This window comes from Phaseolus vulgaris, chromosome 11, assembly GCF_051622355.1.
Source record: "Phaseolus vulgaris cultivar YP4 chromosome 11, ASM5162235v1, whole genome shotgun sequence".
Classification (NCBI taxonomy): domain Eukaryota; kingdom Viridiplantae; phylum Streptophyta; class Magnoliopsida; order Fabales; family Fabaceae; genus Phaseolus; species Phaseolus vulgaris.
This window is the reverse complement of record NC_143508.1, coordinates 32,989,069-33,061,157: the sequence shown is the minus strand read 5'-3', so window position 1 is coordinate 33,061,157 and position 72,089 is coordinate 32,989,069. Positions and strand designations below refer to the sequence as shown.

General features: G+C 35.2%; 5 protein-coding genes and 1 non-coding gene across 7 annotated transcripts in view; 3 read left to right on the top strand and 3 right to left on the bottom strand.

The window, feature by feature from the left end:
* LOC137811328 (uncharacterized) overlaps positions 1-4,099 on the top strand; it is a 5,184-nt gene extending 1,085 nt beyond the window's left edge. Inside the window, exons 1-5 of the mRNA XM_068613022.1 lie at positions 1-1,931; positions 2,022-2,067; positions 2,151-2,264; positions 2,377-2,449; positions 3,653-4,099. The exon at positions 1-1,931 is cut by the window's left edge and continues 1,085 nt beyond it. Of these exons, the coding sequence (XP_068469123.1) occupies positions 1-1,931; positions 2,022-2,067; positions 2,151-2,264; positions 2,377-2,435 (2,150 nt within the window). The 3' untranslated portion in view covers positions 2,436-2,449; positions 3,653-4,099. The remainder of the gene's footprint in view (positions 1,932-2,021; positions 2,068-2,150; positions 2,265-2,376; positions 2,450-3,652) is intronic.
* A 333-nt stretch (positions 4,100-4,432) lies between these two features.
* On the top strand, positions 4,433-5,097 carry LOC137811337 (signaling peptide TAXIMIN 1). The gene is made up of 2 exons (XM_068613030.2): positions 4,433-4,656; positions 4,785-5,097. Exons 1-2 carry the CDS (start codon positions 4,547-4,549, stop codon positions 4,906-4,908), a joined length of 234 nt encoding a protein of 77 aa, XP_068469131.1. The 5' UTR covers positions 4,433-4,546; the 3' UTR covers positions 4,909-5,097.
* A 9,937-nt stretch (positions 5,098-15,034) lies between these two features.
* Positions 15,035-17,723, bottom strand: LOC137829558 (uncharacterized). Its single transcript, XM_068636388.2, has 3 exons — positions 17,154-17,723; positions 16,535-16,777; positions 15,035-16,324 (listed from the first exon to the last, which is right to left on the bottom strand). Exons 1-3 carry the CDS (start codon positions 17,568-17,570, stop codon positions 15,269-15,271), a joined length of 1,716 nt encoding a protein of 571 aa, XP_068492489.1. The 5' UTR covers positions 17,571-17,723; the 3' UTR covers positions 15,035-15,268.
* Positions 17,724-23,892: 6,169 nt separating this feature from the next.
* LOC137822335 (protein BUD31 homolog 2) lies at positions 23,893-27,774 on the top strand. Its single transcript, XM_068627220.1, has 4 exons — positions 23,893-24,201; positions 25,057-25,158; positions 25,241-25,428; positions 27,436-27,774. The coding sequence occupies exons 2-4, from the start codon at positions 25,065-25,067 to the stop codon at positions 27,589-27,591; spliced, it is 438 nt and encodes a 145-aa protein (XP_068483321.1). The 5' UTR covers positions 23,893-24,201; positions 25,057-25,064; the 3' UTR covers positions 27,592-27,774.
* Positions 27,775-27,894: 120 nt separating this feature from the next.
* LOC137822339 (uncharacterized) lies at positions 27,895-30,722 on the bottom strand. Of its 2 annotated transcripts, none has more exons than XR_011082919.2 (3): positions 29,224-30,722; positions 28,715-28,776; positions 27,895-28,393 (listed from the first exon to the last, which is right to left on the bottom strand). It is a non-coding gene; the product is annotated as an uncharacterized LOC137822339 (transcript). The 2 variants fall into 2 exon arrangements; XR_016517182.1 differs by having other exon boundaries at positions 29,370-30,722.
* Positions 30,723-42,837: 12,115 nt separating this feature from the next.
* On the bottom strand, positions 42,838-43,326 carry LOC150023205 (uncharacterized). Its single transcript, XM_090297541.1, has one exon. It carries the CDS (start codon positions 43,262-43,264, stop codon positions 43,010-43,012), a length of 255 nt encoding a protein of 84 aa, XP_090153667.1. The 5' UTR covers positions 43,265-43,326; the 3' UTR covers positions 42,838-43,009.
* Between the last annotated feature and the right edge of the window lie 28,763 nt (positions 43,327-72,089).

Below are 72,089 nucleotides of genomic sequence, written 5' to 3'. Positions count from 1 at the left end.
ATATGGCCCAACTTCAAGTGAGTTCAAGATTGGAGGATGTGAATATGACAGAGCCTCAAGCGAGTACAAGGTCAGGAGATGGAAATATGACTGAGCCTCAAGTGAGTTCAAAATCAGAGGATGGGAGTGCAGTTCTGCCACATGGGAGTTCAAGGTCAGAAGATGGGAACACCACTCAGCCACAAGTGTCATTGGATGATGGGAACATGGCTCAACCACAATTGAGTTCAAGGTCAGAGGATGGGAATATAGCTCAACTACAAGTGAGTCCTAGATCAGAGGATATGAATATGGTTCAAGCGCAAGAGAGTTCAAAATTGGAGGGTAGAAAGTCCCCTCAGCCAGAAGTGAATTCAAGAATGGAGGATGGGAATTCACCCCAGCTGCAAGTGAACTCAAGATTGGAGGATGGGGTTTTGCCTAGGTCACATGTGAATTCAAGATGGGATGAGGATACAGTTCAACCACCAGTAGTGCTGGTTTCTGATGACTCATACAACCGACAGCGTGATGAACCTTCTAGCCTCAATGTCGAGCAGGAGGATGATGGACCTTCAAGCCCCAGTCGTCATCAGGAGGCAGTTCCTAGCACCCGCGGCCTTACATTGGGGAATGGTGTTGTGGAGCCACGACAGAGGGATCAAATCAAGATAAGTTTGTCCTCAAAGTCAAAACAGCAAATACGAGAGATTCGGTGGAAGCTTGAAAGTGAGCTTGATGTTGTAAGAAGTTTAGTTAATAGGATTGAAGTGAAGCAGAGGCAAGTTGGTGGATATCGCAACTCAAATGTGCTGGTTGGTAGTGGGATGGATAATGTGGGTGGAGCAAAGCGTGCTCACTCAGAGGTGGCATCTGTTGGTGTTCCAAGGGAACCTGCCAGTTCCAGGCCCTTGCACCAGTTAAGTTTGTCAATGTTGGAAAATAGTCAGGGGATTATTGAAACTGTTGAGAAGGAGAAGAGAACACCTAAAGCAAACCAATTTTATCATAACTCAGAGTTCTTGCTTGCAAAAGATAAATTTCCTCCAGCAGAGAGTAACAAGAAGTCAAAGTTGAATTGGAAGAAGCAAGGCGGGGGAGAAATGAGACATGGTTTTGGGATGGGATCTAAGTTTTTCAAAAGCTGTAGTTCACTGCTTGAAAAATTGATGAAACACAAGCATGGTTGGGTGTTTAATGCTCCTGTTGATGTTGAGGGTCTTGGTTTGCATGATTATTTCACTATCATCACTCATCCAATGGACTTGGGAACTGTAAAATCAAGGCTGAACAAGAATTGGTACAAATCACCAAAGGAATTTGCAGAGGATGTGAGACTCACTTTTCATAATGCCATGACGTATAATCCAAAGGGACAAGATGTTCATATAATGGCAGAGCAGTTAGCAAAGATATTTGAAGACAGATGGGCTATAATCGAGTCAGATTATAATCGGGAGATGAGATGTGGGTTTGATTATGGGGCAGCTCCCCCTGCACCTTCACCTTTGTCAAGAAGGGTTTCTGCTTTTACACCACCACCACATCTTGATATGAGAAGGATTTTGGATAGATCAGAATCAATGACACAGACTCCAAAACCTATGAGCTTTACACCATCAAGTAGAACCCCAGCTCCAAAAAAGCCAAAGGCAAAAGATCCTTACAAAAGAGACATGACGTTTGAGGAAAAACAAAAACTTAGCACTAACCTTCAGAGTTTACCTTCAGAGAAGCTTGATGCTATAGTACAAATCATTAAGAAGAGAAATTTAGCACTTGATCAACATGATGATGAAATTGAAGTAGACATTGATAATGTGGATGCTGAAACTCTCTGGGAGCTTGATAGATTTGTGACCAACTATAAGAAAAGTTTGAGCAAAAATAAAAGGAAGGCTGAACTTGCACGAGCTAGAGCAGAAGCCTTGCACCAGAGTGCTATCCAGAAGGTAAAGAATACAATTTTGACTTCTATGGCCTCTCTTACTTTGGGAAGCAGTTATTCTAAATGTTTTTTTGTATTTTTTTGCTTTCCGCAGAGCCAGGCACCAGCTATGGAAGAGATTCCAAACGAAACACAAACAGGTGAACTTCTTAGAATCAGGTTGTGTTTTTGCATTGTTGATATTCACATTTTTATATTGAAATCGTTGACTTCTTGTGTACAGATGAAAGGATTATTCCCCAATCATTGCCTGTGCAAGGGGGAAATCAAGCGGATAACGGGAGTAGGTCAAGCAGTTCAAGCAGCTCCAGCAGTGATTCAGGATCTTCTTCAAGTGGTACATTGATCATGATTTAGCGTCTATCTTACGTGTTATTTGTTCATGTACATCTTTTATGGACTGTTGAAGTCAAATGTTCTGTCTTTCTCATTTGTATGTGGTGTTGCAGATTCTGATAGTGACAGTTCCTCAGCGTCTGGATCTGATGCAGGGTCACAAGGGACCTGAATATGCTCTGTCTGGTAGAGTTACAGCCTCTGATGTTTTATCTTACATTGTGCTCTATGACTTCGTATTGTTTAGCAGTCCTTTGCTTCTGTGATATTTATCTGCACTTCTCCCTTTCCATTCTGAAGAGAGATGTATATATAGTCAAGGCTGTATTTTTTAAGAAAATGAATGAGTTTGTGGATATCTGTCTTTGTTGTATGAAAGTTGGTGGCCTTTCTGTTGGTGTTCATAATCAGTTGATTTTTGGAAGAATAAGATTTGAAGCTATTATTTCTGACATTTTTTTGTAATAGCTTGGCTGTATTATAGCTATTTCTTGTTGTGTGGAAACTCCAGACCGATTTAATGATTTTACCAGCTTTGTAAGTAATTTTGTTTGATTATATGAATCAATTTTTTCCACTTTATTAGTTTTTATCCCGATCTGGTGGTAGCCTTCACTATTTTGTTTCTGCTTGTGCACAATCCCCCGCCCCCTGCCTATACATTGTAGCTTTTACTATTAGTTTGTGTGCATACTCCATTGATGCTCTTCTATATTGCCTGTCTCGTTTGTGAACATTTTAAGACTAGTGATGTGAAATTTTTACTGGTTAATAGCCCTTTTCACCCGGGGTCTTCTGATTTAATCATCATAGATTCATAGTTGTTGAATTAGAATTAAAAAAAGTAGCTTGATTTTTCTCAAATTTGAATCTCAATTTGACAACCTTGCTGTACCAGTTTTTATAATATATAGTTGATTTTGAAAAATGCTGTTTCTTGTTTTCTATTCATTACCATCTTACTGTACTTTCTATACGAGGAGCTTTATTTAACCTTGACCGGTCCCGCTTTAAAATAGACATTTTAAGGTTTTTTCATAATATCAAACTTGATTTTTAAAATTGGAGTTATAATGCATCACCATGAAGAATGTGCTAACGGGACATCATAATATCTCATGTCTTCTGAGCCCCAAAAGAAATATCAGAGCTTCAGGAACATTTGCAGTTTTTCGTGTGCACTTCTCAGCATGACTTTTTATGATGCATTCTAAAGGTTAAATTGTATGCATGCTTGAATTTAATGCACCCGTGCTCCTGCACATGCGATTACCTGTCTGAAGTTTATTTTAATTAATATATGCTTGCTGAAGTCATTAATAATAGAAGTTTTGGAATTGATGTATGCTAACTAGTTTTCCCATGATCTGTTTTTCTTTCATGTTGCAGTTCTCAGATTTTTAGAGTAGATAGTGTCTTGATGCCCCGCCTAGTTTGGTTTTTGAAGCTTCCCAGATTATTAGTTTAACTGTTGGATTGTAGAGGAAGCATTCTGAAGGCCATCGGTGATCCTAATGATGCAGCATGGGATATTTTCTTCCCTTTTATTTGAACTTCTACTTGTGCCTGGCCTTCTAGTTGGCATTCCGACACGAATTCTTGTATAATATTTGGTAGAATGTGATGATAGTTAGGTAGTTAGTTTTACGTAGCATGTGTACATTGCTAACTACTGCTGCGCAAGCATTGACTTCCATTGATAACATGTTTTTTAATTATGTGCTAGCAGATTCAAGATCTTGGTGCCATACGAAGATATATGTAATTTCTTGTTCTTGAAAAATCTTATTCCGTGTAGTTTATAAACGTTAAAATGCAAGGTAGGATTTTATCTGAGTTAAGATTTTATTTTTTAACTGTTTTTTTCTACCTTTCACTCCTTGCATTCCGCCTGCCTAAACTTCTCGACTATCAAAATAGTTCTTTATCAGCTTAGAAATATCGTAATTACTTTCCAATATATTAATCGATGATGAAAAGAAAAATGTTGAAATGAAATATTTCTCCACTAATCATACGAGATAACTTTTTAAAAAGAATGATGCCTAAGCGTAAGGCTCCAGCAAATGTCATATATTTTATTGGGGATAGAGTGGAATAATGACTTTCTTTTGGTGCTGAACTGTTGTTTTGTGGGGATGTTCCAGTTGTCTAGTTCGGTTTTGTCTATGCCAGTGAAAGCGTCCTTTGGCCTTTAAAATGACAAGGGAAGTTGAAATATAGTTAGCAGTGTATTGTCTTTATTCTTTCTTTCTTTCTTTATCAGAGCAAGTGAAAGAAACAATGTGCAACTCAGATGGAGATTGCAGGCCCCTGGGTTTCTTGTTGGGTCTTCCCTTTGCCTTTCTCTGCCTCCTTCTATCAATCGTTGGTCTAGTTGTCTGGATTGTTGGGTAAAACAATCTCTTATCTTTCTCTCCCTCTCTCTTCCTAGTTGTCTTATTGTCATCGTTTGTTTTGGGTTACTTCACACCTCCAATCTCTGATTGGTACAAAAACAAAATTTTGGTTATATGTGCAGATTGTTGCTGACATGCATATGCCCCTGCTGCTTGTGCCTGACCATAATAGTGGAGCTTGCGTTAGGATTGGTGAAGGCTCCACTGCACGTCATGGAGTGGTTCACCTCTCAGATCCCTTGCTGACCTGTTCTTTGTTTATTTCTTTCTTCTCGCAAGAAAAATATTTGACTTGATTCTGTGGATGTTCATTGATGGCGCCCTTTGTCTTCTTGTCAGTTTCTGTTGTTTCATGAGTGGGGATTTCATGTTTGTCTTTTGGTTTCTTTGTCAAATTCGTAGCAGTGTCTTATGAAACTTGGTTTCACAGAAACACAATACTTTTTGCTTCTTAGGGCGTTGATATTAGAGAGAGAACCAATTATTACTAAGGGTGATTATATTTTGACACCCCGCTCCAGTTTACACCTACACTAAAATATTAATATTTATAATAAAAAAATTTAAAAATAAGAAAATGTCTTTAATAAAATATTAGACAAAATATAAAATGTTAAAATAATTTTTAAAATTAAAAATGATTAAAATATTAATATTTAGTGGGGTGTAAAGTGGAGCGGTGTCAAACCATCATTTTCCTATTACTAATTACAATTGCTGAAAAAACTACCATTTCCCATTGTTTAAGTTTTTTTTTGTAGTTTTTTGCGTATTTTATTATTCCCCTCTGACATGTTTTTTTTTATTATTATTGTAATGTATATTCGTCTAGGAATGCCAACATTGTCCCTAACCAGAGAAGGACAATGATAATATCAGAAAAGCCAAAGTCAATTATTTTTATTCTGCCATGGTATTTCCTCCACTGACTTAGAAACTAGCATTATTACTATTTACAATAGAAATAAGAATTATATGTGGATTCACAGCTAGATTAATCATATTTAGAACATGCATGTGGAGAGTGCGTCCAACTCAATCAATAATGCACATGACACATTTTCTCAACTAGATTACTGTTCCTTGTTATTTTTTTAACAAGAAAATCACGGTCGTATAAATGATTAATGTAAGATTTTAAATTTTATAATTGAACAACATCAAGTATATTTGTTATTTTTTATTGAAAATAGAATGTTTTGACCGAGAATGAGATATTCAATGAAGGTGTTAACTGTGGAAACTAATGAAGAAACACAAATATATGATATTTCAATGCAAGTTAGTAAAGGATATTTAAATTATAAGAGATTCATATTTGAATTCAAGTTAGTAGAGGGATATCTCAATTATGTTAAAACTTTTATTAAAATTAGAGTACTTAAAAATAGTCAAACCATGTATAGACTTCAACCTTGAAGAAAAACAATTTAGATTTAAAACCATATATATTTTAAATTCAGACTAGGCTGAAGCTTAATAAAGTATACCCTCTTCATTTGTTTATTCACCTCCATACCTTATTCTACGACCTATAGATTGTGTGAAAAATGTTGTCTTAACAAATTATAAATCTCACACACTTCACCTTCTTTCCATCTTTCACCTCCGCGGCATCCCAATATTCCCATCTTCAAGCTTTACATTGGTTTTTTACATTGTTTTGGAATGTTTTGCAGGCCGTTTGTAGTATATGTTGGGAAAAACGGGTAATTTTCCCACTAAAACAAAACCCTAACAGAGCTACCCGACAAATAATATTGAATAAATAAAGCGGAATAATAAAAGAGATAAAGAGGAAAAAACACACCCGAAAATTGTTAACGGAGTTCGGCCTGTTTAGCCTAATCTCCGAGCACAGCAAAAACAACTCCCTTTTATTATTATGAGAGAAGATATTACAAATTGGGATATATAACAGTGAAGGAGGGGATGTTAATATATAACCCTCAAACCTCCTTCCCAAACAATGAACCCACCGATGTGGGACTTGGGATTAAGCCAAAATCTACAAATCTCCATCTTGGCTTAATTTCAAGTCCCACCTAAAACAAATCTTCTCAAAACATAACAAAAACAAAACTTTACAGTGCTTCAAATTTGCGCCTCTAGGCGCCAACTTCAAATGTGCAAAATATTAACCAAGTCTAAACAATGTTCAAACTTGGCCCTTGTACCACCTTGGTAAGCATATCTGCAGGATTCTCCGTAGTGTGAATCTTCTGGAGAACAATCTCCTCTTCTTCGAGAATCTCACGCACAAAGTGATAACGAACATCAATGTGCTTCGTCCGTGCATGAAAGACTTGATTCTTTGCTAAATGAATAGCACTCTGACTGTCAGAATATAACTCAAGTTGTTTCTGACCAACTCCCAAGTCTTTAAGCAACCCATGAAGCCAAATTGCTTCTTTCACAGCCTCTGTAATCGCCATATACTCTGCCTCTGTCGTAGACAAAGCCACCGTAGACTGCAAGGTAGACTTCCAACTAATTGGCGCTTTTGCTAAAGTGAACAAATAGCCAGTTGTAGACCGTCGCTTATCCAAATCACCTGCATAATCAGAATCACAATATCCAACTATGCATTGACCAAGTGATTCATATTGCTCAAATGCCAATCCAACATCTAAGGTATTTTGGAGGTACCGTAGAATCCATCTCACAGCTTGCCAATGACCCTTGCCCGGATCATGCATGTACCTGCTAACAACACTCACAGCCTGTGAAATATCTGGTCTTGTACACACCATTGCATACATCAAGCTTCCAACTGCATTTGCATATGGGACTTTCGCCATGTATTCTCGTTCTTCATCAGTCGTCGGAGATAAACGACTACTCAATTTCAAATGAGGAGCAAGTGGGGTACTTACAGGTTTTGTATCTTCGTGTATACCAAAACGTTGTAGTACCTTCTGCAAATACTGCTTCTGTGACAGCCAAAGTTTTCCCCTCTCTCTGTCCCTGTTTATCTCCATGCCGAGAATCTTCTTGGCTTCCCCCAAATCCTTCATCTCGAACTCTTTACTCAACTGAGCCTTTAACCTATCAATCTCAACTTGGCTCTTTGTTGCAATCAGCATATCATCAACATATAAGAGTAAGTAAATGTAGGAACCATCTTCAAGTCTGCGCAAATACACACATTGATCATATTTGCTTCTCTTGTACTTCTGATCCTTCATGAACTTATCAAATCGTTTGTACCACTGTCTCGGAGATTGTTTCAGTCCGTACAACGATTTGCTAAGTTTACAAACCCAATCTTCTTTACCATCAACCTTGTATCCTTCTGGTTGAGTCATATAGATTTCCTCATTCAAATCACCGTGTAGGAACGCGGTCTTTACATCAAGTTGAGCAAGCTCCAAATTCAACTGTGCTACCAAGGCCAACAAAATTCGAATGGAGGAATGTTTAACAACTGGAGAAAATACCTCATTATAATCAATTCCCTCCCTCTGAGCAAAGCCTTTAGCAATCAACCTTGCCTTGTAGCGAACATCTTCTTTATTAGGAAATCCTTCTTTCTTTGCAAATACCCATTTGCACCCAATTGCCTTCTTACCTTTTGGAAATTGTGCCAGCTTCCACGTCTTGTTCTTCTTCAAAGACTGCATCTCCTCTTCCATCGCACCTGCCCAATTACCACTCTCTGAACTCAGAATGGCTTCTGGGTAAGTGGATGGAATGTCATCAACAATTGGAAGTGCATAGGCAACCATATCCATGAAACGAGTAGGCTTCTGAATGTCTCGTCTCTGTCTTCTAACTGCAATTGGCGCTGATTGTTGTTGAGATTCTTGGGTAGGAACCTCTTCCTCATCTGACTCTTCTTCTGCCATAGGAGAGTGACTTGTGGTATTTCGTGTTGGGATCACCACTATCGGCTCAAACTCCACCTACTTCCGGGCACACTCCACCTGTTGTGGAGTACTATCAGCTCCTTCTGGATTTACCTTCTTTAACATGGCAGATTCATCAAAGGTAACATCCCTGCTGATAATCGTCTTCTTTGCCTCTAGACACCACAAACGGTATCCCTTCACTCCAGGACTAAAGCCCATGAAAAGAGCTTTCTTTGCCCGTGGATCCAACTTTGATTCAATCACATGATAATATGCAATAGAACCAAAAATATGCAAAGAATCATAATCAGTTGCAGGTTTTCCAGACCATACCTCTAACGGGGTTTTGCCATCTATAGCAGATGATGGCAAACGATTGACGAGATGTTGAACGTATGTCACAGCCTCAGCCCAAAACTCTCTGCCTAACTCAGCATTAGACAACATACAACGAACTTTCTTCACAAGTGTCTTGTTCATACGCTCCGAAACCCCATTCTGCTGTGGTGTTTTTCTAACAGTGAAGTGCCGAACTATGCCACAATCTTGGCATACCTTCAGGAACGGATCACTCTTGTATTCTCCTCCATTATTTGTTCGGAGAACCTTAATCTTCCTTCCTGTCTGGTTTTCAACTTGAGCTTTCCACTTAAGGAAAATTCCAAGCACATCATTTTTGTTCTTCATAGTAAACACCCAAACTCTCCTGGAAAAATCATCAACAAAAGTGACAAAATAATGCCTACCTCCGATTGACGGAGTCTTGGCAGGTCCCCACACATCTGAATGCACATAATCCAGAATACCCTTGGTATTGTGAATTGCAGTGCCAAACTTCACTCTTCGTTGTTTTCCCAGAACACAATGCTCACAAAATTCAAGTTTGCAAGCCTTCGTACCTTTCAACAATCCTTGCTTGGTAAGAATTTGCAAGGATTTCTCTCCAGCATGTCCCAACCTCATATGCCACAACTTCGTTGCCTCAGCATCCTTCTTAGTGCTAGAAGTTGTTGCCGCTACTGTCCCCACCACTGTACTACCTTGGTAGTAATACAAATTGTTCTTCCTCACGCCTTTCAACATCACCAGTGCTCCTGAAGTTGCTTTAAGAATTCCATCTCGCATCGTCACAACTAGGCCTTTAGATTCTAAAGCCCCCAATGAGATGAGATTCTTCTTCAACTTTGGCACGTACCGTACATCCCGCAAAATTCTAGTGGATCCATCGTGATTCCGCAACTTGATTGAACCTATCCCGACTGTCTTACATGGATTATCATTACCCATGTAAACAACCCCGCCATCGAGTTCTTGAAAATCAAAGAACCATTCCCGAATGGGACACATATGATAGGTACAACCTGAATCCAATATCCACTCATCTGGATACGATGATGCTGAAAGCGAGACAATTAAAGAGATATCTGATTCCACGTCACTTTTGCATTCTGCAACATTTGCATCTTGTGGAGTCTTCCCTTTCTTCTGCAGTTTTGGACAGTCTTTCTTCCAGTGTCCTTTCTCATGACAGAAAGCACACTCATCTTTGGCAACGACTCGACCTTTAGACTTAGACATCCCTCTTCTCTCCTTTGTTTGGCTTTGCTGACGACCTCTTGCCACCAATGCTTCTTCTGATGTCGTTGATTTGGTTTTCATCTTATCCTGCTTTCTTAATTCATGACTATATAAAGCAGAACAAACAGCATCTAATGACACATTCTCCTTCCCGTGAAGGAGCGTAGTCTCCAAATGTTCAAATTCATCAGGAAGAGATGATAACAACATCAAAGCCAAATCCTCATCCTCAAACTTCACATCTAAATTCAACAGGTCTGCTACTAATTGATTAAACATAGTGATGTGTGCATTCATAGTAGTACCTTGTTGGTAGTCAAATCGGAACAACCTTTTCTTCATCAGGAGCTTGTTCTGACCACTCTTCTTCAGAAACTTGTCCTCCAATGCCTTCCACAGTTTGTGTGCAGAAGTCTCGTTTTTTACAGCGTACTTCTGCTCTCTGGACAGGCAGGATCGAATAGTTCCGCATGCCAACCGGTTGATGATGCTCCAATCTTTCTCCTCTACCTCTTTTGGTTTCTCTCCTTCAATAGCAATATCAAGACCCTGCTGAAAAAGAGAGTCCAAGACCTCTCCTTGCCACATGCCAAAATGTCCAGTGCCATCAAATATTTCCACCGCCAATTTCAAGGTGGACACCGGGAACCTCGACCATGATGAAGAGGAGCCCGACACTCTGGATACATCCTTGGCTTCTTCTTCTTGATTTGCCATTACAAACTCAAAATATAATATTCAATATTACAAATAATTTCAAACAACCCAAGGTGAACCTTCGGCTCTTGATACCACTTGTTGGGAAAAACGGGTAATTTTCCCACTAAAACAAAACCCTAACAGAGCTACCCGACAAATAATATTGAATAAATAAAGCGAAATAATAAAAGAGATAAAGAGGAAAAAACACACCCGAAAATTGTTAACGGAGTTCGGCCTGTTTAGCCTAATCTCCAAGCACAGCAAAAACAACTCCCTTTTATTATTATGAGAGAAGATATTACAAATTGGGATATATAACAGTGAAGGAGGGGATGTTAATATATAACCCTCAAACCTCCTTCCCAAACAATGAACCCACCGATGTGGGACTTGGGATTAAGCCAAAATCAACAGTATAGTCATCCAGCTTTGGAGATTTATGTTGGTTATGTGGTGAAAAAAAAGTTGATTTTTCGTTGGTTTTTCACTTATTTGCAATTATACCAGAAACGAAAAAATTAACTATAAACGCACACCTCTGACTATCGCACTTACTCCACTCACTTCTTCTAAACGTGATTTCTTTTGCCAAACATGTGTTAAAACTAAATCTCATCAACTCTTTTTTTTTTAATTCACATATTGTTTACACTAAACCGCTTCAATTGGTTTTATTGACATTCGGGAACCTTCTCCAGTATCTTCTTCTAAAGGACCCAAACATTATATTGCTTTTTTTTTTAAACTTTTTCACGTTACACATGGTTTTATCTTTAGCACTCAAAATCACAAGTTATGAATGTATTTATTCAATTTAATTTGTATTTAGAAACTCAAACGGGTCACATTTTAAAATCCATTCAGAGTGGTAATGCTAAAGAATTCTTATCTCTTAAAACTTATCTTGCTTCTCATGGTATTCATCACCGTCTCATTTATCCTCACTTACATGAGAAGAATGACTCAATCGAGTGCAAACATAGACATATTGTGGACATGAGTCTTTCTTTGCTTGTTGGTGCATCTTTGCCTCTCAAATTTTGGGGTGAATCTTTCTCTTCTATTGTTCAAATTATTAACAATTTTCCCACATATGTTTTGCTTAATAAAAGCCCTTATGAAACATTGTTTTTATATAAACCAAATTATGATTTTTTAAAGGTTTCGCGCTATGCTTGCTATTTTCTTTTAAGACATATAATCAACATAAATTTTTCGCTCCTCTCTGTGTTTGTTCTTAGGTTATAATATTTGTAACAAAGGTTATATATGTTTACAACCTTCTATAAAATTTATTTTATCTCGTCATGTATGAGTGCTTGTTTCCTTATTCTTTATTTGATAATCCTTTTCTTCCTATTATATCTTTTGCATCTTCTCCTATTACTTTCACTAATCCATTAACGGCTGTTTCCTCTTGATATGAGTTGATTTAGTAAACTTACATATTGAGTTAAACAGGTGGTCACCTCTTATTGTAATTCACAACACATTTTGAGTAAATAAACTCTACTTGAGTGAATTTCTGACATCTAGTTTTCTCTGAGTCTTATCTTGACAAAGATGCTTCAAATAGCGACTCCAATAATAATTTATATTGGGTTCCTCCTCCTCCAAGTGGCGTGATTCCTCAATCCCTCCACCTCCAATGAAGTCTTCAACCATCTAAGTACTTTTTCCCTAGTCTCTAAAATCCATTTGTTTTATTTCTGCCAATCTCTCATTCTAGTGTCTTTTAATTTCTTAATTTTCACTTGCATTCTTATTCCTTGGGTCAGTCTTTATCCATTTGCTTGTGAGGTTTAGAGAGTGGAGGGAAACTCAAATTCAAATTAAACATGCTCAAGCTCCCTAATTCCATGCCACTAAAAGAGGATCTAAGAGATTCATGCTTCTCACATTTAAGCATGAGCTTAATGTGGGAATGTGACTAGGGTTGCACATTGGAGATCTTCTAGATGTTAGTGTTTCTCTATGAGCCATAAACAAGCCCAATTTTGATGTTTTTTAACACCTTTTATTAAGATTAAAATAAATAATAGTTGGGATCATGGCCTATGCTCTAGTGTTTTGCTCTTGGTGATCTTTTAAGGGATGGTAGGGCCTTGTGTCCTAGCCTTGAATAGTCTTTTTTGCTCTTGACCATCTTTTTGTAGAGTTGGGCTAGTTTAGATGGTGATGCTCCTTTCATGGCTGCATCACCTCTTCTCCCTCTTTAATTGAAATTTCATCTGTTTTTCATGATGTTTTTCATGATATTGTTACCAATAATAATCTTGATAATTCTTCTGCTAGTAACTCACTCATTTCTGCTAGTACCTCACCCATTTATGTAGACACCATACCTTCTCCTTTGGAAACACAAACTAATAGTACCAATGTTCATCTAATAACAACACTGCTAAGGCTGGCATCTATAAACCCAAATTTTTTCACACCTCCACTACTCAACAGTAGTTAGAACCAATTACATAAGTTTAATGTTGAAGGTACTCTACAAAGGCACAAAGCCAAACTAGTTGCTAAAGGTTATCGTTAATCTGAAGGTTTTTATTTCATTAACACATTTAACCCTATTATCAAACAAACTACTATATGACTTGTTCTTACTATGGCATTGTATGCACGCTAGCCTATACATTAGCTTGATATAAACAATGCTTTCTTGAATGGAAATCTCACTAAAAACGTCTACATGCAACAACTTCCCGACTTTTCATCACTAACTTCACTCTTGTTTGCAAGCTTCATAAGGCGATTTATGACTTAAAACAAGCCCCACAATCTTGGTTTCTTAAACCCTCTAATACTCTTATTAATATGGGTTTTCATTCCTCTGAAAGTGATTCGTCTCTTTTTCTACGTTTTACAACTAATGAAACTCTCATTATTTTTATTTATGTCGATGATATCATAATTACTGGTATCTTATCTAATTTAATCAAATGGTTCATTACACAATTAAGCGACAACTTTGCTTTGAAAGATTTAAGCAAACTTCCCTATTTTCTGGATATTGAGGTAGCTTGACTTGGTGATGGCGCCCTTCATTTGTCTCAAACAAGAGATATTCTTCAACATGCTGCAATGCTGGATGTCACAATTAACGGTGTCGATGTCACAATTAACTATTGATGGATCACGGTTAATCATTGATAGTTTTGCAGTTGTTAATAATCCAACTATGTATCATTCCATTGTTGGAGCTCTTCAATATATTACTCTAAATTATCCTAAACTTTCTTTTTCAGTTAACTTTCTTTTCCAGTTAACAAATTATGTCCATTTATGCACCCCTTCATCTACTACATCACTTAAAAACTAGTCAAGAGGATTCTTCGCTATCTTACGGTCACCTTACATTTCTCCTTGCATTTCTCCTTCCTATGACTCTAATCTTGATGACAGGAATTCAACGTCCAATATATATGTTGGGCATGGTCATAATCTGGTTGATTATCTCGAAAATAAAAAGTTGTTTGTAGGAGTAACTCTTATGTAAAATATAGAAGTGTTACTCAGTCCTAATCCTTATTCACTGAGATTCATCCTTATTCCCTGAGATTCATAATAAGATATATTGTGATAATGCTAGAACTCTTCTTCTTACCTCTAATTCAGTGCTTCACTCTAAAACAAAGCTTAAATCTAAAACAAAGCTCTCAATATTTGATTTGGTGACAAAACGAATATCTGATGCCATTTTTTCCAAGTTTAGATGTAAACTTATGAACCAATTTTCACCACCATAAGTTTAAGAGAGAGATGTTAAATAATATATCTGTTACACTATTTAGTTAGTGTGCCTTTCTCTCTTTATTAGTCTCTGTCATATAAATTGCTTAGACTCTAAATAAGCTTTTTCAATAATATTTTCTTTTTCACTTCTCTGAATGCCCACTCCAATTATATCCTTACGATGCCACCAGAAAGAGGTGAGAAGCATGAAGAAACAACCCATTGCATTTTTGGACAAATCGGTTTCACTCTTCCTCTCTTCACACATTTCTTCTTCCGTCATTCAACCCTAATAATACCTTTTTTATTCTCTGTGTGCCCCTTCTCACTTCATAACTTCATACACAATATTTTCTCACTCAAACAGTTTAATATATACTCACTATAACAAAGAAAAAATTGAAGTACAACTAAATAATTAATTAATGGCATTCCACAAGTAGATAGATACATGAATAGTATACAGAAACAGTGCGAGATCTATGCATTATTACTACCATATAGAATCACAAAAAGACATTCATATTTATTTACAACTCCACAAAAGAATCACAAAAAACATTCTTATTTATTTACAACTCCACAAAAAGTGGAAATTTAGACAAGTAGTACTGTATGATAGATATTCCCATATAAACTAACTTTATTTTAAAAGTATATGATTCTTATTTATTGATGGATTTCCTTCCATAAACCAACTCAGTTAGGAACATAGCCATGCAACTTAATGTACACTATTAATCACGCTTCAAGTCTGCATGTTCATATTCATGTGATTTTGGTTTTTCCTTTTCTCCCTCTCCTGCAACCATCATTCTAGTTGTCTCTGCTATTTCTGATATGGTTTCACCTATGGCATTCAACACCCCTCCCTCTCCCCCTTCACTTTGATGTTGATGCACATTCTTTACTGGTTTCACCATGCTCTCTCCAATCTCCTTCACAGTTTCACCAACTGCTCCCAACGCCTCCCTCCCTCCCTCAGTGGCTTTATCCAATGGCTTCTTCATTGTCTGTGCAGCACTGCCTAGTGTTTCTCCAATGATGCTTCCAAATGGTTTCTGTTCCCTTTCCCCAACCACCTGATTCTGAGCTTCTTTTTTGGCCTCCAGAGCCCGCTCTGCCTCCTCTTTCTTCCTTGCAGTGTACTCCTTGGCCTTCTCACCAGTTGCAGCAGCTAAACCCGTAGCAGTATCCAGTGAGTTGGCAGCAAGCTCATAAGCCTTGTGGCCTAAATACTCAACTGCTTCCTCAACTGCATTAGTGGCAGCCTTGGTTCCCTCCACAGTAATCTCAGTAGAGTAAAGAGCAGCACTCCAACCTGTCAGTATAGCATTGTCCCTCAAATCCGCAGCCACTTCGGAAGCACTCTTGCCAGTTTCCACTGGGACATCTTTATCTTGTGCAGCTTCCTCTCCAACATTCTGAGCATTCATGCCACCACCAGATCTGGCCTTCTCATCAGGTGGTGTAGTGAGGTCCACTGTACCAGTCCTGTCCTTTGCTTCACCAGAAGCCTTCTGGCCCTTAACTCCTTCTTCAAGATTTCCTTCTTGACCCTTCTTCTCTCTTGTGACTTCTTTTGCCTGTGTCTCCTCTTCATTTCCCTGATTGTTTCTCTCTTTGGCAGCTTCAATTTCAGCTTGTTTTTTTCCCTCTCTTTCATACCTCTCCTTAGCAGCTTCAATTACATTCATTGCTTTTTGTTGAGCTTCGGCTCTGTACTTGGAAATATCTTCCAGGCTAGGCTGTTCATTTTGTTCTCTTCCTCTTCCTTGTTCCTCACCACCACCCTATAATAAATTAATAATCCCAAAATGTTAAAATAATTGGTGAAGATAGTTTGTATTACTACAACTTTATTTACTTTTAAACAAGTATTTAAGGAAGGATTAATAATACAAACTCGTCTTTTCATTCCGGAAAATAAAGTTAGAAAGATCCAAGTTTGGACTATGAGTTGAGTTTAGTCCATCATAGCACTACCCATAACCAATTTTTACCTCTTTGGTTTCAGCTTTTTCTATTCCTTTAGCTTCTAGTCTTGCTTTCTCTGCTTTTACTTTTCCTCTTGGAATATTTCTTTGTTTATCCTCTTTGCTCCACTCTTCTCCCTCTACCTGTCTTGCTCTTCTCTCGAGTTCTTCTTTTTCAACCGGACCCTTCTCTTCACCTTCTGTTTCAAATTTCCCCACATGATTAACACTCCTACCACTCTCTCTTGCTCTTCCTTCTTCACCTCCATCCTAGGATAAACCAACAATCAGAAAATGTTAAAATTATATATGAAGACACTTTGTTTTACTGCAATTATAATCACTTTTAAAAGGCCCCCTTTGAAGGGTTAACAATACAGAAACTCAAATGAGAAGACCCCTTTAGAGTATGCTTAAATTCACACAATCTCCATGATTATTACCAAATAACATATATTTGAATGTTTTTCAATCTGTAAAAAAAATGGTTAATAAAATTCGATTATATATTATGTAAATAGCTAGCCATGACCAGGTGACAATCCACACTATGTTGTAACTTTTCCTTCATTGGAAAGTACTGAGTCATATAGGCACAATTATGATACAAAGAAAGCATGTAAGAGGCTTTAGTTTTAATTTTTACCTCTTTGGTTTCATCTTTCTCTCTTCTTTGAGCTTCCTCTCTTGTTTTTTCCATTGCTCTTGTTTTCTCTGCCTCTACTTTTCCTCTTGGACGATTGTTTCTTCGTTTCTCCTCTTCGTTCCACTCTTTTCCCTCCACCACTCTTGTTCTTCCCTCGAGTTTAGCTTTTTCTCCAAAATCCTTTTTCTCTTCAGCTTTCATTTCAAACTTCTGGTCACCACCACTTTCTCCTCCTCTTCTTCCTTCTTCAACCTCCTTGTCCTTAACTATATTACCAGAACTAGCTCTATCAGAAACCAACTCTCTCTGACCCCTCCCCTTCTCACCAAATGACTTCTTTCCATCTGCCTCAGCGTGATCCTCTCTCTCTTTAACCTTCTTGCTGGGGTCTCTGCGAGGCATTTGCTGAGATGCCATTGTTTTTTTGTTCTCTCTTGCGCACAAAAAACACGGGTTTGTTTTCTTTTGTGGAGTTTGAATTTGGTTTGCGTTGTGGAGTGGAGGTGCTTAAAAAGAAGGGTTGTGTCGGTTTGAAGAGGTGGTGGTGGATGAGGTTTGCATGGAGGGGACAAGTGGTACAATGTATGATTTGTAGGTATTACAACGTGTGAGAGTGTTTCGATAACATGCATGCCATGTGTTATGGTTTGTTTGTTCAGCGCTTTTGGTTTCAGACACGTGGCAAATCGGGGGAATGCCTCTTATTACTACAACTATTGGATTCTTCATTAATAATTCTTTCACATTTATATTTTTTTCTGTTACTTTCTTCTTACAACTTTTTTAATGATAAAATATTATATTTTATTAATAAAAATAAATATAAACAAAATTTTAAATAAACAAAATTTTAAATAAAATAATATCATTTTTTGAGTGTCAAAAAATTTACTTTGTGTAAAAATTTAACAGTACGATGGGGAATTTAAGTCTTTAGTTTTTATATATTAATAATTCTATTAAGTCATCTTGACATATTTTTTAGATATCGTGCTAATTTTGTTTTCAATTTTTGTTTGATTTGTCTAGTCATTTAAATTAAAAATACAAAAAATACTCGTACTTGTACTCCCGTAAGCAGCAACCTCCTCTCATTTTCTTTCCTTCATCTCTCCACATCTATATTTTCTTTCTTCATTTATCAGTCCATAATTTATCTATTTCTGATCACATTTTATAATACTTGAGAAATTAAGCTACAATTTTGTCGGATCAAATTTTTAAAGAGAGGAAGTTTATTTTTACTCTAAAGATTATTTATTCTCTATTTTTTCTTAGGATTTAGTCATCAATCTTGATGGAAATAGTTGAGAAAAGTATTCCTCTCAACTTAACCACATACTAAAATTTGTCAATGTTGTAATAACTGTTTCATGTCCCTAGATTTTAGAGTGGTTTTCCTACTTAAACAGGAACTTCCTTGGGATAAGAAATTATAGGTAAGGGAATCTAACTTTAACTTTCAATAGTACTCTAGGCTAGAAGATCTGAATGTGAAGGGAAAGTGGTCTCAAGTTTCAATTTCTCTTACAATGATGTTATCTTATTTGATTTTATGTTGTGTGAACATGTATAAATATTAGATTTTGATAGTTTGAAAGTTAAATGTTGTTTTTGATATTGGAAAGGTTCTTGAATGTTATGAATTTTAAAATGTTATGTGATTGAATGATATGTATTATATATGAATGATGAGAATTGTATGAAATTGATGTCATACATTTGGAATAATATATAAGTTGTTGTTTGATGGTACATTATGTATGAAAAGCTATCAGATATCATCTAGCTTCACTGATGATCTTAAGTCGTATAGACCAATTCTTTTGTTAATTAATCAAAATAAACCACTCAAAATGTATTGTTGTATTATTTTTCTTATATTAGTAGGTAATTTCCTACACCTGAGAACCTTTTATATGCATCTAATTTTTTTAAAAATTGCCATTCATTTCATTTAAAAAATACATTTAAGAAAAACAAATTTGGAATAAAATTAAAAAATAGTAAAAATAAATTGTATATTATGTATTATAGTTTCTTTTAATTAATAAATAAAAACACACATATGCTAGTGATAAAATAAAAATTACGGGTATATAATAATGATAAAAATAAAAAAAAATACAAATACATAAAAAAATATAAATACACATAAATTTTTGATTGAATTAAAATATTACAATATAAATTTATAGTTTATTTTAATAAATATAAATACATATATGATAATGATAAAAGTAAAAACTGTAAATATAAAATTTGATATAAAAAATGTTTGAATATGAATTTATATTTTATTTTAATAAATATAAAAACATATATGACAATGATAAAAATAAAAAATACAAATATATAGTAATGATAAAAATAAAAAATATAAATAAATAATATTAATAATAATAAAAATAAATAAATAAAAATAAAAAATATAGATAAAGAAATAAAAAATTGAATATTTAATAATATTATAAAATACAAATACACATTAATAATCAAAATAAAAGATGTGGATACACATGTCTCATGCCTCTGTTTCAGTTAATTATGTATAAAAATGTAATTCCTTTTTATAACTAGTCTTTAGACGTAGAAGTATCCTGCGAAACAAAATTATATATATAAATTATTTAACTTTTTTTTTCTCCTACTGAAAATTTGTGGTTCACCAAGAATTTTTTTTTTTTCTGTTTTTTCTTCTTCCACTTTTATTATGTCTTTTTTTACTTTTCTATTCATTTCTTTATTTTTTTATAAAAATAAAATAAATTATAATATTTATCAATCATAATAGTTATTTTTTTTCTAATTTTAATAAGAATACACAAGTAAGAAAATAATAAATAAAATTTATAATTTTTTAAAATTGAAAAAATTTATAAATGATAATTAATGAATATATTTGTTAATAATATATTTTTTTTAATAATACGCAGAATATCAAATTTATGGTCATATCTTTAAAAAATAATTTAATTTTTTTAGAATATATATAATTTGATATTTAAAAGATACAAATACACATATAATAATAATAAAAATAAAAAATACGCATACACATTCAATTATAAATAATAAAAATAAAAAAATAAAATTATAAAATCAATAACACATAAATAATATTTTTTATAATTTTTAATATATGTAATAAATTTATTTTAATTTAACATAAAAATATTTTTTATTATTATTTTTATATTTTATTAAAAAATACAAGTAATTATCAATATTATATATTAGAAAATTTTAATTCATTTAAACTTACACAAAAGAAAAACTGAATTGCATTGAAAAGGGAAGGGAGTTGTATAAAGTTTTGATTACAAGATAAAAGCAAAACTAAGTACCAATCATCTAACAACAATGCTTGAATATATATGTATGTATGCATATATAACAGTTATAAAAACTATCAACAAACTTAAAACAGAAAGCTAACTGTAAGTCTTGTGCATTAACCAAAACCTTTAAGACTATCAGTGGGATTTTCTTTTTGATGGTTTTGTACATAAGCCTTTTACTGTGTTATGTGTAATAAGCACTAAGCTGTTTTGTTTTGATGCTGGATTTGGAATATAAATTTGTATTGTAATCTATATTAAATTTCAGGCATTATGGGGGTATCAAATTAGGTACTGGGGGGATTGGTCAGGGGTTATGTATAATCTTATAAAAAATGTAGGTACCAATGGGTGTACTTACTTGGAGTTCTCCTCCATCAGGTTAGTTCTGGCAGATGTATATGATAACTTCCTGATGATATTGAGTGAGTTCTTAAGGCTCTGTTTGGATTGAGGAGGGAATTTGTGAGGAGGGGAGGGAGTGGATTTGTGAGGATTAGAGAGGATGAGTGAGGATATGTGAGGTTGTTTGGATTGAGGGATGATAGAGTGGATTTGTGATGATGGTTTAGTGTAAGTTTACAAATTTGTCCTTGTTATTAAAATAATGAATTATGATTCTTTTTGTGTGTAGGTTTGAATTAATTAACTTTTTAATATATAATATTCATAATTACTTATATTTTATAATAAAAAATTAATAAATATAATAGAAATTATTTTTGTGTTAAATTGAAATAAAATTATTAAATATATTAAAATTTATGAAAATAATATTTATTATTATATAAATTTATTATTTTATATAACTATATATATTTTGTTAATATTATAACTTTTTGTATTTTTTTATTTTCATTATTTATAATTGTATGTTGTTATTAATAGTATAATTAAATATTTTTGAAATTATAAATAAATTTATGTAATATTTAATTTTGATATTTTAATAAAATGCATGTCTAAGGGTATTTTGGTAAAATACAACTATCCTACTTAATCCCCACAAATCTCTTCATTTTGTGAAGAATGAAAAAAAACACTCACCCTCTCCCCCATCCACTCCCCCACCCTCAAAACCCTTGAAACAAACACAAAAAACACTCCCTCCCTCCTCCCCCTCCTTCCTCTCCCATGAAAACAAACACACCCTAAGTTAGACTTGGATTTCACTGAAAAAAACTAATGAGAAGTACAAGATTTGGATATTCATGTTTTTTTTTGCAACACATTTTAATTTCTACTTATTCACCGTGATTTTATCCTCAGCGTGGATTCCTACAGCCATTACAAACACATTATCACTCTGTTTGCTTCTAGGTGTGACAATGGATGAGGAAGGGGCGAGCGGGAAGAACTTTTGTTTGGATCAGGGTATGTGAGGGCGTGAGAATGGACGAGCGAGCGGGTTCAGTAGTTTTTTCACTTCTCGCAAAATTGAGAAGATTTGCGCTGATTGTAGAGGCACAAATAGACATTTACATTGCTACCCTTTCATCAATTCTAATATTAAACAATGTGGGCATCAGTGAGTTTTAGGGTTCTTTATTACAACTGGTGCAACAATTTCCTTCTTTTTTCCGAATTTTGGAAGTGCATAATCGATTTTCGTCTCTTTGTAAATTAGTGTAGAATCGATTTTTGATTTTTCCAAATGGTGCAGAATCGATTTTCCTATCCTTGTAAATTGGTACAAAATCGACTTTTGATTTTTCGATCGATTTTTCGATTTTTTCAAATAACGCAGAATCGATTTTTTATATTTTCGATTTTTCCAAATAGTGCAGAGAATCGATTATGTGGCTTTTAAAGGTAGAAGAGAATCGATTTTGTGACTTTTAATGGTAGGAGGAGAATCGATTTTGTGGCTTTTAAAGCTAAAACAAGAATCGATTCTATGCCTTTTAAAGGTAGAAGGAGAATCAATTTTCTCTAAGTGAGAAAAGTGTTGGAATTGATTTTTTTTTTCCAAATTCATCTTGGAACCGTGGTTTTTTGGTTGATTTTGTTCATCACAAACTTTCTTTTTTTTTCTCTAGTTTGTTTTTATTCTTCTCCAATTTGTTCTTATTCTTCTTCTCCAGTGTCTTCATCCTTCATGTAAATTTTTAATATTTTTTTTTCTATTTAGAATTTTTTTTATTATGTTTACTGTTTTTTATTTCTAATAAATGTAATTATATTCTTTTATATATGTTTATTGTTTACAGTTTTTATTATTATGTTTATTGTTTAGTTTTTATTTTATAACTTTAATATTTTTATTTATTTTTATTTTTTACATTATTATGTGTTTAATGTTATTTTTTATTAATAAGTTTTATGTATTTATTATTTTTAATTTTATTAATACTATTTTAAATTGTTATAAATACATTTACATTTGTTGATGTGTTTATTGTTATTAAATTTTATAAATTTATTTTTATTTTCTTATTATATTTTTTTACTTTTTTATATTTTTTATTATTTTGTATTTGTTGTTTAGTTTTTCATTCTATGTTTTATTGTTTATAATTTGTATATATATATATATTATGTTTTTTATATGTTTACTTTTTTAATCTTAATAATTGTATTTACATTTGTTTTGTTATATTTGTACTTTGTTGTTTATTTTTTTTATGTATTTATTTTTTTAATTTTTAAAAATATATTTATACTTTTAATATATATAAATTTATTTGAATTTAACACAAAATTATTATTTTTTACAAAATAAGAGTAATTATGAATATTATATATTAGAAAAAATAATTAACTCAAACTTAAACAAAATATCATAACTCATTATTAAAATATTTTTTATTGACAAAGATAAATTTGTAAATTTACATTTTATATTTTTAAAATAATTTCTAAATTATCTTCTAACTATCACATCACTCACAAATTTCAATAAACAATTCTCACAAATCCACTCTACCATCCCTCAATCCAAACAACCTCACACATCCTCACACAACCCCTCTAATCCTCTCTAATCCACTTCCTCCCCCTCTCCCAAATCTCCACCCTAATCCAGGACCTATATATATTAGTAACTTCTCTATTTTAACGTTTTTGAGGGAAAGAAAAATTACTACAATGATGATGCTCCTTTTCCTGAACTACAATGCATGAAAAATTACTTTTTCTGAACTATAATTTAAAAGTAAGCAAAATGAATTACTATGATTTTTGGATAGCATATAAGCTATGCTTTCTATCATCTCAACAATCTCAATATACATTACTAATCTTTTATATATTTTGATATTTTTAGTCATCTATTTTTTTTATTAATCCTTTTTAATTTTATTCATATATAAATATATATATATATATATATATATATATATACTAATTCATATAAATTATATTGAAAATTTAGAAAAGATTCATCTTTTTGTTATGAAACAACCACCTCTATCTATCCAAAAATATTCTCTATATCTATATCTATAATTTTAGAATTCCATAGATTTTTTCACCTTATTCTTATATATGGTCAATTAGATACATATCCTCTCTAATCTTGGGAATCTACTCTCTCTCTTCCCTCCTCAAAGTAAACAAAGCAAAGCATAAATCACACCACAGCGCCATCAACTACCAAAACAACACCGTCAATCGCCACCACCGCACGACCTCTGCACTCGTTCATAGAAGACGCAGCAACACTAAAACGAACGTGATCCCAACAACGAAACGCAAACCCTAAACCGGTGAGTTTATTTCATTTCATTTTCCACTACAGAACAACACCGTTTTAGGTTAAAACGAAAACCTAGTTGAACTCGCCAACTACTCGCGAGTTTAACCGCGTAACTCTGTCAAATACATGTTGTTGGGAAAATATTCATGTTGTCTGCAAGGTTTTCTTACCATGTATGATACATGTTACTCGCGAGTTTAACCGTGCACCACCGCACACGCTGCTCGCGCTACCTCTGCCACTGCGCACCACTGCGCACGGCGGCGGAAAATGAAGAAGGGACCGTGAAGAAGATGAAGACCTAAACCTAATTTTAAAAAAACCTAATAAGTTTGGGCTTTGGCCCATTCCAACTTTTAAGTAATAAAACTCTAAACCTCCAATTATTCAAATAAAATTTGATTGTGCTCTTCATCAGCAATTAAAACTAATTAAGATTTCAAAACCTACTTAAAATTAGGTTTTGTTGGGCTATTCATTTAAAACATTATAGTTATTGTAATTCACAGCATAATTTTTTTATTTCTACCACACCCCCTTCCACCATAACTATCCAATATCAATAACACTGGACTATTTAATGAATTATGAATTTATTTTTAATTATGTTATGTACAGTAGGAACTCGAATATTACGAGTTTTCGGATCCTCCGATCCGCCTCCGAGTTAGAGTTTGACAACATTGCATGTAATGCAACATACCTTCCATATTTTTCTGTATATGTTATATGCTACACCACCATTAGGGGTCAGTCTCCATGTAATGATATCCGAGATTGTATCTATTTATTAATGTGTCTCATGAATATTGCTCATTAGAATGTATGGAAATTGACTCTTTGGTTCTACGTTTTCCTTAAATAGATATAAAAATGCCAAAAGTAAAGACAAATCGTGTTACGTACCCAGAGGGTTGGGAGCTAATTGAGCCTACACTCCGTGAACTTCAAGCAAAGATGAGGGAAGGTTGGAAATTTACATCATGTGCTTGCTTACAAGAATTTATTATGTTCTATGAAATTAATAGTTTATATCCTTTATGTGGCAGCTGAGAATGATCCGCATGATGGCAAAAGAAAATGTGAGACATTATGGCCAATATTTAAGATTGCACACCAGAAGAGCCGCTACATATATGACCTCTACCATCGGAGGAAGGAAATTTCTAAAGAACTGTATGAATTCTGTCTGGATCAAGGATATGCTGACCGCAATCTAATTGCTAAATGGAAGAAGGTACCTAAGATATATTTTTATTCTATTTTTGAAAAAAACTTTTGTTTTTCTATTTCTTTTTTCATAGGAGAAGAAAGTTCATCTAAGTGAAAAGAGAAGAAATTCAACTAGAAGGAGGAAGAGAAATCATGTAGTTGCCATAAAATTAAAAATAAAAAAATATAAATTCTCCCAAACAGATTAGACTCTAAATGCACTCAAATAGGGCAAAAAGAAGGGTGTAAGGTCTATGAATTTACCTCTAATATTGTTAACCACCTTTCTATGAAAGACTTGTCATTTTTAAAAGGGATTTATTAGGTAGAAACTTTTGAAGGTCAGGTGTTAGTATGAAATTGAAAGAAAGCTTTGCAGGAGAAATATACTGGAGGAGATATTATTCAAACTCTTCTATCTAAATTAGTTGAGGGAGAAATAGAATCACGTAATAGTGTAAAACGAAACAGAATTGTAGTTCTCTATATTATCCATATTCAAATAGTTAATTAAAGTCCCTTTGTAAATAGTAATCTTATATTCTTATTATTTGGATTAGAAGTGGTTACTAGGAAAATTTGCAATGAGATAGTTGAAACATGCAGTTAAAGGCTCTGAAAAAGGAGCACTCCCCATCTCAAGTTCCTCACAAAAACTTTAATAAGGATACCCTCACCCAAACAATATAAATATTTCCTGGAAAATAAATTTCCAGTTCCAACATTTACCAAACTGTGTTGCTCACTTCCTTAGCATTTCATTGCTGATCAATGAAAATGCGTTCTGCTTTTGTGCGTCTCTGGGTTATTTTGACTGTTTTGATCAAGCAAGAGATAGCAAGGGAAAGTAGCCAAACCGATCTGGACAAGGACAATCAAGTCCAACCAGTGACTACAGAAAAATTGATGGATTACCAGCAAAGAAGCAGAAATTAATTACCATGCAAAGAAACTCTTTGGAGGCTAGCAAAACACCAAACAATCAGTCGTTGAACTGAAGATTGGAGATCACTACTACCCAGTTGACTCCCCACTGTTCTTTGAACTGTGATTTAGGCTCGAAATTTACAATAACTTAAGTAGCAATTGAGATGCATCTACAAATCCATATTCTCTATCTATACGGAAACTTTTCAACCAAGAACCTTGTCTAGCCCTACTCTTAAACTATCCAAATCCATCTTGATAACCAAACTCACTCATTTTTCTGACATCGTGAAACACCTCTTAACCAATAAAAACATCTGCAATATTTCTTCTTGCAATAAAATATCTGATTTTCGTATAATGTTAGTTGGTAAGTGTATGCCCATTCTCATTTTTAAAAGATTCTGGTTGTAAAATTAGAAACACCAATGACCATTGTTCATGCTGGCTTATGATCCAAAACCAATCAATGTTTACAAACTTGTTTACTTTGCCTTGATTCATTTTATCCCTGGCATTGATTGTTATTGAAGGCTTTACTCATCTCTTTAATTTTAGGCTTCTTTTGCATTTATGTGTATAATAGAAAATAGTTTATCTTGTATACATAACATTCACTGGTATAGCAGCCATACTGCTACACTGTTTTAGGTTGCAGTGTTGCATTTCTCTCAAACTTTTAACCATGATTTTATCATTTGTAAACTTATTTTGAAAAACATTGGTGTCTGTTTCAAACAGAAATTTGTGATTAAACATGATTCTAATGTAAGATACATGCAGCTTTTGTTCAGATGGGTTAAATTTAGACATAAATCACATTGCTTCAAACACGTTTTTAATTAAAATCAACTTGATAAAGTCAAATTGTCCAAAATTAAGTTTGAACTCATTTTCAGTCTGATGTTGAGTACTTGTGAAATGGGAAAATATGTTAACGCTGTACTCATTTGTGCCTTCCTGAAGATGTTAATTGTTTTAAAGTGTTTGATACTCAGCCGAAAGTGTTTAAAACAATATTATCGTATTATTGTTACTTAGATTTTATTTCATCTGTGTTGGACGTTGAGTACCTAAATCATTATGTTTTTGGTCCAAATTGCAGCCTGGTTATGAACGTCTGTGCTGCCTGAGGTGCATGCAGCCACGCGATCACAATTTTGCCACCACTTGTGTTTGCAGAGTTCCCAAGCAACTAAGGGAAGAGAAGGTTATAGAGTGCGTTCATTGTGGATGCAAGGGTTGTGCAAGTGGAGAGTAAATTCTTGTATACAATTTCTCGAGGCACATGAATGCTATGTATTTGAGATATTAGTTATGTGTCTAGTTCAAAATCTGTCTCAATTTTGTGCCTCTTCATCTTTTTTAGCCTAACATGGTGTACTCTTGCTCAATACTTCACAACTTAAACAATATTTTTAAAAGAATCGAACAAATATTTAAACTGTGGTATCTAATACCGTTTCTTGTGTTAATATCGGATTTAAAATGCTCAGTACGAACTCCAAAATCTTATTTGATTATTATTATTATTATTATTGTTTCAAAGTAAACTATTTTATGAGGAAAAAACACAGTTTTTTCTTCCATGCTTCAGCCTAAATTCCCTTAACCCTGTTCTCCCCACTTTGGTGCTGGTAAACCATTAAACCCACAGGCAGACTACAAATTTGCCACAAGTGAACATTTACAAATTCAATAACTAATAATCGAGATGAAACCATTACCATATAAAGAATTTATATTGGTCAGGAAACTTCAAATCTATATGACCAACTCATTTGAAGATGCAATAGGGACGAGAAAAGAGAAGAGGAGAACATTAACAACAATGGATTTAATAAAGACGAGAAAAACCACTTCGCCCTTAGGTTGGAGCTCCTCATTAACCCTCTTGGCTTCATCAATCAACCCAGCTTTTGTGAAAGCGTGGACACAAGATGGTGGAATGCCTTCGCTATGCATAGCATGTAAGCTTTCCTCAGCTTTACAAAATTGAGCTTTTCTGTTTCAATAAGATCTCGAGCATTGGCCTATAAATTGATCATGATATTGAACCTCACCTGCATTCCCAAGCAAAGGCAAAGAACTAGTGCTAAAGCACTAAAATAGACATTATTCAACAATTACAAACTATATGATGCCAGAAATGCAAAATATTTGTTGTTGTCCAACGCAGAAAATAATGCAGAACCAATGAACTACAAATAACCATTGCCAGCATCTGACTAAAATTCACATATAAATTATACGTAACCCTAAAATTGGATTTTCTTTGGAGCAAGATATAATTTAATGAGCAAAGAGATCACCAACATCAAATAAAGAAATGACAACGACAGGAGATTCTGGGATGAAAATCTGGTAAAAAAAATCAAATTTACCTTTCCTGGCTCTATACCTTCTTCCTGCATTTTACTGAACTGAGAAGCATCAAACATCATACCTACAAAATAAAATAATTACAATTGAAAAACACTTGGAAATACCAAACATGAGAAAGGAAACAAATTAATAATCATACAGATTTAAATATATCGAAGTGTTAATCTCATTTTATATTGAAAAATACATTCATATTAAATACTACTGAAGAAAAATTATGCACATGAAAACCAGCCAGATACAATGTTGCATTCATAATTATCATGGTTAAAGTAAAAAGACACAATATCAGTTTTCCCCTAATAGCCAATCAAATTCGTGTATGATTTTTAAGCTAGCCGAACACCAAATGAGATAGCTTTGTTGACCATCTCCACTGCTCTATCCAACTTTTTATCTTGTTCATAGACACTACTGCATCGTCAGTTTAATATTGTCTTAAAAACAGTAACCAGAAGGTAGATATGAAACTGATATCACGTAACAGATAGCCTATCAAAACTATAACCTTATCATTGTGTTGAATGTTTCAATTGATGGAGCAACACCGGAGGAATTTTTGAGCTAAAAAATACTGGATGTAAAATTCAATTTGCCTGCAAGCCTCCTGTTTCTTTATATCTATCCTATTCATGCAAGAAACTTTATATCAACCTGCTTCAAGCATGGCGTTGATGAAGGTATTGTAAGCCACGATGTCAAGCTCCAGGTTTTCTTTAAGACTCCTGTGGATAAAATTCTCAGCCTATTGATGTTTTCCAAGAAAAGAATTAGGCACAAAATTATCCACCAAATGCTAAATAACAACAAGCTAAAATCGTTGTCACTTCCAAATTTTCTGAAAATAACATATTCATATGATTTTTCACAATTCCATTATATAATAGACCGCTTAAAAATAAAATTTAATTATCAAAGAATAGCATAGCTAGCAGATCACCAGAAAACTGCACACATGTACCAAAACCAGAAAAACTGATTACACGAGACTGGCCAAGGACCTAGGAACACCGAACACACTCTGAAGATGGCAAACAAATGAATTCCATAAAGAAACAGCTACAGAACAACGTAAACAAAAACAGACTGAGCTTGCAGCACATATAACAAATATATTAGATGAAATAGCCTCATGCACCCTACTACATGTCATTTAAATAAAAATCTAAAAAAGAAATAGAATAGTGGAATCTTGAACATTCTAGAGATTGTGTGGATAGAAGAACTATGTAAAGAAGAACAACAAAAAGGATATGGGAAAGGCAGACTAATAAAGCTATTTCCGAACAAAAGATCCTCCAAAAAAAATACTCATTTAAAATAAATAAAATTTTCACTTAAATCAGAAGCCTTGGAATCTGCCATGTTGTTACTGTGGACCCAAAGGAAACCTAAGAAAGCAATCTCCAAACCAAAGATCCTCCCAAAAATTGACTTATTTACTAGGAACTATTCCTCCAAAACTCATATCCTCATACAGTATTTACACTTCTTCTCAGTTGCCACATTTAGCACTTAAATTTTATAAGCAGGTTATGCGTTACCTCCCTCCTCAGGCTGATAAAAAAAATGTTACCTTCTCAGGAACAACTCCATTATTCCTCATCTCATCAAAAGTCTTGAAAGCATATTCAGCTGCCTTTGTAAAGTGACTCAATGGCCACTGTATAGGTAAAACATCACCCCATCTTCCACCAGAAAGAGTGAATTTCTTTTGCAAAGACAACATAAAGTTAAAGACAGTAGCAGAGAGAACTGTCGCCTTGTCTTTTTATAGAAGAATAAAAAGACAACATAACCTTCTGTCGTCCCCAACTGGCATATGAAGAAAGCATGGTACTACAAGCAACTTCATCTTGATCACAATCCACATCAAGCATCTCCAAGAAGATCTCTTCGCTCTGTTTTAGCTATCCAACTTGCCCATATAAGCGCTACACTATTCTGTAGACAATTACACTTGGTCTGTAACTCAGCTCCTGACGCTCCAAACTATCAATACACTGTAGCAATCTCTATATTTTGGAGGAAAACAACAATATAAAATGAAATATTCATGCCATATAATACACCCACTAGGTTCACAAATATTTTCTTAAAAACACTCTTTATCCTTTACTATTTAATCATTTCTCGAATTTAGTCCCCCCACCCCCCATTTTTTTGTCAAATTTGGTTTTCACTATTTAATCTTCTGTTTTTTTTTTTCTATCTGTTAACCTACATCCGATATTTAATAGTAAAGTTGATGTGGCAGTAGAGTGAGGAGGTGGGTGAGTTGTACAATGTCACATCTGCATTTTCTTTTAAATATGGAAGTCAAGTTAACATGTAGATTGAAATTGCACTACTAAAATAATGGTTGACCAAATTACAAGAATGGAGGGCAAATTCGACCAAACCAAACATCAGCAACACCATACAGACAATTCGAAATCTACTTCCAATGAAAGTCAAAAGTAATTCTCAAAATTTAATGCATTAAGGTATACAATTGCATGCGCCCAAGAGTTTGATGTTACATCAAGGAATACAATCCTCAAAATTGAAACAATTATATATCTGCACTGAAATTGGAACATACACTGACCACTGACCTCATGAAACTTTCAAATTTTCGATATGTTCAGCCAATCTCTCCCACATCCATTTCAAGATCATCCCAGAGTAAAGGATCCTTGTAATCCAAGGTACCAGTTTGATCAATCTGCACATGCAACTCCCCCATTTCAGAATCATGCTGGTCCAAAACCAAACTATCATCACACTCCATATCAGACCCCTCACTACAAACTTCTTCCCTCTGTAACCCACAATCCCTAGAACCTTCTCCTTCCACAGTAGAAATCAAGTAGAAATCAAGTCACACTTTCTTTGTGACTTGTTTTTGGTGCCGAATTTGAATAGCCTTGGTGTGATTTTTGCCTTTTCATTTTCAGCCCTCTTCTACTATAAAAGTAGTTGCCATGCTCTTGTAAATGGAGAATTATAAATTGAAAAAAGGAAACTCTACTCAATTGAGTGAGAATTGTGAGTGATTTGATCTCCTTCACTAGTCTTATCTTGTGAACTTTGAAGGACTTCAAGTGACTGTAATTTGCACTCATTTTGGACCTTTCACCATTCAAGTGGCGTGTCCATCTCTTTCAAGTCTTCATCCAAATAAGTTCCTTATTCATTCCTAAACAATATCAACACGTACCAAAACGAAAGATATAAAATTTTTCTCTTAAACATTATCATCATTCTTCCTAAATTTGTTGTTCTATTAAAATTTCACTACTAAGAATCATTAAAATAGAAACAAATTTTAGAGACAAAATATAATTAATTACTACTTATATACTATTTTAGAGATTAGAAAAAATATTACTATCTAAATTAGTTTTTATTATTGATAAATAATTTATAAGTTAGTATCTAATTAGCTACCAATTAATTATACTCTAAAGTTGGTAGCTAAAACATTAGTAACTAATTATATATTAATTTAAAAACTATTTTTTAATAATATAAACTAATTTAGATATTGATAATTTTTTTAATCTTTAAAATAATATATAATTTAATCAGTATAATAACTAATTATTTTTTCTAAAAAATTATTATTTATTTAATAATTTGTTTTTGTAGTTTTTTTAATTAGATAATGAGTTTTCGTATTTTTTTTTTATGGCTGAACTATGGTTTCAGTTGTTGGCTTTTATACATGGAAATGCATATTTGGAATGGAAAAATGCATATTTGTAAAGTTAAAAAAGTTTTCATATTTTGATTCAATCGTAGCCTTAATTCCTCAACTTTCTTTCTATTATTCTTCTCAGTTGAGTTTATTATTAACATTAATAATAATCATATAACATTAATAACCTTCATAAATAATAACCAGTCAAATATATGACCTTTAAATATTTTTAGAATTAACTCAACATATAATATTTAATCAAAATTATTGTATTAATCAGGAGTGTTTATTAGGTTAAATAATAGATTGACTCAATTTAATCTAATTAAATTGAACTTCTGATTTTCTTTATGGAATCAAATGGGTTAGATAACGAAATTGTATGTGTTAAATTCAAATCTAACATAATCCAACCAAAATTATTAAGTAATAATTGTACCTGAACGGAGAGATGGGGTCCAGGCACGGTCGGTTGACGTGGTGTAATTGCTGACGTGTCGATCTTCTTCTCCTTCGGTCGGTCGTTCCTTCTTGGTGTCTCCTTCAGTCGGGCGGGGGAGGGTACCTGCGAAGGCACTCCGACGCTCAAGTAAGTATGAGATTCCAAGTGTGGTTTAGTAAGTGAATGAAAACGTACATTTCTCTGGCTTGAGCACAGTATTTATAGGATTGCCTAATGGGCTTTCTATCCCTTGGGCTCAAGGTGGTTGTGGATAGGTCTTGCCAGTCGTGCTCCGGAATGTCCGGGGAACATATCTTCTCTAAGCGCGTTCTCCTTATTTTTCGGGGGTGTATCTTAACTACTTTGGCTTGTTACATAAATGCCCTTGCATTTATTATACATTCGGTCGGCTGGCCACGTCCGTCCGGTGTCTATCGGTACACTTGCCCCCCAGGCTCGAGGTGAATAAAAGCCGAAGAGTCGTAATGATTGATATGCATTTCGAGGTGTCAGGCATTAAATGTAACGGAATGACGGGACGTTCGCTTTTGGTCGGATGGGACAGAGATCGATCCGATGGTGGATGAATGTGCATCTGACGGCTGAGGGAAGGGGAGGAATGCTATAAATAGCATTCGCATTTGGGTAAATTGTGTGTTTGTGTGAATCCGGCATCTGAGTCGCTCCGAGTGCCGAGTCCATATTGTGAACGTGTGTTGCCGAACGAGCTAAAGTTGCTGACCGGCTGTGTGTTTCTGCACGTTGAGGTTAGTTATGTCGTCTCAACATTCTTCAAATAGGATAGTGAATATAGAGTCATCTGGGAGTGAGGACTCTTCGTCCGGGAGTGGTGAGAGTACAAGTGGGTCGAGGGGTCCAACATATGATTGGGTGGATATTAGTGTTAAGAACTTCCCTACAATTTTTAGAAAACCGGACGACCTAGATAAGGTGATAACAAGGGCGCCGGTTGTGCGGTCGGGTTTATCCTTAGATATTTTAATAGCTGAAATATGTGGGTATACCGACCGGGTTTGCCATGGGAGGGAGAATGCGCCGATAGATTTCTTCTATGTGTATACAACTTTATTTACTGATTTGAGAGTGACCTTGCCGTTTGATGATTTTACCATGGACGTGCTACGAATCCTTAACTTAGCTCCGACGCAACTTCACCCGAATTCATGGGCGTGTTTACAAGCCTTCCGAATGGTGTGTCAACTTTTTGAGTTGACACCCATGGCGGAAGTGTTTTTGTTTTATTATAGTACGTATCCGGTTAGTCCGGTAAGTTGGATTTCCTTGGTGAGCCGCCCGGGGAATGTGCGATTTGCGGCATTTACCACCTCTTACAAGAATTTCAAAGAGAGGTATTTTAAGATATTCGTGGAACCGGACGACTGGGATTATTTTTATACTGCTAAGGGTGGAACGAGGTTCCCATTTCATTGGATGCAGAATCCCGTTGCCCTTAATTCTAATTTTCGTCCGGCCGTGTCGGTGCTGGGTAAGGCTGTAATGGCGATATTCGACCAGCTCCCACATAAATTGCCAACAAGGGAAATAATTGCCTTATATGCGTCGTCCGATCCCTGGGCGGATTTTATTGGTATGTGATTGCAAATTTGTTGTGATTGAATAACTTCATTAATAGTGTTTAATTCTTGTGTGTTTTGCAGAAATCATGACACGGACGGACGCATCCTTGAATGAGTACATGAACAACTTGCGCCAATAGAGGAACCGACAGGGGGGTTCGCTCGAGACAAGTGGGGCGTTGGCCGCCCGATCGACTTCAATGGTGCCTGCTGCGGGGGCCACGGCTGCGGCCGCAGCGAAGAAAAGGGGTCGACCCCCTAAGGGAAATCAAGAAGGCCGACCGGGGCCCTCTCGAACGGTTGCTGAACCGTCTCTGCTGACGGCCTGCCTGGAAATAGCGGCCCATTTACAAACAGAGCTGACGGTCGAGGAGAACGAAGTGCTCTCCACCATCCCTACGACAAAGTTGATGGTGGAGACATTAGAATTGCAAAGCCGGGCGCTCGTGGCGAGCCGAACGGTGATTGAAGAGCTCGAAAGGGTTACGACCGTCACCGTTCCTCGTTTGAAGAAGGAAGTAACTGAGGCCAATCAAGCTGCAAAGGCGTCGGCCGAGATGGTCGAAAAGTTGAAGGCCCAACTGGAGGAGAAACAGGCGGCCGTGAGAGCGCAAGAGGGACTGACGAAGAACCTCGAGGCGCAACTAAAGGAGGGTGCCGACCGGGAGGAGGCGTTGAAAGCGGAAGTGGCTAAGTGCCAAGATTTCATGCTTCGCATTAGTGAAGAATATTTTCGGTTAGGCATCGGTCAAGCGGCCTGCCTGCATGGAGCACCCTTGGAGGACGACCGGTACGATATAGAGAAAATAGTAGTTGATGGAAAGTTGGTGCCGGCCAACCCCGATGAAAATTTAGATGAGGAGGCCGAGGCGGAGATCCCCGGCCCACAGCCGGACGCCTCTTTTGAAGAGTTGATGAACAATGTGCCATAAAAATTGTTGGGCCCGGCATGTGGGCAATACACACTTGCATTTTGAATATTTAATATTTTCAGCTAGTATGTATAGTGCGTATGCCGAACGATTATTTATAATTTCTATACGTGGTTTGGTTTATATAAGTAATGATGTATGAATGCGGGTGCCGAACGAGACATAGGTAATTTCGGTTTTCGAAGGAATAAGGTAATTCGAATACCGAACGAGACATAAATGATTTGGATTACGCGAATGTTAATTCAGATGCCGAACGAGGCATAAATAATTTCGATTACGTTAATTCTGATGCCGGACGAGGCATAAATAAATTCGATTACATTAAAGTAATAAGTTAATTCTGATGCCGAACGAGGCATAAATAATTCTGATTACATTAATGTTAATTCTGATGTCGGACGAGGCATAAATAAATTCGATTACATTAAAGTAATAAGTTAATGATGCCGAACGAGGCATAAATAATTCTGATTACGTTAATGTTAATTCTGATGCTGGACGAGGCATAAATAAATTCGATTACATTAAAGTAATAAGTTAATTCTGATGCCGAACGAGGCATAAATAATTCTGATTACGTTAGAGTAATAAGTTAATTCAGATGCCGAACGAGGCATAGATAATTTTGATTAAGATAATTCTGATGCCGAACGAGGCATAAATAATTCCGATTACGTTAAAGTAATGATAATTCGGATGTCGAACGAGGCATAAATAATTCTGATTACGTAAGTAATAATGTAACGAGGCATAGATTGAGAGTAATAAAAGGAATAGGGGACTTGGGTTTTAATTTATAGTGCCTCGTTAAAACCTTCTCGGTCGTAAACCCTCCTTAGGGAAAAACCGACCGAGCGAGGAAAGAGTACACTTTTATTAAGTTCAACTGTAATAAAATTTGAGATGCGTGGCATTCCACGTTCTCGGTATGTCCTTCCCAGATAAATGTTCTAAGTAATAGGCTCCACCAGCTGCCATATCTGCTATGCGGAACGGTCCTTCCCAATTGCTAGAGAACTTGCCTCCTTCCTTCCTGGCGCTACTCCGCATTCGTCATACTAAGTCGCTTTTGTGGAACAGTCTCGGTTTGACCTTGGAGTTGTATCGTCTTGCCGCCCGAATTTTGCATGCTTCTTCTCTAATTCTACACTTGTCCCGAAGTTCGTTGATGAGATCGAGGCCGACCGAGAGACTTTCCTTGTTTAGATCAAGATCAAGGGTTTGTCGGCGGAGAGAAGGTTCTCCAATCTCAACGGGAATCATAGCTTCAGTACCATACGTCAGGCTGTACGACGTTTCTTGTGTAGTCGTCTGAGGAGTACAACAATATGCCCATAAGACCTCTAAGAGTTCTTCCGTCTAGTTACCCTTTGCCGGGCCGAGACGTTTCTTCAGTTCGTTCAGGATGACCTTGTTTGCAGCTTCTGCTTGTCCGTTTGTTTGCGGATGTTCGACTGAACTGGCGATGTGTTTGATGTGGAGCTTCTCGTAAAATTCAGCTAACGTCCGGTCGGTGAATTGCCGACCGTTATCGGTGATGATGATCTGTGGAAGCCCGAAGCGGCAAACGATATTTTTCCATACGAAATTTTGAACATTGCGGGCGGTGATCGCAGTCAGAGGCTCGGCTTCGATCCACTTGGTGAAGTAATCAATGCCGACCAGTAAGAATTTACACTGGCCTTTACTGGGGGCGAAAGGGCCAATGATATCCATACCCCATTGGACGAACGACCAAGGTGATAGCATAAAATGGAGTTCCTCAGGTTTTTTATGGGACAAAGTGCCAAACTCTTGGCATTTAAGACATTTTTGGACGAAACTGGTGCAGTCGCCTTGGACGGTCGGCCAGTAGTATCCGGCTCGGAATACTTTGGCTACCATTGTTCGTGCGCCAGAGTGAGTTGCGCAAATTCCTTCGTGCAACTCTCGGACGACATAGGAAGCTTGGTCGGGTGTCAAACATTTAAGGAGTGGTCGGGTATAACCTCGGTGGTAAAGGTCGTCGCCAATTAAGATAAAACGGGCGGCCTGCAGCTTCATGGTTTTTTCGCCGAGAGGACTACATGTGCCGTCGAGTAAATATTACTTAATTGGGGTAATCCAAGTAGATTCCGCGTCGGTCGTTAGACATTCCTGTAGGTCGATGCTTGGGCGTGCAAGCGTAACATGGATGACCGACCTATGCATTCCTTTACACTTCGTGGTTGCTAACCGGGACAAGGCGTCCGCGCGAGTATTGTGATCGCGTTGAACGTGCTGCATGGAAATTTCAGAAAAGGTGCTCATCGACTGTTTGACTAAGTGATAGTATCGATGTAGGAAGCTTTCTCGGACTTCATATTCGTCATTAAGCTGGCCGATGACAAGCCTGTAATCACTTTTACAGATTAACTTTGTGATTTCCAATTCTTGAGCGAGGCGTAGACCGGCTAAAATGGCTTCATATTCGGCTTGATTGTTTGAAGCTTTGAAGTCGAATTTGAGGGCTAGCTCGATGACAATCTCGCCGGGGCCTTCCAAAACGACTCCAGCGCCGCACGACCTTTCGTTGGAGGAGCCGTCCACGTATAAGATCCACGATGAGTGTTCAGTTTCGGTTGAGGAAGGAGTGAGTTCAGCTGCGAAATCGGCAAGAGCTTGCGACTTGATGGCTCCTCGTGGTTGATACTGAATATGGAATTTGGATAATTCTATCGTCCATCCGATCATTCGTCCGGCTAGATCTGGTTTAGTGAGAATCTTTACAATGGGATAATTTGTCCGAACAATAATACGGTGATTTTGAAAATACATACGCATTCGTCGGGCGGTAATGATGAGAGCCATAGCCACCTTTTCGATCGTTTGGTATCGGTCTTCGGCGCCATGGAGGGCGTGGCTAACGAAATAAACTGGTCGTTCGTCAAAATTAATTTCTTGCACTAAGACTGAACTAACGGCTTCGTGTGAAACGGCGAGGTAGACTATGATGGGTTCTCGGGCGTCCGATTTCTGGATAACCGGCGGGGAAGATAGAAAAGTTTTCAATTGGAGGAAAATTTCTCGCATTCGGCTGACCACTCAAAGCGAGACGCTTTTTTCAATAATCGGACGATGGGTCTTGTTCGTTCTGCAAGTTTAGGAACAAATTTGGATAAGGCGGTGAGCCGGCCGATGAGTCTCTGAATTTCCTGAATGGAGTTGGGGCTTCTCATTTCGGAAATAGCTTTACATTTCTCAGGGTTCGTTTTTATGCCTCTGTGGGTAAGCATAAAACCTAAGAACTTCCCCCCCTCGACGCCAAACGCACATTTGTCAGGATTGAGTCGCATCTGGTGCTGGCGGAGGGCCTGAAAAACTTCTTTTAAGTCAGCAATATGTTGCTTACATGAATCGGACTTGACAACAATGTCATCGACATAGACCTCAACATTCTTGCCGATCATGTCGTGGAATACATGGTCCATTAGTCTTTGATAAGTGGCCTCGACATTTTTGAGTCCGAAGGGCATAACTTCATAGTAGAAATTATCGGAATCAATCATGAAGGTTGTCTTCTTTCGGTCGGCCGGGTGCATTTGGATTTGATTATAGCCTGAGTAGGCATCAAGGAAGCTGAGGATGTGATGTCCGGCCGCCCCATCAACGAGACGATCAATGGTAGGCAGAGGGTAAGAGTGTTTTGGGCATGCCTTATTGAGGTCCGTGTAGTCAACGCACATTCGCCATTTTCCGTTGGCTTTCTTTACCATAACCACGTTGGCTAGCCATGTGGTGTAATGGGCGTTCCGAATGAATCCAACTTGTAACAATTTATCGGCTTCGTCACGTGCGGCTTGGCGTCGTTCCTCGCCCAGATGTCTTTTCTTTTGAGCTATTGGCCTAGCCTCTTTATACAGTGATAATCGGTGAGTGATGACCTGTGGGTCTACACCAGGCATGTCAGCGGCCGTCCATGCGAACAGATCGGCATTTTTGACAAGTGTCGTGCCGATGGCCATTCGGTCGTCCGACTTCAGTGAAGTGTCGATATGTGTAGCGTGGCGATCGTCGCGAAGTGGGAACAGATGCAAGTCTTCTCCTGCCTCCATACGGGGATCGTCCATACGAGGGTCGAGATCAACAAGGGCTATCATTTGTCGACGGGATATGCGCCGTCCGGAATGTCGGGTCGGGGATCGTCCTCTTTTTTGCGGGGGTCGGTCGTCCGGATTGATCGTGTAGAGCCGTCGAGTTGGCTCACTTTTCAAACTTGCGACATAACATTCTCTAGCGGTTTTTTGATCGACATGGATTGTTGCAATGTCGTTATTTGCCGAAGGGAATTTCATGGCTAAGTGTGGGGTGGAAACAATGGCTTTCAATCTGTTGATGGACGGACGACCGAGCAGGATGTTGTAGGAAGTTTGGGCGTTCACCAGAAGATATCGTACATTTATTGTTTTGTGGAGACCGTCTTCCTCACCAAAGGTTGTATATAAGTCTATATACCCCTTAGTGTCGACCCGTTCACCTGAGAACCCTACAATTTGTTCGTTATAGGGTTTAATATCTGATTCTGGGATGCGCATTTTCTTGAAGATTTCCCAGTATAATATGTCGACCGAGCTACCTTGGTCGACCAAAGTCTTGGCAATTGCGAACTTGTCAATTTCCACGGTGATTACCATAGGGTCGTCCTGGGCTGGATCTATGGCTGTGAAGTCGTCGTCAGTGAAAGTGATCGGAGGTATGTGTGGACGCTCCGCGTGGTAGCATGAGCGGACTGGATGTTCCGGAGATGTTTCTTTCGGGCGGAATTTGAGCACCCGCCACCGGCTATGTAATTTACTTCGTGGTTCGGTTCGCCAAAGGTAACGGGTCCAGCAATCATGTTGATGACTTCGCGGACTCGTTGGCGAGGGCGGGCGTTTCGGTCGGGACTTGTGCTGCGGGCGCGTGTACGCCGAACGGGGCTTTCACTTCGTTTCCGCGAAGCCTGGCTATGGTCAGTTCGGCGTTTGTAATCGTTACGGTATGACCGGTCGACACCACGGATGGACAGTTGGTATCCCATGGTGGGGATCTTGAATTTCTTGTCCTCTTGACGAACTGCCGCAAATGGCCAGCCTGGATGAGCTCTTCGATTTTGTCCTTCAACGCTTGACATCCTTCGGTCGTGTGACCGAAATTCCGATGGTACTGACAACGCTTAGCAGTATCTGCATTCGGTGGTGTTTGATACTGTTTTAGTGTCGGAATTAAATCCTTTTGCAGTGCTTCATCTAGGGCTCGTCCCCTCGGAACAGTTAAAAGGGTGTAACTGTTAAACCTGGGGATTCGGCCTCCTCTGTTCCGGTCGGACCTTGGGGTGGTTCGAACGGTCCGTTCGGTCTCGAATTCCCTTTCCTTGCTCGGGGTTTGATCTTTGAGAACTCCGGATCCAACGGCTTTGAACCGTTGGTGATAGTCAATGTGTTCCTCAATTTGCATGAATTTGGTTGCCCGAGTTCGAAGATCTTCCATGTCTTGAGGCGGCTTTTTGATGAGACTTTCGGTAAAACGGCTCGGCCGGATGGCCGAAACTAAATGGTGTAACGCGACTTCCTGTTTGAGCCCTCGGATATTCATGCATGCCTTGTTGAATCTATCTAAAAAGGTTCTAAGAGATTCACCTTTTTCTTGTTGTACCGCTAGGAGAGACATGGAGGACATGTGATGCGGTCGGCTGGTGGCATATTGAGTGGAGAATTTTGCGGCTAGGATGTCAAAGTCGTCAATGGAGTTCGGAGGTAGCTCTGTAAACCAGGTAAGAGGTTCTCCCTGAAGCGACGTGGGGAATACTTTACACCACACATCATTATCTGTGGTATACAAAGTCATTTGCGTCTTGTAAACATTTAAATGCTCGTCCGGGTCGGTCGAGCCGTCATAGAGTTTAATGGCGAGGCCTCTCCATTTGTCAGGAAGTGGTGTGGTGATGATTTCGTCTGTAAAAGGATGACCCCTTTTACTTGACTTTCTTTCGACTGTTTCAGTTCTGGAAGCAGGATTGGTGTCGGCCGGTGTAGGTATGCGAGAGGCAGTTCGGTCGGCCATATGGGATTGGCCTTCTCGTTCGGGATTATCGACCTGTCGCTGGAGTCGTGCATTCTGCTCTCTCAATAAGGTGATCTCTTCCTCTTGGCGGCGTCTATTCTCTTCGTGTTGACGACGGTCTTCCATCCCCTTCTGCCGCAGTTCCTCCATCTGAGTTTGGAGGGTTTGAATCATAGTCATATGTTCTGCCATAGCGTCGTTGTTGTTCCTTGTCGCAACCATTATAGCTTTAAAATTTGAAATTTTGCCTTGGCCCCACGGTGGGCGCCAATTGTACCTGAACGGAGAGATGGGGCCCAGGCATGGTCGGTTGACGTGGTGTAATTGCTGACGTGTCGATCTTCTTCTCCTTCGGTCGGTCGTTCCTTCTTGGTGTCTCCTTCGGTCGGGCGGGGAGGGTACCTGCGAAGGCACTCCGACGCTCAAGTAAGTATGAGATTCCAAGTGTGGTTTAGTAAGTGAATGAAAACGTACCTTTCTCTGGCTTGAGCACAGTATTTATAGGATTGCCTAATGGACTTTCTATCCCTTGGGCTCAGGGTGGTTGTGGATAGGTCTTGCCAGTCGTGCTCCGGAATGCCCGAGAACATATCTTCTCTAAGCGCGTTCTCCTTATTTTTCGAGGTGTATCTTAACTACTTTGGTTTGTTACATAAATGCCCTTACATTTATTATACATTCGGTCGGTTGGCCACGTTCGTCCGATGTCTACCGGTACAATAATAATAGTAATATAACTACTATTTAACCTATTCAATTATTCTATTACCCAAATCTATATTTTTAGAATATTAAATTATTCAATTCTTTTCAAATATGAGATAATATAGTCTCTTAAAAAAATCTTAAATATAAAAAAAGTATTTTAAAATTATAAATTTTTAAAAAAATTAGAAAATTCACTTCCTCCGACGCAAATTCACTTTTTTCTCGAATTTCGTATCACTTTTGTGATGGAAAAAAAGTAAAAGAAACTTTACCCAGTGAAACATGGCGATGATCATCACCAAGAAGACCACATCATTGAATATCATGAACATGGGAGGGACACAAAAACACAGCAACAGCTTTTTTTTTTCATACAGAAAAATATTTCAAAGCAACTTTAATCTTTTGGCTTTACCCTTAAACCTTTTCTTCAAGTTTATCTCATCACAAATCAAAACTCAAAACCCTCATGATCATGATCCAAGTAATAGTAATGTTCCAAATTTGGTCATGAGTTTTTCAAAAATTTGACATCCTTCTACGATTTTCTTTTCATCAATCTGCTTAACTTGTTTGAATAAAATTTCAATGAGAACACTTTTAGCATTCGAAATCAACCAAGCTTACAATAACATTTTCTTTCCCATAAAACTCAGATCATCTTAGAACATTTTCTGTATATATCCAAAAGCAATGAATGGAAAAAGGTGTTCATTTTCATTCACAATGCTGAAATTACATAACCCAAGAACTGCACCACACTATATTATAAAACATCAACACTCACCATGAAAAGAGAAACGTTGACTTTCACTAAAGGTGGGGCAACAAGAAAATGTTAACTTTTCTTTCCTTTCAGTTTCCCTTTACCGGTGGTGGTGGCGGCGGAGGTTTCCGTCGTTGAGGATCAACGGCATGTCTTCGTTGGCCTCATCGACATCTTCTTGGGTGGCAATTCTGATGCAGCAATATTCCAAGGAAGCAAAGAAAGCTGTGGTGACACCATCGATGAACCACATGGCCACCCCATCAGGTTTTCCGCAACCTCTGCCCTTGTTTTCACCACCATTTTCGGTGCTATTTGTTGATTGGAGAGAGAAGAAGTTGGTGGTGGCTGCCATGGTTACGGTTGAAATGGCCACAGCCAGAATAAGATGGTGAAGGTTTTGGTAGGTAATGAACTATTGCTAGGTTTAGCTATAACCATGTAATTTGATTATATATATGAACATTCACAAAATTAAAAATAAATAATCTTAATTGCAATCTTAAATAGTCTTTTTCATTCCCCCAATTTTAGGTTTCATTTAACACTTCATTTATATTTATTTTCTGTTGATATTTAATGTTAGTTAGATTTTACCATAAGTTTTTGTTTCATCTAAATATCACAATTCTATGAATTTAGTTCCTCAATCACTTTGAATTTGTTGATGTGACATTGATTAAGAGACCACAAAAAATATACATGTTCTCTTAAAAATAAAAAATAAAATGGGTGTCAATGACATTTATTTATTATTTTATTGTAGTGATGGTTATATATTAAAATAGAAACAAACAAGGCAGTTTCTTCCTGCACCCTTACATTTTTCTTGCTGCACCCCCACAATGTAATGCAAAGATCAAATTATCCCTATTATTTTTTAAAAACTCTAAATTATACTTGAATTCTACTTATTTTTTTGCATTCTGGATCATGGAATCCGGAAAAATTTCAGATTGACACTTCCAATAAAATTTTAGATCCACCAATCTGTAATTCAAAATATGCATTTCCCATTCAAAAATCCATCATTAGAAAAAAAACATTCTAGATATATCAATCCGTAACAGAAATATGCATTTTGGATTAAGAAATTCATAATTAAAAAAAAAACATTCTGGATCCACCAATCCGTAACAGAATTAGGCTTCCGTATTCAACAATCTAGAAATCAATAATTTATACAAAATTTGCTTTTGGAACACCCCTTCATCCAGAAAAAAAATGATTCAGTTCCGGATTGATGATCTGTAGCACACTTCCAATCCCGATTTTCTGTAACCATGATGCTCTTTTTTCAAATAAAAGATCAAGGTCATTTTCAGGATTTAGAAAATTGTGGGAATGCAAGAAGAAAAACGTAAGGGTGCAGGAAGAAAGAAGCCAACAAACAATAGTGTTAATTGAAGTAATGGGTCTGCAAGCCATAGTAAGGGCCCAGTAATAATTGGTTCAGAATATTGATTGCAGAAGTGATGGCAAAAGAAAAAGCCACCATTTTTACATTTTAATAATCGCTAAACAAAAGATAAAAACAGTGTGAAGGATAAGGCTTCATGAGATTACGTTGGATTCTATTTAGAAAAAATCCTAAATTCAATTAAATGATCAAGTTTGTGTATATTTCAACAAAATATTCACTTGAACAACTCAATCTAAAATGATAAGTTTGATTTTTTTTTATAAAACTGACTTTAGGCTGTTATAGTGTATGACTCAAATCAGTTCAAATCATGATGTATGACTCATACGTTATTTATACTGTTATAGTGATACACAATCAACCAAAAGAAAGAGAAATTGAAAAGATAGAAAAAGACACTAAAATTAATACTCATGACATGTCTGCAAAATTCGATTTAAGTTGATAGGGAACATACTTATATTTAACAATATGAATAATTTGAAAACTTCATTGATTAATTAACTGTTGTAACCTTTGTGATGCAAGTTTTCCAACTAAAGCAAATGTTGTTGATACACACTTGACAACATTAGACGATTCTAACTCCGATAAATTGTAGGTTGCTGAATTTTTCTCAGTAATAGACCATTACCGTCCATCATCCAACTGCCCTCACTTGAACTGAAGCCACTTCCAAATCATCTTTAAGTATGCCTATTTGGAAAAAAAAGGAGCAACTTCCAGTGATTATCTCCACTGCTCTATCTGATGAACAAGAGCAAAAATTGTTACAGGTGATTAAAGAGCACAAGAAAGCCATTGGTTGGACGATGGCAGATATTCCAGGTATCAGCCTTGCTATTTGTATGCAGAGAATTCTACTAGAAGAAGGGACAAAACCTATGAGACAACCTCAACGTTGGCTTAATTCCCAGATTCTTGATGTAGTGAAGAAAGAGATCACCAAGATGCTACAAGCTGGTATCATATACCCTATCTCTGACAACACTTGGGTGAGTCCAATTCAAGTTGTTCCTAAGAAATATGGGATAAGAGTGATAAAGAATGAGCGTAATGAACTTATTCCCACTAGAGCGCAGAACAGCTGGAGAGTCTGTATTGATTATATACGCTTGAATCAAGCCACACGGAAGGACCACTTTTCCCTTCCTTTCATCGATCAAATGCTTGAGCGCTTAGCTGGTAAGACATACTACTGTTTCTTGGATGGTTTTTCTGGCTATTTCCATATTTGTATTGCACCAGAAGATTAACACAAGAATACCTTTACCTGCCCCTTTGGAACCTTTGCTTATAGAAGGATGCCCTTTGGTTTGTGCAATGCCCCTGGAACCTTCCAACGTTGTATGATGAGCATATTTTCTGACTTGATTGAACATTGCATTGAAGTTTTTATGGATGGTTTCAAAATTTATGGTTCTTCGTTTAATGATTGTTTGACTAACCTTAGTAAGGTACTTGATAGGTGCGTAGAAAATAATCTTGTTTTAAGCTATGAAAAATGTCATTTTATAGTGTCACAAGGCATAGTCCAAGACCATCTAATTTTTGAAAAAGGCATTCAGGTAGACCCTGCTAAATTGAATGTTATTTCACAGTTACCTTACCCCTCTTCTGTTAGAGAGGTTAGATCTTTTCTAGGATATGCAAGGTTCTATAGGCGGTTCATCAAGAATTTCAGCACGATAGCACTACCTTTATCTAACTTGCCGCAGAAGGATGTATCGTTTGATTTTGGAGAAGGATGCAAAGAGGCATTTGATTCCCTTAAAGCATCACTTGTGACACTGCCAATATAAAACCCCCTGGACACTCCCTTCTGAAATCATGTGTGATGCCTCAAATTATGCACTTGGAGTCGTTCTTGCACAACGAGTAGATGGTCTGTCACATGTGATCTACTATGCCTCTAAAACGTTAGACGATGCTCAATCTAACTACATCACCACGGAAAAGGATTTGTTGGCCATTGTGTTTTCCCTGGATAAGTTCAGATCATATCTCCTGAATCCAAGGTGGTTGTTTTTACTGATCATGCTGCCTTGAAATACCTGCTAAAGAAGACTGACTCAAAACCCAGGTTGATTAGGTGGATGTTGTTGCTCCAAGAATTTGATTTGGATATTAAGGATATTTTGTTAGACTTAAGAGTGAGTCGAAGTACTATGTTTGGGATGATCCTTACTTATGGCGTTTTTGTAGTGATCAAATCATATGTAAATGTATTCGTGACCATGAGATCCCATCTGTGCTGAATTTTTGTCATGCCTCACCCTTTGGAGGACACTTAACTGCACAACGTACTGCAAGAAAAGTATTGGACTGTGGTTTCTTTTGGCCAACCATTTTTAGAGATGCATGGACCGTCTCATCGACGTGTGAGAGATGTTAAAGAGCAAGCGCTGCTATCTCCAAAAGACAACATATGCCCCAACAACCCATGCTCTTTTGTGAAGTCTTTGATGTGTGGAGTATTGATTTCATGGGTCCCTTTCCTGTCTCTTTTGGATTCACTTATATCTTACTTGTTGTGGACTATGTATCCAAATGGGTGGAGGCAATAGCCACAAGAACTAATGATTCTCATGTTGTTGCGGCTTTTATTTGCTCTAACCTCTTTTGCATATTTGGGATTCCTAAAGCTATCATCAGCAACCAAGGCACACATTTTTGTAACAGGTTACTAGATGGTCTATTTAGGAAATAGGGGTGATCCATAGAGCATCCACACCATATCATCCACAAACAAATGGCCAAGTTGAGGTCTCCAACAGAGAAATAAAGCGCATTCGGGAAAAGATGGTTAACCCAACAAGGAAGGATAGGAGTAAACGTCTTGACGATGCCCTTTGGGCCCATCGTACAACCTATAAAGCACCTATTGGGATGTCTCCCTTTAGGATCGTCTTTGGAAAAGCTTGTCATCTACCTGTGGAGATCGAGCACAAAGCTTATTGGGCAATAAAGGCAAGCAACATGGATTATGACAAGGCAGGAGAGAAGGGAAAACTCCAGCTGCAAGAGATGGATGAGATCCGTTTGGAGGCATATGAGAACTCAAAATTTACAAGGAGAGGACCAAACATCTCCATGACCACTTCATCACTGGCAAGGAGTTTGTTGCAGGCCAACGTGTGTTAATGTTCAACTCCAGATTAAAGCTTATGCCTGGAAAGTTGCGCTCAAGATGGATTGGTCCATTTTTTTATCACCCATGTCCATCCTCATGGTGCTGTAGAATTACAGACTCTAACGTGTACGAAGACATTTAAGGTGAATGGACATCGTCTAAAGCTCTTTCATGAGACGGTGGAAGAGATACCTTGCAAGGCCCCAATTACCGTCAAGCTTGAAGAGGGAGTATTCCTTCTCTTACTTTTATCGTACACATCTATTTATTGTTTTTACATTGAAGAAAATGTTTGATTTAAGTGTGGGGGAGGAGAATTATATTTTAGGATTTATTTTTGTCTCTTGCTTTTTGTTTGCTTTGTTTGAGTTTCATTTTCTGCCTAAATAAAATAAATTAGCTTTTTAGGATTGTCTAATGACTGACATGTTTTATAATTCTTGCAAATCTTGCTTTCTTGATATTTGTTTTTTCAGTCGTTTTTCTATCAAATTAATATGAATCCAGCTTAGACTTGTCCAATGCTAGAAAGATGATAGTATAACAGTGGTCAGATGACCCCAAGTCGTCTCCCAAAGAATCAAATAGTGAGTCCAGTGAACAAACCTTCATAGCTAATTAGATATCAATTTAGAAACTATTTAACAATAATAGAAACTAATATAGAAACTGAATTTTTTAAGTCTCTGGTCTCTAATTTATTAACTATAGCAACTAATTAATTTTTTGTCTCTAAAATTAGTTTTTATTAGTAGTGATGTTTCACAAAAACTAGTTAGAAATTGAAACTTGAAAGTAATTAGCTTATAAATTTTACGTTTTGAGATGTTTATAGTTTTGGTTTTTAAAAATATATATTTTAAATCTCTAAATTTTTATTAGTAGATGAATTATTTTAATTGTAATTTTTTAGTTTCAATTACTGCTTTTATTTTATATTATATTATTAATCTTATACTATTTCATAACATATTTTTAATCAAAATTTTCAAAATAATATTAATAATACTATATCAATTAGTGTATTAGAGTAATAAATTAAATATTATAATAAAGTCAAAATAAGTACGTATAAATGGAGGGGAATAAGTTAAATAAATAATAACTCGCTCTAGTTGAAAAAAACCCAGAAGATTTAATAAATATTTAAAAAATAATAATAGAATAAATATAAAAAATTAGAAGTTAATATTTTAAAGATCTACTTCAAATAAAAATTGATTTGCAGGTTCTAATCAGGTTAAACAAGCTTCTTAAATAATATAAGTTAGAAACTATCTTGGTAAAAATATTATATCTAAATTAAGTTTTACAAAAATAATGAAAAAGTTAGGTAAACTTTAATTTTTCAATTAACATTTAAAACTTCCACGTTAATACTCTAAACTTATTCTATATATTCATACATAAATCTTTGTTAATAACAGGACTCTAAAAAGTATAAATGATAATATTTAAGTTTTTTCATTAAATATAGGTAAGAATTGATATTCAATTATATATATTATAATCTATTATGAAAATTATATATTAAAATTATTTTATTCATTAAATCTCTACCCGATTCACGTCAAACTCTCAACCAGTTGACTACCTCTCTTATCATAAAGTCATTGACATTAACATCACAATGCCATAGATTTATTACACCTATGAGACTACTTTCCCTAAGTTGTCTCACAATAATACTACATAATGATAATAGGAAGAATTTACTTGTGTGACAAAAAATATTCATGAGGCCTACCATACACAATTCTTTTCTCACACCACCACATAAACATTTCCTTCTACTTTTAACGCCTGTTTGCTTCTGTGAATGAATGTACTATTTACAAACAAATAAGTGAGAGGATAATAGCTATTTGGATTCAAAATTTTGCGGGAAAAAGAAGGAGAAGATGTACCACTAAACAGTAAATATCATTTTCTCAAAAAAAATGAATAGATGTAGAGGAAAAGTCACTCCAACATATATTATTTCTGAATTCAAACTCATTTATTCTCCTGTTGTAGTATTTTTTTATTTATTTTCCATTATGGTAAGGTTTTCTAATATTAAAAAATATTATTTTTTATTTATATAAAATGTGTATATTTTTTAATTTTATAATATATGTTTAATATTTTAAAAAACTACTTAGAATCTTTGTTTTTATTTAATTTGTTGTTGTGTTTATATTAATATATTTCTGTCTATAATTATTATGTTTATAAGTTATAATTTATTTAATTATAATGTTTTATGAATTTTTTTATTGTTAATTATGTTATATTTTTTCTTGTAATATATTTTATTTTTCATTATTACAGGATTTTTAATGTTAAAAAAATAATATATTTATTTATATAATATCTTATTTATTTAATTATTTATTTTTTAATTTTATAATACATTATAATATTTTAAGAAATTACATGAAGTCTTGTTTTTATTTAATTTGTTGAATATATATTTCTTTTAATTATAATTTTTAAATTATACCTATTTACATTTAATACATATTTATTTATTTTTAATTATAATTTTTAAATTTATGAATATGCTAAATTTATTTATTTTAAACAAAAACAAACCAAACTCATTTCATTATTACCTTTTTTAATAAGGGTAAATTTGTAAAGTAACATTTTACACCTTTAAAATAATTCAAAATTCCGTCACAAACATCACATTACTCAAAAACTCGAATAAACTTTCCTCATAGATCCACTTTAACATATCTCAATCCAAACATTTCACACTTCCCTCTCACATCTTCATAAATCTACTCCCTCAAATCCCCACAAATTCTCTCTTTAATCCAAGCACACCCTTAGCACATAATATTTTTTTTTCTATATGAATTCAATATCAAGGGAGGATCATCTCCTTCATAATTTCAATTTTAATACTGAACCTAAACATTCTTATATAGTGTTCTTCTTTGAAAATAAATATATAATAAATTATAAACTTACCAATCATTCCCTTGTAATAATATTAAGCATAATATATTAATAAAATATAATAAATATAATAATAATATAGTGAAAAAGATAAACAAATTATAACACTTATAAACATAAGCATAATAATTGAGGTGTCAGTCTACCTGAGATGTTAAGTTGCATAGTAATGCCTAACATAAAAACTTTTTATATAAAAAAAACATAAACATAGTAAGACATGTTTTTATTCTATGATTTTTTTAATTATAACTCTCATTAATCTCCATTTCATTGTACTATTGTTTTCTTTTTTATTTAAAAATTTTCAAACTTTGAGAATCTATAATATTAAAAAATTAGTATAATAAGTGTTACTTATTATATTGGTAATAAGTGTTATTGGGTAGTGTTAAAGAAATGCTTGTAAAACATTTCTCTCTTCACTGTTTTTCTACAACCAACTAATTAAAAATAAATAAAACTTACAAATATTTTTAGGATGATATCAAATTGATAATTTATATTCCTAATTTTCTCTTGATATACACAAAATCCATAATAGAAACATCTATAATACTTTCTTTTTTATAAAAAATTTTCATATTAAGTATAACTATGCAACTTGACATCTCAGTTAGAATGACACCTCAAACAACCACAATCATCTATCATCATATGAAAAAAAAAATATTATTAAAATAGAAAAAAATACAAAAAAATTAAAGAAGGACTAATAAAAAATTTCATATGTTAAAAAAAAATATACATTGATAGATTATATCTATTTCCTATTTATAAATATTAAAATGAAATTTTGTTCTTTATACAGTAATAATTAGCTTTTAAAGGATATATTGAATTTTATAAAATCAATGAAAGTCCTGTTAATTTTTATTTTCTAATTAATATTTAAATATCACGCATTAATAGTTCATATATAAACTTATTTTATATAATGACGCGTAACTCTTCATTAATTACAATATCTTAAAAAGATATAGAATCTTTAAAATATACACTGAATTTATAAAATTAATAATTAATAAAATTGATATAAATTTTTATTTTTCAATCAATATTTAAAAGCTACACATTAATAATCTCTAAATTAACATAAAATTTATAAATTAATTTTTAAATTGATATATAACTAATTACCAATGTTTTAACTACAAACTTTAGGATTTAAATTAATTGCTAGCTATCAATTTAGAGAGTAGTTTATAGATAATAAAAATTACTTTATATACCAATAAATTCTTTTAGTCTCTAAAATAATATCTAATTTAATCAAATAACTAATTATTATTTTTCTCTGAAATCAATTTCTATTTAATGATTTTTTAATGGAAATTAAAGAAAATCATGTAAATTTATTTTTTAATTAATATTTAAAACTTACACATTAATACTCATAATTATTCAATTATATTATAGTATTATGAAAATAAAGTTTAAAGTTGAGTATTAGAATACGTTGAATTTGAATTCACATGTATATAAAGGCAAATAATGTATATTGACAAATCATATAAAACATATTGAGGGAAAAACAGAAAAATTGTAAGAATGGCTGGTTATTCGGTAATGTGGATGATTTTGTTCAAAGTTCTCCTTGCAGCAACAATTGTTCTTGTCATTTCATCTGGTATGTATAAATTATTATATTATATTTAGAACATATGTTTGTGAAACATGTGTGTCTTTGAGTTTTGGTTTTGGTGAATTGTTCCTAATTTTAGTTTTGAAAATCCATAATGTAGGTGTGAGGAGTCAAGATCCGCCGAAGTGTCCTGGAACATGTTCTCAATTTCCTGACTGTGATGCTCAGTGCAGGTTCATAGGTTACGGTGCAGGAAAATGCACCGGCAAATTGTGTTGTTGCTCCTTTGATCTTCAACAATTCTCTTAGTCCAGATCTTACTAGATCTGGTTGCAACCAAACAATCTATTATGTCAATAATATTGCAACACCATATTTATAATTATCCTTGTTTACAACTAAACACTCTCTCTATATATAATATTAAATATACTCTTATTTTATCTAATAATAAATTAACAATGAAATTACATATTGTTAAAAATAGAGAAAAAAAAGATATACCATTTACGAAAGATAACTTTTAACTTTCAAATTATTCTAAACTTGTTAGTTGTTATTGTTAAAAATAGAGAATAAAAAAGACCATTTACTAAAGAAACTTTTAACTTTCAAAGTTATTCTAAACTTGTTAGATCCAACATTTTTTATCTGCAAATTTAATTTATAACGTACGATGTTTCAATATTGTCGATAAAATTTTATATATCAATTAGTGTATTGAAGTAATAAATTAAATATTATAATAAAGTCAAAATAAGTACGTATAAATGGAGGGGTTTAAGTTAAATAAATAATAACTCGCTCTAGTTGAAAAAACCCCGAAAGATTTAACAAATATTTAAAAAATAATAGTAAAATAATTATAAAAAATTAGAATTTAATATTTTAAAAAGCTTCTTCAAATAAAAATTGATTTGCAAACAGGTTCTAATAAGATTAAACAAGCTTCTTCTTAAATAATATAAGATAGAAACTATCTAAATAACATGGTAAAAATATTATATCTAAATTGAATTTTACAAAAATTAATGAAAACGTCATGTAAACTTTATTTTTTCAATTAACATTTAAAACTTCCACGTTCCACGTTAATACTCTAGAAATGAACTTATTCTATATATTTATACCTAAAATCTTTGTTAATAACAACACTCTAAAAAGTATAAATGATAATATTTAAGTTTTTTCATGTAAAATTTGATATTCCATTATATATATTAATCTATTATGAAAATTATATATTAAAATTATTTTATTCATTAAACTTCTATTAGATTCACGTCAAATGGACCCACCATACACAATTCTAGTAAATAAATTTTTTTTTCAAAATGAATAGATGTAGAGGAAAATCATGCCGACATATATTATTTTTGAATTCACACTCATTTATTCTCCTTTTATAGTGTTTTTCATTTTCCATTCCCGTAAGATTTTCTAATATTAAAAAATATTATTTTTTATTTATATAAGATTTGATTTATTTTTTAATTTTATAATATATTTTTAATATTTTAAAAAATTACTTAGAATTTTTTTTATTTAATTTATTGTTGTGTTTATATTAATATATTTCTAGGTATGATTATTATGTTTATGAGTTATAATTTACTTAATTATAATGTTTTATGATTTTTTTTTATCGTTAATTATGTTATACTTTTTCTTGTAATATATTTTATTTTCATTATTACAGGGTTTTTAATGTTAAAAAAATAATATATTTATATAATATCTTATTTATTTAATGATTTATTTTTTAATTTTATAATACATTTTAATATTTTAAGAAATTACATGAAGTCTTGTTTTTATTTAATTTGTTGAATACATACTTCTTTTAATTATAATTTTTAAATTATACCTATTTACATTTAATACATATTTTTTTATTTTTAATTATAAATTTTAAATTTATGAATATGTGAAAGTTATTTATTTTTAAACAAAAATAAACTTATTTCATTATTAATTTTTTAATTGGTAAGGGTAAATTTGTAAAGTAACATTTTACACCTTTAAAATAATTCAAAATTTCCTCACAAACATCACATTAATCAGAAACTCCAATAAACTTTCCTCATAGATCTACTCTAACATATCTCAATCCAAACATTTCACACTTCTCTCTCACATCCTCATAAATCCACTACCTCAAATCCCCACAAATTCTCTCTTTAATCGAAACACACCTGTTCTTACAACAAGGACCAAGAACACTTGAAATGGGTTAATCAAGACTAATCCTTCAATCTTGGGCTGAATACTATCTTGGGCCGGGTACTTCTCTCCTTGATGAAAACTCTTGGCTTCTCCTCTCGGCTGGTGCTCTCGGCTTCTCCTCTCGGCTGGTGCTCTCGGCTTCTCCTCTCGGCTGGTGCTCTCGGCTTCTCCTCACAACAGGTGGGGGGTACCTGCAAGTCGCTCCGATGCCAAAGTCAGAAAAGGTTTAACGTTCATCAGATAAAATCACTCTTACCTTTTTCTTGTGCTGACCTCCTATTTATAGGGTTTCGTTGATGGGCCTTCTACAGTACTTTTGGACTTTCTTCTCACACCTTTTTATTACTTTTACACCCCCTTGTGCAAGTTCCTTATTTAAATTGGGCTTTATTATGATTTTTATTATCCTTTCAGGTTTCAGTTTAAACCTCTCGGTTTCAACCTTTTTCCCTTGTTTACTCAATGTTGTTCTCGGCCTAAACCTCTCGGTTTTAGCCTACCAGTACACTAGCCCCCGAGACAAAAATATTTTTATTTCAAGTTCAAAGAAATATTTGTGTCTTAATATAATATAATAATGTTTGACGTTTGATTTGATTTGATATGGAACGCTTTGATTTCTGCGCTTTATTTTGCTCAGTTTTCATGACTTGACAGGAACTTGCTATTTTGACCGTTAGATGACATATGTTTGAATGGTGCCACATGGTTTATATCGTTTGAAATTCTAGGGTTTTGCCTGGGCTATAAATAGGTTTGCCATTGGGTTTTTTATGATTGTGTGAGCTTTGCTGCTGTTTAGAAGGAAGCATATTGTCAATCTTCGTTCAATTCTTGCGAAGGTAATGTCTCTTTCAAGTTCTTCTGCTACTGATGAATTTTCAAGCGCGGGTGGTGAATCAACTGGCCGAGTGGTTCGAGAAGAAGTTCCTCCTGAGTCAAAATCTTCTTCTGCTACTCCATCTTGTATGAATGATTCAAGTGGAGCTCCTGCTGTTGATGTTCCTCAAGAATTTGGATTTATCATACCCCAGAAAAACCTTCGTCCTGGTTATCAATGGGTCAATCCTAAAGTCCGAGAGTATTTCTCGAAGTATCGTTCTGCTAACGAACTTTGGAGTTTTCTTTCCCGTTCTCAAATTTATTATTCTGATATTGAAAATGATATCATTTCATTTCGGCGTGTTGGTGATGTTGATAATGTGTGTCATGGCCGAGAAGATGATAGTTATGAATTTTTTTATTTTTATGCTTGTTTTTTCAGAGATCTTCATATTCGATTGCCTTTGAACAATTTTCAAATGGGCGTTCTTAATTTTCTTAATGTTGCTCCTACTCAGCTTCATCCTAATGGTTGGGCTGCGATGCAAGCATTCATTATTTTGTGTAAATTATTGTCACTTTCTCCTAGTCCTTCTGCGTTTTTATACTATTATAGTTCTCGGCCTGGTAAACGGCCAGGGTGGTTGTCCCTTATTAGCAAGTCCAATGTGTGTTTTCTTAAGCCTTTTACGTCGTCGTATAAGGATTTTAAAGGAAGTTTTTTCAAAATTCTAATAGAGCCACTAGGAAGAGAATATTTCTTTAATGGAAATTCTCCAAAATTTCCTCTGTATTGGACGAAAGATCCTGTGAAGTTTAACTCAATATCCTTTCATTCGATGGGTGTGGCCGATCGTCATGTTATTAAAGTTTTTAGTCGTTTCTCGTATCAAGTTCCCACTCGTGCTTTGCTTCAGTTGTATACTTCATCACATCCTCGAGAAGATCTTACTGGTACGTGGTTATTCCGCATTTTCTTGCTTTTTAGGATAAGTTTTTTAACTTTGCTAAATTTTTTGTTGATTTTCAGCTCTGATGGCAAGTACTAATCCGAAAGCTCGATCTTACTTTTCGAAACTGCTTAACAAAGTGGGTGATGTTACTCCCCGACGCGAGAATGTGGTAAATCCTGTTGTGGAAGTAGAAAACGTGGAGCCAGTTGCTAATGTTGACGTGGTGGAACCGACAAGTAATGTTGATGTTGCTGGTCCTTCGAAGAAATCAAAGAAATGGGATAGGAGCAGCAAGAAGTCACATTCATCTTCTCGGCGCCATCGCCATAGTGGGAATGTTTCATGTGAACCTCTTCCCGAAACGATTTTTAGTGCTACGAATAAATATGCAAAACTCGTTCAAACATCTTTTAGTGAATCAACTTACAATATGCTGAAAAATATGGATGCTGCTTCATTAGCGGATTCTGTTATTGAATTATCAAGTAGAAATCTTTTGATTGGAAAAATGATGAAAGAGAAGAATGGAAACTGCGTGTCGTTGTCCGAATTTGAGAAGCTGAAGAATGATCTTGCTGAGTATAAGGATAGAATGAACTCTTTATCATTAGAGTTAGAGAAGGTGGTAGAACAGAAAGAACAACAAGAAATCGAAAATGAAGGTCTTGGAAAAGAAATTTCTGATTTGAAGAATGAAAACCTGAAATGTATTACGGAGAATGCTCAATTGTGCAAGGAGAATCAACTTTTGACTGAGAAGGTATCGGCGCTATCTTCTGCTAATGAATCTGACAAGAACACCATCAAACTTATGGATGAGGAGATTAATCAGCTAAAGACCAATGTTTTTGAAGCCGAAAGTTTTATATTTGAACAACACAAACTTGGCTTTGAGAAGGCTCTTCAACAAGCAAAATACTTTTATAAAATTCCTATTGATGAAGGTAATTTTGATGTTAGGAAGGACTTTTATAATGGTGAGCTAGTTCCTGCTAATGAGATTCCAGATAATGATGCTGAAGATATTAATATTGAAAATTAGGTATAGGGTTTTAAGGTTTAGTTTGTCGGATACTTCTCGGTTACTTGTGGAGAAGTATAATTGTTTTGGAATGCTAAGCTTTGTTGGATATTTGCATTCGTGATGTAATTCCTTTTTTTTTTTGGGAACTTTTGTTAATATAAATGTTTAAGCTTTTGTGGTTATTATCGTAATTTTATCCTGTTATGTTCTGATAATTCTGTTATAATCGTTGAGGCTTGCTAATTTTCAGTTCTTTTGTTGAAAGCGTTAGAAATGTTAGAATTATTTGAGTTTACCTCTCGGTTTCTATTATTAGTTTAAAGACAACATTTTGTTGGAGCATGAAGATATTAACTGTTATGACTTGGACCTTTCGGTGTGTTTTTTTTTTTTTTTTTATTTGTCAAAAAATTGCGAAGTATAAAATTATTAATCAAAAACCTTTAATTTATTAAGGTTGATTCGTAATTGATATATTATTGACTGGAATATGCAACTGTCGGTTTAGTAATGTAAGTTGTACGAGTGACTTTCGATTTTTAGAATTGTGTTTTAGCTCTGATCTTTCGGTTTTGAGATAAAATGTTTTAAGATTTGACAAATTTTAAAGGAAGATTCTGATAGCAGGGATTTTCAAAAAACGAAAGCTAATTCTGATCTTTCGGTTTTCGTGTGTTTTGAAGATTTTCAAGAATGAGCATTATATTTGTTTGTTCGGGAGGGATTTCACCTGAAATGAAAGCATCCAAGCCCGAAAAAGCTATGTAAATCGATTCTCGGGTGGGATTTCACCTGGAATGAAAGCATCCAAACCCAAAAAAAACTATGTAAATCTATTCTCGGGTGGGATTTCACCTGAAGTGAAAGCATCCAAAGCCGAGAGTTTATGTAAATCTATTCTCGGGTGGGATTTCACCTGAAGTGAAAGCATCCAAGGCCGAGAGACGAAGAATGTATATGTACATAATGAAAGATAACAAAACGGATTGTTTCTTGAGAATTCCTCTTCATTATATGATAAGTAATTTACATCTATTCTAACTGAAATAAAATTTTAGATGACTTGCATTCCAGGTTCTCGGTATCATTTTCTCTTCCAAAGTTTCTAACCTATAAGCTCCATTTTGTAAGTTTTCTAGCACTCTAAAAGGTCCTTCCCAATTGGATGCCAATTTTCCATGTCGTGGATCCTTTCGAGCATCAGTTCGCATTCTCCACACCAGATCCCCTTCTTTAAAAGCCCTAAATCTGACTTTTGCATTAAATCTCTTCATTGCTCTTCGTTTGACTGCCGTCTCTTTTATTTTTGCTTTTTCTCTAAGTTCTTCAATAAGATCAAGATCGGTTCTCAAACACTCATTGTTGATATTCCAGTCTTCCATTTGTCTTCTTAATGTGGGTTCATTAACTTCTACTGGTAACATTGCGTCTGTTCCATAAGTGAGATTGAACGGTGTTTCTCCAGTTGATGTTTGCGGTGTGCAACGATATGCCCATAAAATCTCCGGTAATTTCTCTGCCCATAATCCTTTAGCAGTCCCCAACCTCTTTTTTAATTGTCCAAGAATAACCTTGTTTGCGGCTTCAGCTTGTCCATTCGTTTGTGGATGTTCGACCGAAGTGGTTGTGGGCTTGATTCCCAAATCTGCATAAAATTCCATAAGTTTTTTGTCAATGAATTGTCGGCCATTGTCACTTACAATAGTATGTGGGATTCCGAATCGACATATTATATTTTTCCATATAAACGTTTGGACTTGCTGTGCCGTTATCTTTGTCAATGCTTCTGCTTCTATCCATTTTGTAAAGTAGTCTACAGCTACTATCATGAATTTTGTTTGGCCTCGTCCAAGTGCGAATGGGCCAAGTATATCAATTCCCCATTTTGCAAATGGCCATGGAGATATGATTTCTTGCAACTCCTGCGCTGGGATATGATTTAAGCTCCCAAACTCTTGGCATTTTCTACATGTTTTGACATAAACTTCACAGTCCTCTCGGATTGTTGGCCAATAATAACCAGCTCTACAAACCTTTGTTGCCATTGTTCGAGCTCCACAATGCAGTCCACAAATTCCTTCATGAAGTTCTTTGACCACATATTCTGCTTGTTCTTTGGTCAAACATTTTAACAAGGGCGTAGAGTATCCCCTTTTATATAGCTCATCACCGATTAGAATGAAATTAGCGACTTTCTTTGCTATTTTGACATCCGGCTGAACACCTTGCTCCTGGGTTTTTATGATTTCGATGTATGTGTTTATCCAGTCATCTTTGGCTGTTACAATATTGAAGCATTCGTCGAGACTAACTGTCGGATGACTGAGGGTTTGTTGTATGATGGAATTGTGTTGCACTTGTCTTTGTTGGCTTGCTAACTTAGACAATGAATCTGCTTTCATATTTAATTCTCTTGGAATGTATTTCATCTCGGCCTTGTTAAAACATTGCATAATATTTAAGACTTTATGATAATATTTCGTTAACAAAGGGTCTTTTACCTGATACTCCCCGTGCACTTGTCCCACCGACAGCTGTGAATCCGTTTTGCAAAGGACATTTTCCACTCCCATGTCTCTGGCTAATAATAATCCTGCAACAAGAGCTTCATATTCGGCCTGATTGTTGGATGTTTTGAACTCGAATTTGAGCGCCATTTCGACTTGGAAGTTATCGGGTCCTTCAAGTACTATTCCTGCTCCGCTTCCTCTTTTGCTTGACGCGCCATCTACATACAAAGTCCACTGGTCCTGTTGTGCTGATGTTGGCATCTGAATGATAAAATCTGCAAGAGATTGGGCTTTGATTGGTCCTCTTGGTTCGTATTTGATTCCATATTCCGAAAGCTCCATTGACCATGTCACCATTCGACCTGCAAGCTCTGGTATTTTTAAAATTTTAGATATTGGAAAATCTGTTCTCACTATTACCTGATGATTCTGAAAGTATGGTCGAAGGCGTCTTGCAGCATACACTAATGTTAGGGCAACTCTCTCAACTTTGGGATATCTGGTTTCGGCATTTTGTAGGGTTTTACTCACAAAATATATCGGTTTCTGCTCTGGGTTTTCTTGGATTAAAGCGGCTCCTATTGCTTCATTTGAAGTAGCTAAGTAGACTATGATGGGTTGATTGGGTACAGGTTTTACTAAAATTGGAGGTTCAGCCACCATGCTCTTTATTTGAGATAAAGCTTGCTCACATTGTTCACTCCACACAAAATTTTCAGATTTTTTCAACAAGTTTATAATCGGTTTAGTTTTCTCAGCCAATATTGGCAAAAATCTTGATAGTGAATTCAACTTCCCTACTAGCCTTTGCACTTCTTTTAGGTTTTTTGGTCTTCCCATCTGCATGATTGCCTCACATTTGTCAGGATTAGCTTCAATTCCTCTGTTTGTCAACATAAATCCCAAAAATTTTCCTCCTCTGACGCCGAAAACGCATTTTTCTGGATTAAGTCGAATATTGTATTTCCTTATTTGAGCAAACACTTCTTCAAGGTCTTCCAGGTGTTTCTGTATCTCATTTGATTTAACAACCATGTCATCAACATACACTTCTAGGTTCTTTCCAATCTGTTCTTTAAACACTTTGTCCATCAATCTTTGGTATGTTGCCCCAGCATTCTTCAAGCCGAAAGGCATGACTTTATAACAATAATTTGCAACATCAGTGGTGAAAGCTGTTTTCGGGATATCAGGTGCATACATCTGTATTTGATTATACCCCGAATAAGCATCAAGGAAACTCATCATCTCTTGGCCAGATGCCCCATCAACTAGTCGGTCTATGTTAGGTAATGGATATGTGTCTTTCGGACAAGCTTTGTTCAAATCGGTGTAATCTATACACATTCTCCATTGTCCACTTGGTTTTTTGACGAGTACCACATTAGACAACCACGTGGTATACTTAGCTTCTCGGATAAAACCAGCTTGTATTAACTTTTGAGTTTCTTCAATTGCTGCTTGTCGTCGTTCTTCTCCTAACTTTCTTCGTTTTTGAGATACTGGCTTTGCTTCCCGGCAAACAGATAATTTGTGACACATTACCTCTGGATCAATTCCAGGGATATCAGACGGCCGCCAGGCAAATAAATCCTTATTACTACGCAACAGTGTGATAAGTTTGCTAAGCAATTCATCAGGCATACTTCCACTTACATAAGTGCATTGTCTGTCGTCTTGGCCTACCAGTACTGCTGTCGTTTCTTCTTTCGGTTCCAGCCTTTCCTCATTCAATCTGGGATCCAAGTCCACCATGGCTACTATTTTTTCAGCCTCTTTATCCACCTTCAAATTCATTTTTAAACCTGCTGCATAACATTCTCGAGCATCTCTTTGATTGACATAAACTGTAGCTATCTCTCCTTTTTCTGTTGGGAATTTCATGGCCAAATGTGGTGTTGACACGATTGCTCCTAACTTATTTAAGGAAGATCGTCCTAGCAACACATTGTATGAGGTGGATGCATCCACCACCAGATATCGGATTTTAATTTTTCTAACTTTGCTACCTCTTCCAAATGTTGTCACCAAATCAACATATCCCTTTGTGTTAACTCTTTCGCCTGAAAAGCCAATGATTTGCTCTCGAAAAGGCACTATGTCTTCTTCTCTCAAATGTAACCTTTTGAACGTATCCCAGAACAAGATATCGACCGAACTCCCTTGATCAACCAGGGTCTTCATGACAGCATATTCGGCTATTTCAACCGTGATTACCATAGGATCATCATGATCTGGATCAATTTCTTGGAAGTCTTCGTCTGTGAAAAGCATTGGTGGTAAAGTTCTTCTTTTGAAAACATGATTAACAGACCTGATATTTCTCCAATGTTGCTTTCGTGCAGATGAGGATTCCTTCCCAGAAAAACCTCCTGAGATCGTATTTATAAACCCCCTAACCGGTCTTCCCAAACTTCGCTCTCTGCTTCGTCTTACTGATTGAGTGTTTTGATAGATTCTATCTCTTCTTTCGTCTGGCCTTCCAACCCTTCTTTCGTCTCTTTTTTCCACTTGTTTTTCTCTCCTTTCCAACCTTTCAACCCTTCTTTCACCCAGCTCTCGCCCCCTCGTATCTCTCTCTGGACTCAACCATACTCTTGGATTTCCCCTTTGAACAAAACGTTTTAACTGTCCGGCATGAATCAACTCTTCTATTTTATCTTTCAACCCAATACATTCTTCTGTATGATGACCATGATTTTTATGATATTCACAATGTTTGGTGCGGTCTGCCCTTTCTGGTGTTCTTGCTTTTCTTGGTGATGGTATTATTTCGGCTGCCATGGCTTCCTGTAAAATTCTTGCTCTGTTCGTATTTAGAGGTGTGTATTGCTGGAACTTTCGAGCTCTGAATTCTTCTCGGGCTCTTCTTGCAACAGGCGGGTGTTCTCTTTCTGTCACCCTCTTCTCGCCTCCATCAACCCTTACTTGGTTTCGAAACTCCCTTAATTCTTCCATTTGCATAAATTTTGATGCCCGTTGCCTTAGTTCATCCAGATTGATCGCAGGTTTCTTGCAAAGACTATCGGCAAATGGTCCCGGTTTTAATGTCGTTATCATATGATGCATGGTGACCTCTGGACTAAGATTTCGGATTCCCAAAGCAACCTTTCCAAAACGTTCCATGAACATTCTTAAAGACTCTCCTTTCTCTTGTCTTATGTTCACTAAGGCGATTGACGTTAAATGATGGGGACGACTAGTTGCAAATTGAGCACCGAACTTTTCTATCAACGTATCAAAACAATCTATACTCAAAGGTGGGAGGCGTGTAAATCAGCTTAATGCTGCCCCTTTCAGAGTTGTAGGAAATACTCTGCACATAACAGCATCATTCCATGTATACAAGCTGATTTGAGTAGTGTATATTGCAATATGCTCATCAGGATCCGTACTTCCATCATATTTGTCAATGGTTAAGTTCTTCCAATTGTCAGGCAACGGAGTATCGACTATAACATCATAAAACGGATGTTTTATGGAAGATGTTCCTGCACAAACCCCAGAGTTTTCAAGCCATCTTCTTCTGGTTTGAGAATTTTCATTATATATCCTCTCGGTTTTAGCCTACCAGTACAACACCCTTAACACATAATATTTTTTCTATATGAATTCAATATAATGGGAGGATCATCTCCTTCATAATCTCAAATTTACAACTGAACCTAAACATTCCTATATAGTGTTTTTTTAAAAATAAATATATAATAAATTATAAACTTACCAATAATTCCCCTATAATAATATTAAGCATAATATATTAATAACTTATAATAAATATAATAACAATATAGTGATAAAGATAAACAAATTATAACACTTATAAACATAAACATAGTAATTGCGGTGTCAGTCTAACTGAGATGTCTAGTTGCATAGTGATGCCTAACATGAAAACTTTTTATAAAAAAAAAACATAAACATAGTAAAACATGTTTTTATTCTATGATTTTTTTAATTATAACTCTCATTAAACACTCTAAAAAATACATCTAACTATTTTAAAACACGTTCTACATATTTCTATACAAACTTAAAGTTTTTCAAAATATTTCTATTAAAAGATTATGACTTATAGAAATACAAATATTTACATATCCACAGCTCAAAATAAAACTCTGAAACCTTTAAGGCTCTCCTGCACCTGTATGGTCACCTACTCGTGTACATAGTACAATCATTGCAGTTCAAACACAACACGAAAAACAAGGGTAAGCTTGTGAAAATAAAATTTTATAATATACACAATTAAATTAAAAGAGAAAATCAAATTGCATGGTCAATTTCTCAATTATTCAATCTTCTTCAAATTCCAACATATAACAATCACATAGATCTCACATGGATCTACACATTTTGAATATTCAACAAACAATGTCTTCCGGAAGACCCGTATTAAGTAAGTCCTACCAGAGACTAACACCTGATCCGAAGATTACTAGCGAATCTAACAGAAAGGATCAGGGTAAGTTCAATACAACCCAAGCCGTGCATCTCATATGTCACCGTGTTCATGAACTCCCTTATCAGCTTCTCACTACCTGATATCTTAGTCTATGTGACTTAGATCATCAGTGAAGCTCGGAGATCTCTGTTACCACATAGGCATCAATACTTAATACACAACAAACATTAGTCCATACATTATCCCAAATGTATGAATTCAATTCCACACCATTTCATCATACAATATCATTCCAAACACGATCCACAACATTCAAAACCTTAATTAACATAAAAAACAACACTTAAATATTAAACCATCAAAATCTAATATTTTTTATAAATTTTAAATAATATATAAACAAACAACACAATATATAAACACACAATATATCCCTACAAGAGAAATTGAATATTGGGACCACGTCCCTTCCACATTCAGATCTTCTATCCTAGGGTGCTATTAAAAATTAAATTTCGCTTCCCTTATCTTAGTTGCTTGCTTTCCAAGCAACCTCTAGAATTTTATTCTCCATAGTCTGGATAAGCTTCAAGATTTACGAGCCTAATCCAAGTTATCCAAATAGAACAAAAATTCAGTATATAGTAGAATAAGTTGAGAGGATTAAACTTCTCAATTGACCCCACCAAGATTGATGACTAAATCCTAAGAAAAAACAGAGAACAAATGATCTTTAGAGCAAAAATGAACTTACTCTATTTAAAAATCTGATCGGGTAGAAATGTTTCGTAACTCCTCAGCTACAGCGTGGTATGATCAAATTCTAAAATAGATGAGGTATGAAGTGAGAAATTAAGAGAGAAGATAGAAGGGATAGATGGAAAAAAAATAAGAAGGAGAAAAAGAAGACTGTGGTGTAGTGGGGGCTTCCCTGCTTTTGTACCACGCTGTTACATTATCTCCAACTACAAAAATTTTTGTCCTCGAAAATGAACTTACCAAGAAAGAGATTAGGGTATGATGCTTGTATCCCCTCTTCAATTTCCCAAGTGGAATCTATAGAGAAGGGATCCCACAATACTTTCACCATGGGAATACTTCTTTCCCGAAGTTGTTTCACTTGTGAATCTAAAATTCTTATTAACTTCACTTCAACTGACATATTTTCTTTCACTTGGATGGAATGAAACTCTAGAATGTGGCTGGGATCAGGTACAAATTTTCTTAGCTGGGATACATGGAAAATATTGTGAATGTTAGCTAAAGGAGGAGACAAAGCAATTTCATAAGCCACATGGCCTATTCTTCTAAGAATTTGATAAGGTCCTATGAACTTAGGAGTTAATTTCTTGGATTTGAGTGGTCTTCCTACACCAGTGAACGGTGTAACTCTAAAAAAGACATGATCACCTGCAGAGAATTCTAAAGGTCTTCTTCTTTGATCCGCATAAGATATTTGCCTGCTAAGAGATGTTTTCTATCTTTCTTGAATCATTTTGACTTTCTCATTGGTTTCTTGTATTAATTCTTGTGCAATTAACACACTCTCACCATCCTGAAACCAACACAGAGGTGTCCTACACTTTCTTCCATACAATGCCTCGAAAGGAGCCATTCCTATGCTAGCTTGGTAACTGTTATTGTAAGTGAACTCTACCAAAGGTAGAATTTTATCCCAACTGCCCAAATGATCTAACACATAAGTCCTAAGCAAATCCTCTAAGGACTGGATAGTTCTCTCTAATTGTCCATCAGTCTGAGGATGATATGTTGAACTAAGTCTGAGTTTAGTCCTCGAAGCTTTTTGAAGTGTTTGCCAGAATCTGGAGGTGACTCTAGGATCTCTATTTGAAACTATGCTGGAGGGTACACCATGCAATATGACTATTTCATCTATGTAAATCTGGGCCAACTTTCACATAAAGATTCTCAAATCTATAGGTAAGAAGTGTGCCGACTTTGTCAACCTATCCACTATGACCCAAATAGAGTCATGCTTCCTCAAAGTACGTGGTAAGTGGGTAACAAAATCCATTGAGATACTATCCCACTTCCACACTGGAATGTCTAACTGAATTAACATGCCTCCAGGTCGTTGATGTTCAATCTTTGATTTCTGACAAGTCAAGCAAGCAACTACAAAGTTAGCTACATCATTATTCATGCCATGCCACCAATAGGACTTCTTGAGATCTTGATACATCTTCGTCATTTTTTGATGTAAACTGGGTTTGATTTTATGACCTTCAGATAGCAATATTTTCTTTATTTCATTATCCTGGTATGCATATTCTATTCTTAAATCTCAAAATACCATCCATTCCTAAAGAGAAGTCTTTAGCTTTGTCAGTATTTAATAAGCCCATGAAGTTCTTCAATTTAGAATCTTCCAACTGCTTCTCCTTCACCTTCTCCAGAAATTCATTAGTTATAACAAGTGTATTACAACTAATGCATTTTGAAGACATGGAAACCTCCAAATTCATACTCTTGAAATCTTCAATCAATGCTAGCTCTCTAATCATAAGCGAAGATATTTGTATCTTTTTACGACTCAACGCATCTGCAACAACATTTGCCTTCCCAGGATGGTATATTAGCTAGAAATCATAGTCCTTTAAAAATTCGATCCACCTCATCTGCTTCATATTAAGCTCCTTCTGATCAAACAAATACTTCAAGCTTTTATAATCACTGAACACGTTAAAACTAACTCTGTAAATAAAATGTCTCCATATTTTTAAAGCAAAGACAACTCCTGCCAATTCTAGATCATGAGTTGGATAATTTCTTTCATGCATCTTTAATTGACGAGAAGCATAGGCAACAATTTTCTTATTCTGCATTAGAATACAACCCAATCCCTGATAGGAAGCATAACAGAAAAAATCCAAAAGACTAATTGGTATCAGGGATTGTCAATACAGAAGCATTAGTCAACCTTCTTTTCAACTCTTCAAAGCTTCTCTCACATTGCTCAGTCCATGCAAAAGGATGATCCTTTCTAGTCAATTGGGTCAAAGGAGCCACTATTTTAGAAAAGCCTTCTATAAATCTCCTGTAATTTCCTGCTAACCCGACAAAGCTTCTAATTTCTGTAACTATTTTAGGACGTTCCCACTGAAGTACAACCTCCACTTTAGAAGGATCTACTGATATTCCCTGTGCAGAGATGACATGTCCTAAAAATTATATTTCTGACATTCAGAAGTCACATTTTGAAAGTTTAGCATATAGTTGTTTTTCTCTCAAAATGTTCAGGATAGTTCTAAGATGTTCTGCATGTTTTTCCCTTGTACGAGAATAGATCAAGATATCATCTATGAACACTACCTTTCGTGGCATTGGTGGAAGTTGCTACAGCTTTAGATACAACCGTCTTAGAGGTTCCATGGGATGCCAATGTTTTTGGAAGGCATAGTAATCTACCGTTGTACGTTCACATGTCTGATTTGTTGGACCTTGCATCTGGAGATCAAGAGATTAACATAACAGTTCTGCAATTATGGATGATGTAAGTTCAAATATTAAAATCTTTATACGTTTGATTTATTAAATATATTAGTACTAACTTATTGAAATTTAGGTATCTTTTTGGATTATGCTTGGATGAGGGGAAACACAATATATATGGGTTTTTAGACCCTCAAGTCATTCAATTAATTGGAAACAAGAAGTCGGAAACACAAACATACATCACCACTGCCTTAAAGAATGGTGGAAAATAAATTTATTTTGCTTCGTACATCCATGAGTAAGTCCTTATTTATTAAATAAGTTATAATAAATTATTGAAATAAGAGAAACTAATTAACTGATTTGTTATATAGGCGTCATTGGCAACTATTTATCATATCTGTTCAAGATCATACCGCTGCATGGTTTTGCTCCTTGCATAAAACCCCCTACCTATTTTAAAAACATTATAGATAGGTACGAAAGTTTCATTTAACATATATTATTACTTATACATTATATAATGTTATGTATTCTAACATGCAATCTTATTATTTTAGTGCTTACTCTGAACATAATTTGTTGTTCACTCAATTTAATGTGTTTCACTCATTCATTTAATACATTTATTTTCACATGCAGTCCAACAGGCAATCTGGAAATTATGAGTGCGGTTACTATGTTATGCAGTGGATGTTGACTATTTTGCAAGCTGCAATTAATAAAGGATGGGATCAGGTAATACCTCAATACAATAAACACTTTAAAGATTATTTTCTCGATCCTTACATTCTCCCTAACAAGAAAAATTTTAGTCCTCGAAAATTGACTTACAAGAAAAGGGACGAGGATGACAGGGATAGGCTTCTCTCATGGTTTTTTTCTATTTCTCTAGATGAATCACCAAATCTATCAACCCACACTACCTTGACCATACTAATGGTCTTCAATCTAAACTAATTTTACTTTGAAATACATGTTATCCTTGATTTGCACATTATGCATTTCCAATGCGTGACTATATTCTTGGATATACTTTTCTTAGTTGAGACACACGAAAGACATTATGCAGGCTTAGGATTTGATAGGGTCCAACAAACTTTAGGAATAACTTCTTCTTGATAGCTCGTCCTTACACTCTTGGTAAGTGATACTCTCGGGAACACATGGTCTTTAACCGTAAACTCCAAAGGTTTCTTCCTCTGATTTGCATATGATTTCTACCTATTATGAGAAATTTTCATTTTGTCATGTATCTGTTCCACCTTCTCAGTGATCTATTAAATTAATTCTATCCCAACCAATATTGTCTCACCATTCTGATACCAACATAAAAGAGTTTTGCACTTCCTCCCATACAAACTCCACCAAAGGCATAATCTCATTCTAACTTCCCAGATGATCCAATACACATGTCCTCAACAAATCTTCTAAAGACTGGATCGTTCTCTCAGACTTCCCATTTGTTTGAGGATGATATGCATAGTTCATTCCCAATCTAGTTCCCAAAGAATCTTGTAGAATCTGCCAAAACTATGAAGTAAATATGAGATCTCTATCAGAAACAATATGTGAAGGCATTCCATGCAATCTCACAATCCCTCTGATGTACATCTGTGCTAACTTGGCCATATTATTCTCAAATTAATTGGAAGAAAATAAGCGCTCTTCGTCCGTTGATCATCTATCACCTAGACTGCATCATGATCTCTTACTATTCTTGGCAAATAGGTAATAAAATCCATAACAATGTTATCCCATTTACACTCGGGAATATCCAATTGCTGCAATAATCATTAGGTGATGTGAGTTGATTTTAGATGTTTTCATTTTAGGTGATACTTTACTTAAGATTGAGATTTTAGCAGAATTATGATGAGAGTAACTTTTCTTAGAATTGTGCAGAGTAACTTTTCTATTCAAATTCAACATGTAAAATACAGTAGGTAGGCTTCCTATTTATAGGTGAAGGAGCCTTGGAGAACAAGCTAAAGAGGTAGGATGGGAAAAGAGAAAAAATAGGCATCCTTAGGGTTTGACAGTCAAACCCGCATCCTAGACTTGTCCTTCAAGAAACTAGATCAAAATGCCTTCCAAAAAGGCCAAGAACAAGCTAAAATGCTAACTACACCCCCTATTATGCTAAAGGTACCTTATTCTAGCCTATCTTTGCTATTTGGAACCCTAAAGTGAGCCCAAATTATTTACAAACATATTCTATTTTTTTTAAGAAGACCAAAAGGAAGAACTTCTGGTATTCTGGTTTATAGCTTCTTCTTTTGTTGATTCTTTCTCGAGGCTTGATGGGGTCTGACTTTGTATCTTGAGATGAATGACCCTTTTGGGAAGTTCTTGTTGTGTCCTTAGTCATCTGTCGGTTTGTATCATTAGGTCTCTAATGTTCTACCTTTTCCTTTTGACATGTCATACTTGTCACAACATACTAAGCTATTTTTTTTCGCATGCCTAACCACCAAAAGGATTCCTTCAAACCTTGGTACATCTTATTCATACTAGGACATAGACTTATATAACCCTTATAACCGTTTTCTAGAATCATTCTCTTCAGTCCTTCATTTGTAGATATGCAAACATTGCCTAATCTCAAGATCTCATCTTCTCCCATCACAAAGTCCTTAGCTTGATATATACTTAGAAAATCCACAATACACTTCAGACTAGGATTCTCTTAATTGCTTTTCCTTAATCATTCCAAGGAAATCATTAGTTATAGCTAACTTACTAAAACTAATATGATTAACATGGAATTGTATTGTACTCCCAAATTTAGATTTCTGAACTGCTCAATCAACTTCTGCTCTTCAATCATCATGGCTGACACTTGTACTGACTTCTTGCTAAGAGCATGTGCTGTTAGAATAGATGGCTTTAAACAAGATGGGGGGATGAATTGTTTAAAACAGATTTTCGCAAAATTTGAAGGTAAAATGAACTTCAATGCAGAAATACAGAGAAAGGAATCAAGGAATCATAGAAATAAATATGTTTAAGATGATATACAGAAAAACAATTGTTTGTTTCTTCGGTTCAATCAGTTGTTTTTATTAGCAGTATTAAAAACAAATTAAAATCAGAATGTATATGAGTTAAGGGCAAGAGAAAAGCACACAAATAATTTATACTGGTTCACTCTTATCCCAAGAGCTACATCCAGTCCCCAGAAACCCCTGAGTATCTACTATGCAATCAAAATTCAGATTACAACAACAACCACCAAAGAAGTGACCTTGAACACCTCAAGCTACACACTTCCTTTGGCACCCAACACCACAGAAATCAGAATACCCTTTGATTCTGCACTTACACAACAATTACAGAAATACAAGAGATTGAGAAAGGATTACACCTGATAAAATATCCAAAACTGAAAGATTATAGCAATCCTATTCCACTCACTTCTTGAAAATCCAAAAGCTTGATGCAAATCTTGAAAATTCAAATATGTTTTCTCACTTTCAAAATGTCTAAAATTGTTATGATTCCTTTATGAGCGTAAAACAACCTTTATATACTCCAAAGGTTTGTTAAAAACATTTAAAGCAGGAGCCTATTCAGTTAGAAAACATTTAAAGCTGATTTACAAAGCATAACAGAATTTTGTTAGGATTTTCAAAGAAACAATCGGTTGAAATCACGAAACAACCGATTGAATTGGTTTAACAACAAAGTCAACCAAGTCAAACAACTTCAAACCCTTTTAAAAAACCACTAAGTGTCAAACAACTGGTTGAAACGAAAAAACAACAGGTTGTTTTTCCACTTGTTTGGAAAACACTCTTTTTCAAAAGGGTTTTGATTCAAATCAGTTCTAGATTCAAACAAGGAATGGATTACACTTTAATCTACCCAGAACCCACCCTCACAAGCAGCAACTCCAGCCTTCCATCAAACACCATGGATTGGGAGACATCAAAGCTCAAGATGGTTGTCTATAAAGACCACAACAACTTATCTAAAAAATAATAGAAAATTCTATTCATGTAATCCATGAATAGAGCTGGAGTGTTTGTTACTTCAAACAACATCACTACATACTCACAAATTCCATACTGAGACCTAAAGGTCGTCTTCTACATATCTTCAGCCTTTACCAAAATCTGATGCTATCAGATCCCAAATCAAACTTTGAGAATTGTGGCTCCATGTCACTGATCCATCAAATCATCAATTATGAGTAGAGGATACTTGTTCTTGAGGTCAACTTATTCAACTGCCTGTAGTCCATACACAACCGAGATCATCCATCTTTCTTTTAAACCCACAACATTGGAAACCCCATGAAAATATATTAAGTTTGATTAACTACTTCTTTAACAACTTTTCCATTTGTTAATTTAATTAACTCAGCTGAAGTCATTCTGTAAGGTCCAATTAACACTGGTCCAACTCTAGGTACCAGATCAATGGAGAATTTCACTTTTTTCTTGGGAGGTAATCCAGGTATTCCTTCTGGAATTACATCCACAAATTCCTTCATCATAGGTATACCACTCATCTCAGCTTCATTCTTAACTTCCATCTGAGCTAAGATTATAAAACAACTTGATCCTTTCTTTAATTCAGACCACCCTTGTTGAGTAGATATAGATTCTGACTCATTGGAATTTGGAATCACTATCTTTTGTTGAGCACAACCTTTGAGAATGTGATTGGCATATAGTCAATCCATTCCT

Excerpts from the sequence above, each read along its gene's own strand:
- LOC137811337 (XM_068613030.2), top strand. The coding sequence starts at position 4,547 with ATGTGCAACTCAGATGGAGATTGCAGGCCCCTGGGTTTCTTGTTGGGT. Across the intron at positions 4,657-4,784 it reads CTAGTTGTCTGGATTGTTGG|ATTGTTGCTGACATGCATAT; the intron begins GTAAAACAATCT and ends TTATATGTGCAG.
- LOC137829558 (XM_068636388.2), bottom strand. The coding sequence starts at position 17,570 with ATGGCATCTCAGCAAATGCCTCGCAGAGACCCCAGCAAGAAGGTTAAA. Across the intron at positions 16,778-17,153 it reads AGAAAGATGAAACCAAAGAG|GATGGAGGTGAAGAAGGAAG; the intron begins GTAAAAATTAAA and ends GGTTTATCCTAG. Across the intron at positions 16,325-16,534 it reads AAAAAGCTGAAACCAAAGAG|GGTGGTGGTGAGGAACAAGG; the intron begins GTAAAAATTGGT and ends AATTTATTATAG.
- LOC137822335 (XM_068627220.1), top strand. The coding sequence starts at position 25,065 with ATGCCAAAAGTAAAGACAAATCGTGTTACGTACCCAGAGGGTTGGGAG. Across the intron at positions 25,159-25,240 it reads TCAAGCAAAGATGAGGGAAG|CTGAGAATGATCCGCATGAT; the intron begins GTTGGAAATTTA and ends TTTATGTGGCAG. Across the intron at positions 25,429-27,435 it reads TAATTGCTAAATGGAAGAAG|CCTGGTTATGAACGTCTGTG; the intron begins GTACCTAAGATA and ends TCCAAATTGCAG.
- LOC150023205 (XM_090297541.1), bottom strand. The coding sequence starts at position 43,264 with ATGGCAGCCACCACCAACTTCTTCTCTCTCCAATCAACAAATAGCACC.